General features: G+C 47.6%; 1 long non-coding RNA gene across 1 annotated transcript; it reads right to left on the bottom strand.

Annotated features, from left to right (window-relative positions):
- Nucleotides 1-49770: 49770 nt before the first annotated feature.
- LOC142585076 (uncharacterized) lies at nucleotides 49771-61200 on the bottom strand. Its single transcript, XR_012829023.1, has 3 exons — nucleotides 60554-61200; nucleotides 55393-55522; nucleotides 49771-50066 (listed from the first exon to the last, which is right to left on the bottom strand). It is a non-coding gene; the product is annotated as an uncharacterized LOC142585076 (long non-coding RNA).
- Nucleotides 61201-72089: the final 10889 nt, after the last annotated feature.

The following is a 72089-nucleotide window of genomic DNA, read 5'->3' as shown; positions in this document are numbered from 1 at the left end:
TTCGATTCGCTGTGCTGTTCTAGAACAATACCCTTACCATAAATATTAAAAATAAACACACAAATAAATAAGAATGAAGAAAAGACACTCCTCTTGTCGCCGATTAAATGCTCCTCGGCAAACTAGGACCCGTTTGCTGGCACAAATTAGCAGTAAGGGCTTTCAGACGAAAAAGATGGTAAACGCGGTGCAATATGTCCTCACGTTCCAATGACGACGTGTTTTCATTTCTGAAACTAGCGCTGAGAATGGTTCTGCTTGCCTCCCTCGCGGTCGTTGTAGGAAAGAACGATGCTCTCATTAACACGACCGGAGGCGTGCTGACAAAATATTACAGAAGCGATGAAGATAAAACTTATTTCCTACGCTTACTTGCTTACTTGGCGCGGAATAATTATTTGTTGCACTGAAGAAGGAAAGATTTGGTAGCTCGCGAATGAAGGTCAATTTTGTATCCTGTGTGTTTGTTTTTCGTACAATTTTGCTGACATTTGATGCCAGGTTGAGAGAGAGATGGAGAGATAAAGCTTTTATTGTGTCCGGATGGAGTTAGGGAGAAGGTAGGCGAGGGAGAGTCGCTCCTTCTTTCTCCTCAAGCGGCGGCCAACAGTCCGTGGCCTGAGGAGGAAGAACAGATGGCCGAGGATGACGGCGTCCTCGGTAATCTGGACGACCCAGGTTTGGATGCCCGTGTCAGAGCTGAGCCGCGCGGTCTCCCACTGCTCCATCGCTTTTATTGCTAATAAAGCCGAGTTATCTTCTTTCTGCATATATTGATTACTGTCGGAACACCTACAGATTATGTGAGGGAGGTCGGCCCTGTTCCCGCAGAATTCGCAGCCACTCCAGTAGAGTTCAGGATAAAAATAGCAATAGGCGAAGGGGTTCGCAAAAGTGTTGGTTTGAAGTTGTCGCCAGGGCACCGATTGCCATTTTGTAAGCGATATAGCTGCTGGAGGGTGCTTGGTTCTACCTAGCTTATAATGCTCACGGATATGGCAGGTTGAGCCACAAATAAGTTGCCTCTCCTGTCAGAAATTACCACAGTTTCGCCATGAAGGCGAATCAATGAATGCGATAGCAACACGTTACAATATTAAACGATGTGTAAGACTCGTAGCTGTAGTGGCTGTATGAAATGAAGTAAACGTAAGCTGACTAAGTAAGAACGAGCTGTTGTGCTCGGGGTCCTCTGTTTGAACTCTATCATAGGACAATTTCATTTATGTCTATTTATTAAAGCCAACGATTTTCTTAGCGAATTTACCACCACTTTTCCGTATTTGCTTGAAGAGCCCATATAGTTGCTATCGCAATAAAACGAAATATTTGGTCAAGCAAGAATAAATAAAGGCAGCGTTTCTTTCTTTTTTGTTACTTTCTTCCCTCGCTTATCACGCGCAACTTTCTGTCAGCGCTGTATTTCAGCCCGTGTCGAGAGTATAGGCGCAGAAAACGAATGGGCGAAGCCCTCGACACTGCGTGCTCTTGTCTCACGTCGCCGACGAGTAGAAAAGTGAAGGAAAAACGAAAGAGTAAAATGTCTCGCGGTATCTATCCCTGTTTCCTTCCTTTTCTCTTTTTTCATTTTTACTTTTTTGGTCGCTAGACGCCACCTTCACTTCGCTTTCAGCGCTTCAAGCTTATGGCAAACACAAAAACAAAAATAGAAGAAGAGCATCGCACGCAAAACACGCCGTGGCGACGGGAGCGCTGTGAGAGGACATTTACGCGGCGACCGCGACAATGGAGCTGGTGACGCGCTGTAGTGTCTCGGTCGCAAGTACGCACGCACGCAAGGCAAGGCCCTGCGTTTCGCCGCGTACGCGCAAAACCTCACGACTAAGGAAAGCGTGCAGAAAGGTGGCGCAAGGAGGAGCTTAAAGAGGAGGAGGAGGAAAAGTCAGGCACAAGCTAAGAGCAATGCCTCGGCGCTTTGCGTTTTCGTCGCGCAGGGAGAGAGGTTGAGAGGTTAGGGAGCAGGAAGCCACTGCCGGCTTTTGCGCGAGCCACGCCGAGCAAGCAGTGTGTAAGAACGCCGAAAGGAGACTAGGCTCTGCATGCATCGCGGGTTACCCTCCAGCTGGAGGAGTGGAGAACTCGGTGTCGTATCTCGCCACGAGATAGTGAGAGAGAGAGAGGAGGAGGAGGAGGGTGCTTCTTCAGCGTCATCATCTAGTCTTGAAAAAAAGGGGGACGCGCGCAGTGCCGCCGGTGTTGTTGGACGAACGTGACCAGGAAGCTGCGTGCGCGGGCAGGACCCAGGTGTCGAAGGTCGCACAACGCGCGCTGCGCGCTAAGAGCCTGCCCGAATCACTCCTGCTGATACCTCTCTCTCCCTCCTCCCTGCTTTCACCTCAGCTGTGGAACTATCGTCGTACAGTGCCCCTTCCCTTCTTCGTTGCGAGGGTCCACGCGCAAGAGTGGTGCCCCCGAGGCGATTCGGCCAGCTATAAATTCATCTTATTACCCTTTCGCATTTTCACCCCCCGCTTTCCTGCTATTCAACATTTCGGCTGCGGACGCTAGCCACACTGATACCGACCGTTTTATGGGCTCGGGAGAAACGACATGCGTGAGTTGGTTCCGGCGTGATTTACTGTCGTCGTTCGGCCCTTGAGCTATAGAGCACTGCAGAGCGTACCGTGGTGCCGTCTTATTGCCTTTACTTTTTTTGTGTGTGTGCTGGAACGCTTTCGTCTTCGTCATAAACTGAACCGCTTCGGCTCTCTGGAGTGCTTAGCAAGGCGGTGCTTGTTCTTCGCGTTTAACGTCACTGCTTTGTGTGAAGGAACACTGCTGACCGGCTCATTTTGTTGTACTGCTCGCAGATAGCGCCGCAGCGACATGCGCGGCTCGTCCTGTGTTTCTGATGCTAAGGCAACAGCTACTGAAAAACAGACTGTGCCCATCGCCTCATCAGCGATTCCAGCACGTTCACCAAGATAAAAGGGATTCGAAACCTTGGATCACAACTCACCCCTGCAAATAATTGATCAATCAATTCAACTCATTTTGATTTGGTCGTGCTAAATATTTATTATGGTCACACAACATCATATTTCCATGCAGTATACGTGTCCAGAAAACAAGTTTGCCGCATGTATGCTTTCCTCGCTGTTAATGCGCCATGTGCGAAGAGACCTATGGGATGTTCTCCATTGCGGGATGAGCCTACAGGCATTTTTTGTTTTATTTCTTTTTTGCAACGCTATCGCAAATTAAAACAAAGCAGTAATGCTGTCACATGGTGGCGCGAAAGAAAGCTTTTATTAAATGAGGAGGGGGAGGAAAGAGAAAAGTAGAAGGCAGGGAGGTTAACCAGAATAACGTCCAGTTGGCTACCCTACACCGGGGGAATGGGAAAGGGGAAAGCAAAGATCACAGGGAAAGAGAGGAGGGAAGGAAAGAAGGAAATTGCGGCAAGTTCGCTGACGCGTGTGGTTTTACAGAAATGAACTTTAAGCAAGGAATCAGGCAGTTGGATGCAGCTAGCTGCTAGGAACAAGTGGGAAAAGTACGGATGCAAATAATACATCGCCTATAGGCGCTGTTGGTGAGATTAGCTAAGCAATACGAGTGAGTATTAAACGGCAAGCAAATGAGACACGCAACCATGGCTGATGTGTCTGTCTGGAGGCGCCGCATGTCTCGTTTGTGGCTACTCTGACGAGACGGCACGAGCGCCTGCATCGAAAGAAAGGAGGCGCTGAAGCATGACATTCCAGCATGACACGCGCTCACTCAACGGGATCGCATTCCGTTACTCGAACCCTAGCCGCCGATCGCGCGGCAGTGACACGCGCTGAGCCTGCGTGTTTTGCACGGCGGCATCTGCGTGTGTCACAAGGAGATGAGGCAGCTAGGCGTCGCGCACGCATGCGTATATATTTAGTTATACGTAAGCCCGTGTCCCTCTCTTCGTAAGCGAAGCGCTGCGCGCGTGAGCGCTGGTATCGCGTTTCACTCACGTATAGCGGTTTCGCTTGCAAGTAGTAAGACAGCGAAACGCACTGGCGCGCAGATCTGCTTTCGTCGCGTCCATAGATGTAGGTGTTTTATCATCTCCTTATTAGCTTGCCGTATAGGATACCCTTTCCGAACGCTGGACATTTCACCAGTTTACATCACGGGCCTCACAGCGACAAGTACAAGGACTACAAGTTGGACAAGTTGGTAAGGATTAAGGCTCGAATGCAGGCGTATGTTCCAAGATGTAATATTGCCACGTGGAATGAAGTCCTATTTCATGTAATGCCTCCGGGCCTTTCTGGAGGAAATAAATGAGATGAAAGGAAAACGTGGACACTAGTGCGTTCTTGTTTCTTGTTGAAGTGTTCTTCTTTTCGTGTTTGCACGCCTGCTTTTCGGTAATACGAATATACGAGTGCGTGTCTGTGTCCTTATATACCATCCCTGCATCCCTTTTATCTATTTCTCTCTATCTCTTACAAACACACATACTGGTAGGCGTACATGCTGCTTATCTTTTGGCAGCGTATCCATGCCAGTCGTCGCTAAGAATTACGCCGAGGTAACGCAAACAACTTATGGCAAAGAAAAACTAAGCACTAACGTGCGTTCGTAGGTGCGCTCGCATGTTTTCTAGACGAGTGCACTGCCTTGACCCATCTTCACCTATGGTGCCCACCGGTAACAGAAGATGCGCAGTCGTGGCCGTCCAGATTACATTCAACTCGACAGCCCGCTTAGGTCCACGGCTAAGCCAGCCGTGTGTTCTTTGAGGCCACCCGGTGCGGCTCTTACGAAACGCGCCAGCGCCGTTTTCTGAGCGCGGAGACCAGACGGACGGACGTCGACCAGATGGTCTGCTCGCTCGCTTAACCGGCGCTTTGCGTCTACGCTCGCAGTACAAACTCTCGCGTGTCTACGTTACATGTTGTCCTTGAACGGCGCGCTTTTCGGAGCGTGCATCATGAGAAAACGATTCTCCTCTAGGAAGTCCCGCCGAGGCGGTTCTGTCTTCCTTCGCCATCTCCTTTCGTCACCGTCATGCTGAGATGAGCTATCAGCAACCCTTGCTGCGCCTTCGACCTAGGCCTAATGGTTCCGATCGGTTTACGAGACAAAGGAGGCGCCGCCTGGTGGGCTACTGCTGACGCAGGCAGTGAGGCTCATGCGTAACGACCGAGGCGTGCGCTCTCGCCAACTTCGCGGGCAACATTAAGAGTGGCGGCCGGACGGGGGGGGGGGGGGGGTGCGGGGGCGCCGCCAAGGCGCATCGTGATGACTGCCTCGCCCGTGGGCCGACACCGCGCGTTTCTTCCAGAAACGTTGTCCACGGTCCGTGAAACGCGTGTCTGGGCGAAAATTTCTCCCAGGGTCATCACGTCTCTGGTGTAGGCGAAGCAAAGTGCGCCGTTCGAGTACACCGCGAAGGATGGCGAGACAGCCCCCTTCTTGAAAGAAAGCACACGCGGGTATACGTCGCTGCGTTCCGTATTGTGTCGCCAGCCGGACGTGGAGCTTCGAGTTTTGCCGACGGGTGAACGAACGGCGCACTTAGCTTAAAATGGAGCGCGCCAGCAGCATGGCCACCGCAAGAACTGAAAGAGCATCTGCTTGTGCAAGTTTTCAGAAGGCGAAGCTACGAAAGGCACCGTGGAGTTGAAGTGTTATGGCTGCAACGGTAGTCACTTAAGTGCTTCTGTCGATCGTCGGAGTCTTCACGACGAACTCATTTAACGGGGCTTGTACGGGTAAATCGACCACCGGCGATGTCTATGGTAAATGATTCCTGAGAAGTTCTGTCCACACTATTTTGATGCTATGTCAAGTTACACTTTGTTTTTCTCTCTGTTGGATTTCAATTCCTTTTATTGGTTCGTTTAGCGCTTAGTTGGTAGTTCACAAAGCACCCGATTTCCACCAAAGCCAATCATGATTGCCTTGTTACCGATGTAAGACTATTGTATGTTAGCTTTCTAAAGAATATTGTTCATCGCTGCAAAACCTTGCAAAAACGTCCGCAACTTCGATCGTTCTTTGGTCGTGGTTATTCGGAACTCTATCGTCCTTAGTCAGATTACATGCCCATCCCAACGTTCACACTTCAGTTGCTTAGACGGTCTAGATGGTAATTTTCGGATTGAGCTCAGTTCATTACAGAAGGGCTATTCGCAGCGACATCTTGCAAATCCTGCCTTTCCGCTTGGTAGGTATCCGCTGGCTGCAAATAAACCATTAAAAGGTTATTTCTATTTTCTCATCTCACCTGCAATCTGCTAGTTTCTTTAGATGCTGCTGCATTTTCTTTCACCACTGAGCCAAAGTAGTTGAAGAAAGCTGTCCTTTAGTGTCATCTCTTCATCAAGTATTCGTTTAGTCTTGGATTTCTCGATTTGCGAACTATGTACTCTGTTTCTAGTATACCCGAAGGTTGTCTGTTCAAAAACCTACCTCCAGTGCTCCGGCGCAGCTTCAGTCTTTCTTTTTTATTTCTCTGTGATAACAGGGGACAAGTCCATCACCTTAAGTAAAGCGCTCCAAAGTTATCCTTCTTTACAGCACCAAGTCATAACATATGACAGTGTTAAAAGACAAAACAGGTTAGTGTCACACCTCGGGGGAGACCAAGTGGAGGCCAGTTATAGCGTTGAAGTTTTCCTTGTGACAGCTATGACGCTGCTGTGACCTAACTGTTGTCCTTATTTCTGTGTGCCTATCCTTGACCGCAAAAGTATAGAGGAGGGAGGAAAAGGAAGGAAGCAAAGGCAGGGAGGTCAACCAGACGCACCTCCGGATTGCTACCCTACACAGGGGAAGGGGAAGGGAAGTAACATTGTATAAAATGACCGCACTCACACATGGGGCATTGAGATCAGATGTGGACGGTACCCCTTGTGTTTTCTCGTAGGAAGAGTTCACTGCTTGGAAGAGGTTTAGTATTCCTTGCGCGCGTTGACCCGTAAGTTCTACGCTTTCGTTCTCCGACCTATGCACAGTCGTTTAACTTGGTATAACGGTACTCGTTAATCATTTATTGGGCTGCATTGCGAAACAGCGGTTGTAGATTTTGTTAAAACTGCCCTTCATATGACGCCCGTCTTTCGCAATCTGCCATATTCTTTGCGCCTTTTAATCCTGATGGAATAAATGTAGGAGCAGAAAATCTGCTGCGTGGTATAGTACTTTCGTAGTGTTAAATACCTGATCTGTAAATTTAGGACAATTTTCTGCAAGAATCGAGAAGTGCAATACTTTATCGGGCTCCGCTCCAGTCACGTGCCTTGGAAAAATTGCGAACTGCGTCCAGTATATGGCCCTCCGGCTGTTACGTCATACTCTCTTTGAACTTGTTCAGTTTAGAAAGATAGTTTCTGAAGGGCGCGACAGTCATGAAGAAGCGGCACGACTTACTTCTTCAAGAACAAATTTTGTCAATTGCGCAATGCTGACCGCTTTTCGTCATTTTCGGGATAATTTTTCCAGCCGTAACATTACTAAGTTACCCAAGGAATCACTGTCGCACCGAGCTAGAACCACACCACTTGCTTACATATATTGGTTATGCTAGAGGGATGATAGGCTGCGTCAATTTCACAGAGGCAGCTCCCACATTTCTCCGACCTTATCTTAAGACCTTCTGCACAGCAGTAAATATTTTAAGGACTCAGCCTGGCAGAGTTACCGCAACAGACTATTACATAGAGCCACCTCATGGGGTTAACAGCAGGCTCACTGCAGCTCTCAAGACGGGTACCCCATACGTCTCGTGAAGGATCGATCATTGCCTTCAGTCGTCAGAGCGCTTCGTCTGTTATTTTTTTTTTCTGTATACAGGATTAGCACGGCGGAGGCCGATGTAACCGCGACGTCCAGCCGTAACCAAATATAATAAGCAGCCGCTTTGGAAGCTCTCGCGCTTTCGCGCCTGCGACCGCGCCGTCGAATCGAATCATCTTCTTCTCTCGCCGTCGGTTCGAAGACGCTCCTCGCACCACTCGCTGCTGCAAGGTCGTGCGAATGTGCGCGCTGCAAGAAAGAAACGGCGGCGGCAGATGCGGAGGCGATCGAGCCGCACGATAAAGAAGCGCCCGAGCGAGTGGAGAAACGAAACCGGATTGCTCGCGTAGCCCCACCACCACGCTTCGCCCCCATAGCGGCGGGATTCTCGCAACTCTTCTTCGCGGCCCGACTTCGTCTCGGCCGATTCCGCGCGGCGCGGCAAACACCGAACGCGTAAACAGCCGCTGCCTGCATCGCAGGAAGTGGAGTACGTTCCGGAATTCCGGGTGTCCCCTCACGCAACCCTCGGGTTCGTGAGAGGTCGAATCGTGAGTGCCCTGCGGTATGGGTCGCGCTACCGGAGCCACTGCACACATGCGCCGAGTCCTCTCCCCGAGGCTGGGCAAGGACGCGCATGTAATGCTGCGCTCCCGTGTGTGTGTGCCAACGGGAGCCCGCGCTGTTTCATCGCAAAAAACGGGTGATGAGGAAACCAATTTAACCGTGGCCAACCAACATGCACGCGCGAACGTTACGGGAGAGCGCGCGCCCGCTCGCGTAACTTGTTTGCGTGTCCGTTGCTTCTCTGGGATTAAATTGGTTTCGGAATCGTCTGCTTACTTGAGTATGTCTGTGCACCCACACACACACGCGCACGCACGCGCACACACACACGCGCGCGCAGATACACACACACACACACACACACACACACACACACACACACACACACACACACACACACACACACACACACACACACACACACACACACACACACACACACACACACACACACACACACACAAGCACACACACAAGCACGCGCGCGCGCGCGCATGAACGCGCACGCACACACATTTCATGATTCCATGCAGGAAGATTTCATGTGGAATGACCGTCCAAACGAAGCATTTCAGCTGCACGGCAATTTTTCTGCTGCTGCCATAGTGTGGATAAGTGAACTTGTGCCAGTCAGTGTACCCTCGCCTTTCTGACGTTCATGCATCAGCAATGACGGTCAATCAACCTCACCGCACTCACACTGAAAGACGCCTGTTCCAGCCATCACTGCTTCGGCTCGTCACAATCGAACTGCGTCCGGGTGTCCTGGAATTTCTCATCATGCACGCAGGTTCTTTGTTCGCCTAATTTAGCTTTGAAATTACGTAGTCATACGTATTTTGTATCTCGAAATGTAGTGTACGCCAAAAGACACTGAAATTCAATGGACTTCGACGATTTACGTTGGAATATAGGAAGCACTCAAAGTTTTATGGGCACACCTATGACGCTGGAGAACCTTCTTCAATTCATGATCGCCTTCTCCATCCACGATTGCGTGGCCATGGTCGGCGGAGTGTGGCATACGGAGCTCGAATGAAGCGGTCGTCCTCGACAAGGAGTCACACGGAACAACTTGTAGAGGTCTCCCCCCTTCCTTTCTCACGTACACTCTCTCCAACGCTTTCCGAAACGACTGCACTAAAGAGCGTGGCTGTGCCTGCTCTGTGGGCCGCATCCTAAACCACACTTTAGAAGGGCACCGCGATGACATCTTGCGAGCGTGGGCACCACTTCGCGTCGATTGCATTTCTCCGTTTCATTTTCTCTTCCCCTCGCGACGCGTGACCGTATCGCGTCTTGGAGACGGCGCGAGCCACCTGTTTTGTAAACGTGCCGGATCTCGCATTCTCCTTCTTTCATTCCATGCAGTCGGAATCGGGGCAAACGCAGCTAGCGCTGTCTGATCTCTGGAATGAGCACGGAAGGAGCTTCCGCAATCATCCGCGTGGGCTCAGATAACTGCGATTGGTGGAGAAACGTGCTCTATCATCAAGACGATTGACACGGTACGCCTGACGATGTAGCTGTGCAAAGATGCGTGTCACCTGTCATGTTGTAGCCGCCTTCGCTTGTTGGCCCCGAGGAATTCCGTGCCAGAAATAACGCGCACGCGTGCCTTTGACATAGCAACAATGTCTGACTCACCGCGGTAGCTCAGTAGCTTTGGCAATCTGCTACTGTGCTCGATGTCGCGGGTTCATTTCCAATGGTGACATTTAGATGAAGGCGAAAAGCGAAATCACTAGTTCATTTAGGAGCACGTTAAAGAAACACCGGGGTGTCAAAATCAATCCCGAGCCTCCTTCATTACAGTGTCTCCCACAACCCGAGTATTGCTCTGGGACGTTAAACCAAATCAATCAATCAATCAATCAATCAATCAATCAATCAATCAATCAATCAATCAATCAATCAATCAATCAATCAATCAATCAATCAATCAATCAATTGATGCCGTTGCCATTATAAAACATTGTTGTTCTCTCATGACGAAAACAGTTTGCGCTCTTCGACGACACTGATCCGCGTATTCCTAATTTGCCATTCATTTAGTTCAGGCTTCGAAAAGGGTGGTTGGAAACTTTTCCTTCGGGCACTGTCTCATGAACTTCCTGTGAGGACTTCTTTTTTAAATGTTAAGAATGCTAATAGAGCGGGTCCGAGCACGTTACTCTTAAAGAAAGAAAGATAAGAAGAGAGAAAAAAAGAAAAATTGCCGTGAGTCTGCCTGGTTCCATGCAAGTGGAGCATAAGCGCAGAAGAGTGGGTGCGCTATAGTCAGTATAGGTCACGCTAGAAATATTTATTGAATATAATCTTACATTGCTGTCGCAGACTGGCCCGCTGTTCTGACGCTGTCACATTGAAAGGAAGTTCCGTGTCAATCTTGGCACTTTGTTGTTGTCCATATTTGTTTTACATCTAGAGCAAAGTACCAACGTGCTTCAGCCTTCTTGCGTGAAAATGGCTTCAAGCGGTACGTTGTGTTCTCTCACAGTCGACACATCTGACTTGAACTGAAGGCGGTTACGCAAAGAAACGAGCTCAATATTCAAGAAATGCTTTTGAGAACAGAGACAGACAGCGAGCAAATGATAAATGAAAGGTAGGGAGGTTAACCAGGACTGAGCCCGGTTGGCTACCCTACACTGGGGAAAGGGAAAGGGAGACGGGAAGATTAGAAGAAGAGAAAGTTCACTGGGGATATCAGTCGTTCACTCAGTCCGGATCACAGACGCTGACTCAATCCGATAGCTTTCAAATATCTGAGCAGCACATTTGTGGCCTTTTGTAGCTGCGATATGCGAGGCCATGGTCCCAAGATCTTGTTCAAGGTGAACGGCTTTGTACCCAGCTGATTGAGTGCTGTGCAGAGGTCATGCCTTTCATTTTCAAAAGATGAGCAGTAGCAGAGTATATAGATGTTCTATGGTTTCCTCGACGCTGCAGACATTGCACTCTGCGCTATCAGCCATTCCAATAAAATAATGTATATGCATTGGTAAATGCGACGCCCAAGCGTAAGCGGCACAGCATTGTTTCCTCATTACGCGGAAGACCCGGTAACAGCCGCAGTTGCATAGATGGATCGAGGGAATGCAATCGATGTTGAGTGAATTCAGGTGTGTGCCACTTCTCCAATGTCAGACGGCGCGCTAGCTTGCCTAAGTGTTGGGCTGCGTCAGTCCGCGAAAGAGGTATAGGTTTGAAGAATAGTTCTCAGCCGAGGCGAACGAGCGGCGCTGTTGACCTGTGGTGACGAGTAGCGATGGCGTTAGGAGTGGTGCCTTTTTATGCAGAACGGCGCCCAGGCGAGCTTTCTCTAGCCGCGACTCATGTGCCGTTGTAATATCGCACTTCATCTGTTTTCCGTAGATTATGCAAACGTGTTCTTCTCACTCAACGTGTCTTGCGTGCACGGTGATCACGTTGTCCATCGGCTCGTTTACATTTTGTGTCGGGCTCCTTTCGTGAGGCCAGTAGCTTACGCTTCGACGGCATGGTGCTGACAGAGACAACACACTTTCTGAATTAGTCTGAGGTGCCCTCGATGGTCCCAAGTGTGGCGCCGCCACGCGTAGCCTATGGTAACTAAGACAAGGGAACATCTCAAAACGCGCGGAGGTTAGCCAAATAATTGCGTATACGTTCCTTAAACAAACGCAGACGCCAAAAGCAAGCGCAACCGAACGCACGGATTTCAAAACTCAACGCCGTTTATTTTGGGCCAGCTGCAGGTTGGTTGCTTTTGGTGCTATCAACGATGTGCAGAGAACGCCGCCGTTGAAGAAAAGTAGTAGTGATTGATATGCGTCCTGCAGCACGTCTGTGCTGATGCGTTCCTGATGGTGTACAGGCGCACTCGCTTATTTCCAAGATGTGATGGCTGCTGCACTCGAAGGTCAAATGCTCCTTTCATCGCAGCGAGAAATTTCATCCGGTTAAACCAGCAGGCAGCGCCTTTCGCAAGCGCCATGCAGTGCTCTGATACCGAAGCATGCCGAGCACGCGCCACAGTGCAACAGCACGACGGGAACGCCAGCGTAACTGGTGAAAGCCCTGGCGTGTTCTTCGGGGCTCGATTATTTTCTTGCCTCGGTTTTGGTCGTAGCAGTGGTGTCATCCAGCTAATTTAATAACTCCACCCCACACGTATGCGATAGAGCCTGTCTAAATGTTGCTAGATCGACTCGAGACGTGTGTTTAAAAATTTAGTTGTTGGCAAAAGCACAACCGCAGCGACGAGCCCTAATTCGCAGGTATAGTGAGGTTTCTCTATAGGTATAGTGAGGTTTTCTCTCTCTCGCTCTCTCTCTATTTAGTCACATTGTCGGCCCTCTCAACGCGGAATTCCGCCTTGTGCCACCGCGGCAGGAACTGGGGAAAGTCAGCGGCGGCAGGTTGACAATAGTCCGTCGCCTACACCCCATAAAGAAAGAAAGAAAGAAAGAAAGAAAGAAAGAAAGAAAGAAAGAAAGAAAGAAAGCAACATTCTTTTCTTGTTCCCACGGTCGCCTTGTTGTTGGCGTTCGGCGTCTCCAAACAGCACGGAAAAAACGCGTCTCGTCCGCGCTCTTTAGATAAGAAACAAACAAGGCGGCACAAGAACCGTCGACGCCGCGTCGATGAAGCGTCTTCCGACGCACTCGCGCGCGGACGCGGCCTCACACGAGGATGACAAAAGCGCGGAACCGACTCTCGCTGTGTGTCTTTTCCACGCGCATTCTCTTTCGTGCGTGCGCTGTTCTTTTTTCACCCCCGTCCGCGTGCCCCATTGTCCCAGAGAAGTGGGCCGAGGTTTAGGAAGCGGGGGCCACACGCGGACACTGGCTCGACTTTCGGGGGCCGACAGATGGAACGCCGTCGTCGACGTCGTCGTCCGCGTAGCCTAACGAGAGTGCGACACTGGCCAGCTGGAACTTTGCGGAGCACGAAAGTCGCCAGCCTAAAGCTTGCACGTCACTGCAAGGAGCGATTGGGAAGCAGCTCGACCTGTCTGTCGCAGGGCTTGCGCGCGAGAACTGCAGAAGCCGAGGGAGGGGGCGAGGGGGGGAGGGGGCGAGTGCGAAGCTAAAGTGAAACGGAACCACACTTCTCCCTTTGTGAGAGACGAAGAGGGTAAAAAAACGAAGAACCTTATGAGCGTCGAAATGCTTCCTTTCGTGTCCTTGTGAGTCCGCGTATTGATGAAAGCATCACTGACGGGAAAGAGTTTCAGGAACGCCATCTGTGCGTTTTGCGTAGGCTATTTCATGCGCTCTCAGCTTCGATCCTTGGAAATGACGCTTTGCAGTGCATTACGGAAGTTCGGTCAAATATGAGGGTATGCCTTGGGTGTAAGTGGCGTAGTATTGGGGGAACAATGCCTTTATCTCGGTGAGTCGGTTCATCTTGCGTAGAGCCTTCTAACGGCGCCGATGACTAGCGCGAATGGATAGAGTGAGGAGAAAAGAAATAGTTTAATCGTTTTTTATAAATATGGCAGGTTCTTGGCGTTGATCGATAAGCAGGTGGAATATCTTACACAATATTTGCACATGTGTATATGTGCTTCAATATTGCAACTTTCTGTGTGCTTGGCGGGCAGAGCTTTTAAATCAGCCAGTTAATCGAAAAAAAAAAAAACAAAGCTTTGTAGAGTAGATACTTGTTGCAAGTGAAGCCATCGAGACCGATGAAATTATCACACTATAATATCAACTTTGCTATAATCCTAGTTCACGATGTTACCCCTTTTCGTGAACACAGTAAAGATTTCGTAAGCATTATCGGCTGATTCTCGTTCAAAAGAGTGCAAATTTTTCTTTACTGCAACGCAGATTAGACTCATTTGGCTCTGAAACGGTCAGTTGGTGTTGGCCTTCTGTCCTTGTCAGAACTGTCTCGCTTCGCACAAACAGTTTGTAATAATAATCTGCAATCTCTCGTGCTTTCAATGCACCTACATCCACATGAATAGTTGAAGTGATGTGTGCTTTGCCTGGGGTACATCATCGTCATCGTACGTCTCAACTTCAGTGACAACAGATGCAAGTGACATTTCAGGGAATATCTCATAATCTGACACGATGTAAATTGTGTCATTTACCCTGCACCATTTATTAAAAGGAACAACATTTGTCTTTATCCGCAATGTGTGTAATCTGATTGAAAATAAGGGCATCGCTACTGACCATTTCATTATCATCGCATCAAGACTCATTGGTGGGAAACATTCTACTTTTTCAGCAGCAAACAACAATGGTTTATCAATCAACGGCATCTGGGAAAGCTGCAATGCTGTGGATTGCTTTCAACTAAACAATATTTGCGAGCTTTGTAAGGTCGACATGCTCGTGCTCGAGGTTGAAAAGCAGATGCCACACTAATTTAAGTCGGTAACGCTAACATTCAACGATCGGATTATGCCTTGATCTAGTGGCTCTAAATTGCAAGTGGTATTTGCAAGTAAAAATACGAGTACGACGACATGTCAGAAGGAAGCGCCGAGCACCTGTTCAGCAGCAGGAATGGATGTATGTTATCTGCACGAAGCATGGTGTCCTATTCGAGTATGAAGCGAGGGCCACGTAATGGCCCTGGTTTTCCTTTCGTACTTCCATGGCAGCGACTCAACCTCCTTGAAACATCGAAGGTTTCTCGACTTACCGATCACTAGAACCAGCAGTTTCTCCCTGCCATCAGCATTGCATTATCCACAAAACCATGAGCATTTCTTTGTCGTTCTTTCCTATTTTCACCCCAACACATTTTACCTCACTGGTGGTACGTTTTGTAGCTGGGTAGCTACTTTAAAACCATCCGGTTTAATCGCAGTTTAATACATTTTGGTGAGCATAACCTTCGAACGTGTTCGGGAGCGTTTTATTTTTACTCTGTAGCGTTTTAAATGGATATTTATTCCCCAGGCTAAGCCTGAAAGGTAATTCAATTGCATTGATTGAATCGCTCGAACCATACGTTTAATGTATTGAAGCTGTCACGGGTCGAGCCTTGGAGCGAACTGCATTGCTTTCTGCTTGATCAGCGTGCCACACATTGGAATGTTTGATGCACGAGCTTGAAAAAGCTATTTTAGAAGCTGTGCTTCTAAAATACCACACAATATCTTCCCAGTGCCGGGTACCGGTGTTTCTGAAATTCCGAACATCGATATCCTTGCACTTAATCGTCTGATCGTTAACTTCGTAAAGCCGCTTCAGCTTGTCAAGAAAAGACAGAACCTTCCGATTTGACATGGTTGACTGATGGCTGGCATAATCAAACGTTAGGGCTTGTAAGAACTGGAAAGCCTCATAGAAACGGTATGTGTTTTCCAAGGCTTACCACGAAACGCAATTCTGACCGCGCAAGATGCAGATCAAAGGAAGACAAGGTCTGCTATAATTACATGTGTGGATGCTGCCGCTGTATGATAAGCGCACCGTTTTAGGAAAGCGTGGTGACCAGACCGATAAAACTCCAAGGCGACCGATTCACGCACGAATTGGCATAGTTGCTAGACAATCATTGTTTCATCCATCGTCGTCAGGAAGTCCGCATCTTTTTTTTTTTTATATAAATGTCCATCTTGTTTCGTTACTTTTTTGTTTTGATTGATGACATAGTTATTCTGGTTGTTCCGGATATAGCCAAGAAATTAATTAGAGAGTTTTAGAATAGGGGCCCCAAACGTTTTGAGGCCCCAATGAAATAGCGTCGAAGCCACTGCGCATGCGCTAAACGCCAATTGCGCTTGTGTTTTACGTTGGGAACGCTATTTCACCGATTTAGCGGGAGCCCAAATAGCGGTCCCAAAAGATTTGCGTCAGCAAACATGGCGGCACCCATCGAAGCGACGGCTCTAACCTAGCACCAAACTGGGTTCGATTCGTGGTAATGCGTGAAGTTCGCAAGCTAGGAGAAGTGACTGCGGTTATCGTTTTCTCTCAACTAGCGCGTATTATGAAGATTGATTCATTAGGCGCCGCTGGTTCCGAAATCGATCGTGGATTTTATGGCTCGTAGGCCTAACACGGCTAAGCTTGGCTGGTAAAGGCACGTAAAGTTGGTTTGCTCAAAACTAAGCGCAACTAATTGTTTGCTGCTCACAGAATAACCTCTAAATTATAATTAAAGGCGAATACACGCAAGTCAAAATTAGTATTCCTATCATAAAATGGTATATTTTATGTAATTATTTCTAATAGCTTTTCTTTCACGCTGTAGGGGCGCTGTCAGCGCACCTTTTCTAAAACTTCACTCCTGCGTACCCCAACGCTAACACCTGCAAAGCTCTTTGGGGCCCCTATCCTAAAACTCTCTATTTTCGTTTATACGGTATATCATTTTTCTTCTCTGCAGCAGTCTTGAAGATTTAGTGATAAATTGTGTGGTCAACTATGGGAGCGAAATGCGGACTATATATTTACCTTATAGATCACTACATGCTGGTTAAATATCACCAGGTTTACTGTAGTTCGAAGTTCAGTTTCCGTCTTGTCGCCTCCGCTCGTTATCGTGTTCGTCTTTCGCGTTGTTATCACATATCGGAAACGCGACGAGACGCGCACTGTATACCGCGTTGCCCGATACTGCGAGGAAAGCGGAAGCCGTTCGCCTCTGCGCGCCTAAGCCACGCTTCAGGAAACGGAACGGGCGGAGGGAAAGGGGGCCGGCAGATGCGGCCAGGCGAGTGGAGGAAGGCTGCGCGCACAGCTAGCGCATCGTCGTCGTCGTCTGCAGCGAGACCAGACAATGACGTCACGGCCAGCACGGTCGCAAGGCCACTTCCTGGAAATGAAAAGCGGCGGTGCGGCGGAGACGACCGGCTTTCTTTTTTCTTTCTTTCTTTTGTTCTTGTGGGGGGGGGGGGGGGGGTCTTGCCCTGTGGCCCGTCTGTGCTGGCTTTGCTCTGGGATAAGACGGCCAACCGTCGGCCGACCGGATGTCTCGCTTTACCTGTGCTGGAGCAGTTATGAGGTAGGTATGTGTCGGGGTATATGGCTGTAACAGCGCGGTTCATTGCTACACCAGGGCCCCCTGTGACGTCATGGCTGCATGTAACGTTAGGCTCGAAGTCTCTCGCAAACGACAACAAATAAAAAAAAATTGCGGTTGGAAGTTCCTTAAAGGGAATTATCGTGCTGCGCAGCATTATACAGGGTGTTTCTGCGAAGACTTTAAGGAATATTTAAATATAGCCGTTCTGAAATAAACGAACTGTTCCTTTGGAAACATGCCGTCGGTAGTGGTGACCAAGTGTGTGACAGGTGATACGTGGCATTTTGTCACTAATAAGCAAAAACATGCTAAAACCCTTTTAATCTCTCAGTTTCAGCGGTACTCATCGTAATTGGGAAATTGAATCAAACTCTCCGTACGAATCTTATCAACCTTTGGATCCAGAAAAAAATGCGATTACCCGCGGAACTGCGGCACGACCAATTCAGGCTATCAGATCGCGCGCAAGCTAAACTGGAAGGTTGCAGTGAGCGCAAAGCCGCGCCCTTTGAGGCGACGTTCTTCTTACGCCAGTCAGCAGCGGGCAGCCAGCGCTCCGCAGCCAGAGCACAACACAGCGCCGCCATACTGCGGCACAAGGTTGTCGGCATTATGCATGTCACCGGTACAATTGCTGTCACCGGTACAATTGCTGTCACCTTTTCTTTTCCCAGGGAACCGGGGAAGCTTGGCAAGCATTTCATACAACGCCTACAAACAGGCAAAATTATGAAGAAAATCTGATTCCTGAACAAAACTATAGTATATACGCTACCACACAAGCCGCGGCCGCCGACTACCATGGGAACAAGGAAAAGTCACAAAAAGGGTTTAGGTAAAAAAACACCACTAAATGTGGAGCACGTATGAAGAGTATACGTTTTGTGAGCATGGATCAGAAGGTGAGAAAATATTTATTTTGGCCGAGAAGTGCATGGCAGTAACAGAGAAAGAGAGAGGGAGAGAGCAAGGACAGAGAAGGTAGGGAGCTCAACCAGACGAGCACCCGGTTTGCTACAGTACACTGGCTGTGGGGGAAAGGGGAATAAAAGAACAAAAAAAGGAGAGAGTAAGCACTAAGGTGCGTGTGGGAGAATGCACAGGGACACTATAAACGGTCAATTAAGCCGTCGCACTTCAAGCATTGTACTAGTGCACGAATCGCGTTTCGTGCCAGTGACGGATGTGGCCACGGTCCGAGTATCTGACTCGGAGAACGGTCTTCAGTCGGTTTAAAGTTGCCCGCGGAGAGAGACGTTGTACAACGTAGTGAGGGCAGGTACACAATAAATTGGTGGTGGATGGTTTCCTCGCAGCCAATGGAGTCGCACACCGGGCTCTCGCCATCCCGATACGATAGGAGTAGGCGTTCGTGAGCGCCACTCCCAACCACAAGCGCTACAGCAAGGTTGTTTCGCCGCGGGAAAGGCTAGATTGCAGTTGTAGCCGTAGCGTGGGGTCCAGTTTATGTAGTCGGCAACTGAACGCACCTGAACTCCAGAAATCTTGTGACTTTTTACGTGCAAGTAGGCGAAGTTCCCTGGCAATGTCCAACCTCGCCAAAGATGTTGGACGCTTCTGGGTGTCTTCGTGGGCAGACCGGGCAGCTTTCTCAGCAAGATTGTTGCCGACGATGCCACAGTGAGCAGGAATCCATTGAAAAATAATGTTGTGTCCTTTTTTCAGAGCATGGTGGCGCACTTCCCTGATGTCAGATATCATCTGCTCGTAAGTTCCGTCATGTAATGCAGACTTGATACTGTGAAGAGCTGCCTTAGAGTCACCAAATATGACCCATTTCTCTGTCGGCTCTTCGGTGACGTACGTCATAGCGGCATGGAGAGTTGCAAGTTCCGCCGACGTAGATGCAGTCATGTGCAAGAATTTGAATCTAATTGTAACATACTTAGCTGAAATGACGAACGTGGCAGTTGAGCTGATAGGTGAGGTCGAATCATCGATATATATACTTATGCGGTCATGATACGTCTGGTGCAATAATAGGAGCGTCAGTTGTTTCAGAGCCGGCGATGGATGAGTAGCCTTCTTTGTAATTCCGGGAATAACAAAATTCACTTGAGGCTGTCACAGGCACCACAGGGGAGACGAAGCCTTCGCCGCCGGTGTTTAAGATCACGGTATATGCACTTTTGATGAGCGCTAATCGCTCTTGAAAAGGTCACTTGATGTCTCTCGGCGGGTAGGGAGGCTAAATGATGGTCGGGGATCCTTGACTGATGGCGAATGTGCGCTCTGAGAGAGTTGACAGCTACGTGTGTCTGGATTATATGGTCTCCCGCGATGGCAATCCTTGCTGCTGTTGAGGTGCGCCGAGGCAGCCCTAAACACTTGCGAAGGGCTTGACCTTGCATGCTCTCCAAAGCGCGAATGTTCGTCTTGCATGTATTTGCCAAACCTGGCAGACTGACGTAGGAGTCCGAGAAACATTATCCTGTACAGCTGCATCATAAAATGGACTGGTGCACCCCAGTTTTTCCCACAGACAAATTTGAAGACCTGCAAAATGGCAACTAACTTCTTCAGATAGGCGCAGTGAGGGCTCCACGAGAGGTTGCGGTCAGTGATGACACCCAGAAAGTCACGCGTTTTAACATGGGACACAGCTTGACCATTGACTGAAACAGGATACAATGATATTTGTTTGCGCGGGAAGCCAACCAATGTGCACTTTTCAGTAGACACACTGAGGCCTTGTTCTCGGAGATAAGACACCATCATGGTTGCCGCCCGCTGAAGCCTGGCTCGTACCTGAGGGCGAGTCACCAGAGAGGCCCAGATGCAAATGTGGTCGGCGTATATTGAGGCATGAACTGTCCGTAGTAAGTACTGCGCTAGTCCTACCAGGACGAGGTTGAACAATATGGAGCTGAACACTCCAACCTGCGGCACACCATGGCAGATGTAATGTTCCGAAGTTGGGCCGTCTTCTGTCTGTAAGAAAAAGCACTTCTCAGTCAAACAGTCCCGAATCCATTGATACATCCTGCCACCAACTCCTACAGCCTCAAGTGAGTTCAGTATGGCCTCATGGGCGACGTTGTCGTATGCTCCTTTGATATCTAGAACTGCCACTGATAGGTGTTTGAGGATTTTTTGATTTTGGACCCAGGTTACCCGGACAGGCCGCCATTGGAATATGAACCTGGCAAAGTTTAACGCTAGAATGTTATCTAGTGAGGCGAGTCTAGCAGTGCTATTGGAGGAATTAGAGGGGAGTAAATGGGATATAATAGGGCTCAGTGAAGTTAGGAGGCCAAAAGAAGCATATACAGTGCTAAAAAGCGGGCGCCTCCTGTGCTACTGGGGCTTAGCGGAGAGACGAGAACTAGGAGTCGGATTCCTGATTAATAAGGAAATAGCTGGTAACATACAGGAATTCTATAGCATTAACGAGCGGGTGGCAGGTCTTGTTGTGAAGCTTAATAAGAGGTACAAATTGAAGGTGGTACAAGTCTATGCCCCTACATGCAGTCATGATGACCAGGAAGTCGAAAGCTTTTATGAAGACGTGGAATCGGCGATGGGTATAGTCAAAACAAAATACACTATACTGATGGGCGACTTCAATGCCAGGGTAGGCAAGAAGCAGGCTGGAGACAAGTCAGTGGGGGAATATGGCATAGGCTCTAGGAATAGCAGAGGAGAATTATTAGTAGAGTTTGCAGAACAGAATAATATGCGGATAATGAACACCTTTTTCCGCAAGCGGGTTAGTGGAAAGTGGACATGGAGGAGCCCGAATGGTGAGACTAGAAATGAAATCGACTTCATACTCTGCGCGAACCCTGGCATCATACAAGATGTAGACGCGCTCGGCAAGGTACGCTGCAGTGACCATAGAATGGTAAGAACTCGAATTAGCCTAGACTTGAGGAGGGAACAGAAGAAACTGGTACACAAGAAGCCAATCAATGAGTTAGCGGTAAGAGGGAAACTAGAGGAATTCCGGATCAAGCTACAGAACAGGTATTCAACTCAGGAAGAGGACCTTAGTGTTGAAGCAATGAACGACTATCTCATGGGAACCATTAAGGAGTGCGCAATAGAAGTCGGTGGTAACTCCGTTAGACAGGAAACCAGTAAGCTCCATAATCATCCATAATCAGCGTGCGCATATCATGTTAGATGGGGCGTTTTTGCGGTTTTCGTGACGTCGCCTGACAGACAGGCGCAGTGACAGGTGGCTCGAAAATCTTTTGACCAATCGTGGAGGGATGATTGCAGAATTGGAATAGAAACGTTTGGAATATAGCGCCCCTGGTTACCTTTAAAGCGAAGTTTTCTTGCGGACTCTCCTAACATTTGCTGACCCTATAGCTGCCGCTGTCTTGCAAAATAGCCGCGTGTGTCACGTCGCGTAGCACATGCGCATGTGCGCGCATACTAGCTTCTATTAGGCCACCGGAATAATTATGAAACGAATGAATAAGAGGGAACTTTAACGCTGTCTTTCGCACCTATGTATACTTCTTTCTTCATACACATCTGCTTACCATTCTGCCCTCGACAAACATCGAACATTGCCTCCGTCCTTTTCACTTTGACTGAGCGTGCATTCATAAGAACTGTTCTTCGCACTCTTCCGAGCAGATTGTGCACTCTGTAATGCATAAACATCAACACTGCATGAAATGAAAGTTGGATTTTGTGATGCGCAGAAACACAATCGCTGCATGACGTTGCACACTGCATGGGATCACAATAAAGCTAATTGTACACTCGCAGCGTTTCGTTTTTACAGAGCATCTAATAACCGAGCCATGAATGTTCGGCTTCCCCGTAGGTTCCAAGGTTTGCGTTGGATATATTTACTTCAAGTGTGTGGCGCAGCGATTATGTAAACGTGACACACTCGCCCGCCTCAGTCAGGCGCGGAATGCAGAGGACTATTGTTAACAAATACAACAGCGCTATTGGCGGCGAGGAGTTACGGAGTCGCCATCTATCGGAAACGCCTCGCTGGCGTAGTATGAGGGATCACGCGGCGCGCTCCTCATAGGTTTTGCTGTCAGCGCTCACTGAAAACACCACGTGCGAGCTCTCCCGGACATTTCTGTAAGTGCTTTCGAAACGAGAGAAGTTTTTCACTGTCTAAATAATAATCTTGGGCAAACTGAAAGCACAGAATTGTTTACAGACGCTATCTCTTTACCGAATGTAGCGGTCGCCACGATGAAGTATCCCGAACCAGCTTCTTGCGTGAAAGGTAGGTAAACGCTCAGAGCAAACTATGTGAAATATGTTCGTATAGTGTTTGTATAACTAAGTGGAGCGTAATTGAATGAAGCCTCAATGCAGCGATCGCACAGATTCGCAGCGACCGACTGCGCGTCTGCATGCTTGTCCGCGCACTGTTTCGCTTTCGCCGCGTGCGCGTTTTCGCACCGTGCCATGAGCTTTAGGCGCAGAATATCAGCATTTGACAGTATACAAGCAACCATTGTTGCGTGGGCGCTATCAAAGCTGTTCAAAAATAATTTCATTGCAGAGACTTCGATGCCTACGGGGACTGTGATGGGCCGTCGCGACGATTCAATCTTTTCTTTCTTCTAAATTCTTGGACGTTTCAATATTATTTCTCGAGTTGCGTCACACTGTATGTTTATCGGTGTTCTCAACATGCAATTTCCCGCTACTTCCTTTTTGTAATCCAGTGCATTAATTCATAACACAAACATGGCCATATGCCATGCTTCTTTTTAATGTGCTGCTTACCGCTCCCTTTCCCCTCCAGTGAACTTGCCAGTATCGTCAAGTTCATAGACCAAACCGTCATGACATTAGTCGGGCAGCGGACTCGGGCGAGCGTCTCAGTGCGCGTTTTCCGAACGTCGCAGACCCGGCGCCGTAACAGAAATCTTCCTCGCGTTTGTGCTTACTGCATACCCGAGTCGTAGCCGATGACTGTTTGCCGGTTTTATGTTTCACGAGCCAAGCTTCACGCAGCTTCTTGTCCTGCGGCTACTTGTGAATAAGGCTGACACCGGGCTCCGTTGCGTGCGTCCGACACTGCGGCACCGAGCAGTAGCCTACCAGGTTGCGCGCCTTCAAAGGCAGCCACTACCTATTGTAGTGCTTTCAAGCGTTGTGAAGGAGACACCCGAAGCGGGAAAATCTCGCCGCTAAATGCGGACCGCAGCGCACGAAGGAATTTAAACACTCGTTTTCAGCTCGCTTCGGCGCTCCCGAAGCAGCCGATGCGGCCACTATGTCCACGTGATCCCTAATAGCACGTCACGCCGACGGTGGGGCCAGCTTTTCCAGTGGCGGAGCTCGAGGCCAATATGTCAGACTGAGGGCGAGCAGAAAGAACGCGAGAGCTACGTTGACGTGAGCTGACTGTACGAGCGTTCTTCGACAATCCCACACACATTTGGCTGCACTTCCGCACTTCGAAAGAACTACCCGAAGTTCTGTTATCTTTCCCGCGCTATTAAATCATCTTCGCGAGGGGAACGAATGCAAATAGAGTTTGAAAACCATAATCTGCCAGTCTAGACCCATGTATTGCTCGCCTGTGGAGTCTCCTCAAAAAGGCTTCGTAACAGCTGTCTTTATTTTTTATCTGGACAGATTTGCTGTGAGGCATATGGGGGATAACATAAAATGAAATAAAAGCTTGTATCTCTCAGTTGGGCACGAACTGCCGCAATGTCCCTGCGACATCATTGCCCGTCACCCAACGGGTCTGATATTCCGGTACATGTGGCTTCGGCCCAGCCTTCCTCAACATTGTAAGTCTGATCGGCTCCGACTTAGCGGTCTTTTCGATTTTTTCCCTCTCTTTGTCATTGATTCTCACGTATCGTATAATTAAGCTATTCGCCCCGTAAGGCTCGGCGCAGCATGTGCGGTTTTGGCAATACACGGCCAGTGACGAGCTTAGTCTTTTCTATGTGTGGGACGTGATCCCCTCAAATGTTAAAGAATCTTGCGAGAGGTGACTTTCATGTTGAATGACGTGATAGCGCAAGCGGTGAAATAGCCACTTTAGTTTTATTGCTCGGAATCATGCAATAGACGTGACCACAATGACGCTGCGGAGAGCACATGACAACTGTTCTGACTAGCTTTCTCTGCGGTCTTTGGATAAAAAAGTAAATTGATATTTCTGCAGAGTTAAATAGCCCGACATTTGGCTGTAATAGACGATGACGGTCTAGAAATGTCATGCCATATCTCTCTTTCTGCTTTTGATGCAACTTTCACGCTTTTCACACCTGTATCGCAGTTGCTTCAGCAATAAAGCCTCCAGTTGTCCGTTCAGAGCTTGCGATTTCAGTTGTTACTTTCTTGCGTACTTTAGCTTTTCCTTTGCGCTACTGCCTCAGTTTGTCGAACCAACCAGCCCATCACACTCGCGCTGAACCGCAAACAGGAATTCAAGGGCGAAGAGGAAACGCGGTGACAGGTGCCACAACTCGCCGATCGTTCACATTCCGTTCTTCTTTAGCAGCGTGTCCTTTTTTTATTATTATCGCTCTGCTTCCCCCACCCCCTCCCGCCACCCCCTGGCACCCAACTGGGCTTCCTCGCTTCCTGAACACATCGTCGCTTCGGCATTCCTGTCGCCTGCATCGGGTGAACACCCTTGACCCAGCTGAAGGCGAAAACAGGTTGCTCGGTGTCAACGCCGCCGCCCGCGCGCGGTCCCGCGCTCTCCGCGGTATTCGCGAAAAAAATAGCGGTTCCTAATTCGCGCGCGCACGCGCAGTCGTGCCCGCACTCGCTCCACTTCACACGGGCTGCAAAACAAGCCGCGTTTCTCGTCTCGAAGACTATACGCGCTCCTTCCTGCGCACGTATGCGTGTACGTACACCTTCCCGCGGCGTATACGCGGCCCGCAAGCACGTATACACGCAACGCCGCGTGCATGCGGCTGCAGGAAGAGAATAAGCCGAACCCGAAGCACGCTGGCCCTGGGGTAATTGAATCGTGCCCCGCGCTCGAGAATGAAAACGGCGTGGCGAAATGGCCGAAGAGATTGCCAGGATGCGCTATGGGATGGTGCCCGCGTATATTCCGCATCGATGCGATCGTTAGGTTAGGCCGCCCCTGTAATTGGAGGTGCATTGAAAAATTGATAACATTGAGATTGAAAGAAACTTTCGAACAAAAAAAAAATTACATCTTCAAGTAAATCGCATTCGTGCAGCGCGAAATCAGAGGAAATGCTAAAGGCGAGCTGCCTGAGTGTCCGTAATGTTTCCGCCGCTTGCTTTATTATTATTTTTTTTGAAGGTGTGAAATAACCAGGTTTCGCAAGACCCAGTTACTCCCTGGTGACCAGAGAAGTAATCTGCACTACCTGCGTTTTTCAACGCGCAGGGATATATCGGCAGACGAGTATATTTCCATTGTTTACTTTCCGTCACTTTGTAAATGCGACTGCGTGGCCTGCAGTTGACAGTCCAACATTGTGTTCGACAGGAGGACGCTCTCTATAAACCCCTCCAGAAGCATGCGCGGTATGCCCCTTAGTGTCGTTTAAATTCGTCCCTTTTTCTCGTGGGGCAACAATCCATGACTATGAGGGCGAACCTTAGAGCTTATCAAGGACTCAGAATGCTTGAAAGTTGAGCAAGATGATTGAGATTCATAGCATCGAAAGGTGGGCGTACAAACGTGGACACAAATAGAAACAAGAAAAGTTAAAGCCATTCGGAAAGCCAAAGTTCCGGCCTCACAGGTATGGCGTATTCACCGGCAGAAAGCAACGACGAATTGAAATGACACACACGAGTGGCGAATTTCTTAGAGAAATTTTATTCGGCCTTTGAGGATACGATTCACAGATGATTCATTGCGCATAAACCAAGGGTACTTACATGCATGACTGTTGAAATCGCGTGCAATAGCGAGTCAGGTTCTGCTGCGATTTTGCCAGGTGTCTATATGTATGTTTGGAAAACAATTGCTGAACGATTAGTGGAGCGTTTCGGAAGGATTCACACATACCCTTCTCTTCTTCGGCCGTCGGCTCCTGCTGTTGCGGCTGCAAGTCGGCGCTCCGGCATCGCTACAGATGTAGCGATCAACAACTCTTCTGTGCGACATTACGAGATGAAACGAAACGCTGCCTAAAGGTTCCCACTGCGAGAAAGATATTGCATTCAAGGGTATCATTCATTCAATAAAGCCAGTAACTTTCGGACAGCTAGCGTACGGCTATTCGCTTACATTGAAAATCATCACCGATGGTTACAGCGCGATTCTTTTTTTTTTCTTTCAGTGAAACCTGCGAACACGAAATCCACGCATCTGGCAGTCTTCTCATAACTGCCGACGCACCATCCTTATAGAAACAGCCTTGGCGTCCACGCGCTGTAACCGGAAAACCCGCGTTTGGAGTCGGGCTGATTGGAGCCACGCATATGCGGTAGCAGCGCATTGTCGCTTGCAGACCCTGCAAAAGCTCGCCAAGGCCGACTCGTCTCTGTTGCTGCTGCAGTAACCGCCTCTGGGCAAAGTGGGCAGCGCGGATGCCTCGGTGCCAGGGACGAAGCGCATCTCCGGCTCGCACGGCGTTGAGCGGCGAGAGTGAGCGCGAATGCTCGCTCATCAATTCGCCCCCACTGGCCGCTTAGTGCCCCGTAATTTAAGCGCGTCGCGTCCAAGTTACGCCCGCTGGATAGCTAATATCGTCTTACAAGTCCTTGATGTCGATGTGGTTTACTTTCCAAAGCCGCGGTGAAGATGTGGGTCAGGTGACTTCAAGCTTCGAGGACCTTGAGGTCGTGTGTAAGAGCACAGGAGCGGCAAGCAGGCTGGTAAACGGGTATGCGTGATTCTGACTTCAATTAGGCAGCCGTTACATTTGGAGACGCTCAAACAAAATCAAGCTAACACACCGCTTTAGGTTTGGCTCAGGGCATTGCAAGTTAGCTTCGTGGGGTGCCGTCCGATCTTTCGTATAAAAATTTCATGTTGAAGTCGCTTCCTGTAGGCCCCTTCCGCCGACAGCAACTTCCAGTTTGGCATAGACTCTGTGACGTCAGGAAATCAAAGGCCACCGCTGTGCCGTCTTTGAAATAGTTCGAGACCACATGGGACGTATGGCTCCACACACTCTGCCAGCCAACGGGCACCGACGAATTGCGACCGCAATTACTTCACTCGCGCAATAAAATACACTAGCAAGCCACCGAGACACACATGCAAAAACAAAACGATGCGTGGCGGCCATGAACCATTTCCAGCTCCTGCAATTTCTTATGGTGTTTGCAGTAGACAAAAGCATGCCCTTCTAGATCAGATTCTGTTAACCAAGGGAGTAGTTTCTGGCTGTGCCAATTCATTCTGTCATTGCCAAGTGTTGCCCGACTGCTGTACTGTTCACCTGCGACGTAACACAATCCAAACACAAATTTCCTACATCACCGAATGCACTCGAATTTTGCCAGCTTGCTGAGTGACAGGGTGGTTTGACATGAAATGCATAATTCAAACTCGAAAATTTGGTGTTATGGCCCCTGACTTTAAGAGAGAGAGAGAGAGAGACAAAAGGGAAAGAAAGACAGGGAGGTTAGCCAGTGTAAGTACCGGCTGGCTACCCTGTGCTGGGGAAAGGGGTAAAGGGAATAAAAGGAGAAGGAAAAAAAACAAGAAAAATGCACACAGTAACGCGATGTTACTTTTAGCTTTCTTATACGCTATTGCGTTTTAGCGGGTATTATTCTGAGACATGTAGCTATTGGCTCGTTTCAGCAGGTCTTTATATGCACAATTGCACAATTACTAAGAGGAGTTTGGAAACTGGAGCGCAATTGAAGAAACGATGACATTACCAAGAAAAGCACAGTCTCAGTTTTGAAATCATTTACTTGGTCGCCAAATGCCCCAAAGAGAGGCCAGACGACCGGAACAACCAAGGAACTGATATCAGAAGGGTTGCTGTTATGGGATGTGACATTTAAAACAACGACAACAAACAAAAAGAATTGAGGTGAAAGTGGAGGCTAAAAACTGCCACAGAAAGTGGCACGGCACCCATCTGCTTGCAGTACCTGAGTCTGAAAGAATGAGGGCAAAAGTTATAAGTGCGTTAGCAAACCTGGCGTGATTACTTCGGCTTATGAAGAAGTTGCATTAAGTTACGAGATTTCTGGCGATTATTGGCGCTCTCACTTGTGTGCAACGTTGACACAAAGATATTTTAAGAGTTTAATTGAAGCAGTTTCACAAACGCAGGCTTCTGTTAGCGGCTTTAAACAGTGACAAATGGAATTTTAGAACCACAGAGCCTCCGAGACATTTTTGTTTCTGTCAGCTGTTCTTTTCTTTTTCTTTAGACAACTTACCTCCAGTGCATTTTTAAGAAATTTTCCAGCACCGCTTTATTCTCAGTCACATGGAGTGCCAGATATGTGGCGGCCTACATGGTGGCGATGTAGTCGCCATGGGAGGTTACAGATCGATCACTGCGCCTGCGGAATAAGCGTAATTCGCCAGCACCGTTTCATTGTTACACGCACATTGCACAACGAGGACGAGTTCTTCACGTGCTTGCTTTTTGTCAGACCTTTTAATTAATAATTAAGCTATAATGCCCGCGAGGCATTTTGTCAGGCTAATGGCGGCGTAGACATTTTCGCAATCAGCACGTACGAGCACATGCAGTTCGATTTCCTTTTGACAAAGAAAGTGCATATGCGGCTGACGTGACGAAACTATGCGGCAGAGACAAACCACAGCATGTGACCATCACCGGTGCCGGTATTAGTTAGTTGGGCAACATGCTCGACACACGAACGTACCTCTTATAGTGTGAACACACACACATAAAACGGACAGCATGGATACACACATAAGGGACACTTGCGTGCCCGTGCACGTGCGTGTGTCTATGTATGGACATGTACTTGACATAATAAAGGCGCGCACGCACACACACGCACGAGGCAATAACATGATTCAGAAAGTATACTTCTGAAATTCCGCATTGCCTCTAACAAACGCAATCGGACAAAGTCATCTATGCGCACCATGAAGTTACCGTATAGCCACAGGAAACGACGAAACAATGCCACACATTGATGACGTCAATTTAACGGGGGACCCGATGCTGGTGGGACGTGACCGGAATGAATAAGTAGGAGCGATGCATTAACGGAGTTAGGGGAGGAGCAGATTACGTTCACTTAGCACTAAGGCTCGAGATGCGATCAACTTAACGAGTATAGTGTATGAATCTAATTACTGGCGTCAATGATTGATAGCGTTGGTGAACGCCTGTTGGCAGCTCTAGATTGAGACAGGTATGACGTTAGGGGTGTCCGTCATCGTGCGTTAATTAATAAAATTTCTGGTGTTTTACGTGCCAAAACCCCGATCTGGTTATGACGCACGCCTATATGTAGTGGCCGACTACAGATTAACATCGACCACCTGTGGTTCTTTAACGTGCGCTTAAATCTAAGTACAGGAACCTTTTCGCACTTCACGAACCCCCCATCGTGGTACGTTTCATAAAGCTCTACATTCTTGACGGCGTCAATGGGTAGTGTTGTGCCCTAGCGAAATTTTACTCGCCGCAGAAGATCGCTGTTTAGGAGAACAAAATACGCTTCACAACGAAGTGTCTCTATTTGTATGGCTTGGAGAGTAGGGGTTAGTGGGGTTCAAGTGAAGAAACAATAGCCACAAGAATTCCCCTGAGTGTCAAGTTGCCTTAGTTAAGACACATAATAAGTGATAAGCTGAAAATTTAGACACGAAGCACGAACTGCGCGGTCCAGTGCTCGGTGACGCTCTCGATGGTGAAAGATGATTTTTTAAAAATCTTTTTAGATAACAAGAATTTTCCTCAAAGTATGTACGAAGGCCATCTATTGATGGCTTAATGTTAAAAGTGGTGGTGTTATCATATGACTTGATGATGCTACCTAGTAGAAATTACGGTGTAGGCATAAATTTATACTGACAGAAGTCCTGCTACAAGTGCGCCATTCAGCACTAATCGTTGCTCATCGATGCCTACAGGGCTCATGTATGCTTCCTCTACTCCTTGAATAGAATTGCCTTCCTACAGGTTTAGTCGTTCCTACTCGTACAAATCGGGTATGCGCATGAAGACAACAAATAGAACTGCTAAAATTACAATATCTAACTACGGTCGAGAGTTGATCTAAGAGTTTCAGTGGTTCGGAAATCTGGCAAAGTTCCGAAACTTTCGAAAAAAAAAATCGCATACCGCAAGCCCGAATCCGCTCACGAAGTCTGCACACCTTGGATGCCAGCTGCGAATAGACTACCTTTTATTTATGAGGTTTCGATACCTGCAGTCCAGGCCGATAGTCTTATATTGTCCAGGTCGATGGGAAGTGGGTTCTGATAAATCATCGTTGAAAGGTATATGCACCACTATCATTATCTTGGTTGGTGGCGTCGCATGCAGCAGCAGTTCCAGTACATAATGAATGCAGTAAATTTCATTCAAATCGATTCAGCGCGGTTCTCTCGTGAGACCTTTTCTGCGTTTCAGATGTCTCTGAGTAGGGAAGCTGGAGTTGGGCTTTCGCGAAGCAAAGCCTTCCTCCTCTCAGAGAGAGAGAGAGAGAGAGAGAACACGGTGGAGTCTTTCGAAAACGAAGCACTCTCCCCAAGAAGCACAAATGCAGCTTCACGTTTGTCCTTGCCAAAACGAAGACCCGCACGCTTTGCGCGATAACGAATTGGCAGTCCCGTTGGTTCGCCTTTCCTCGAGGGGCGCAGCTGAGGCGCCCAACGAAAGTCGGCGCACGCAATCGCTTTAAGAGCAGCCATTTGCCGAGCACGTGTCCGGGTTTGCTGGCGGTGTGTGGGAAGGACGGCGCACGGTGCATTACGGGGGCTCCCCCTAATGACCCCTTCGGCAGTTCCTCGGTATGTGACGGCGGCAGCCGCATCTTTTTTTTTTTCTCCCAAAGGTCGCCCCCGTCTGCCAAGGTGACCGCCGTTGTCGATTGAGGCGGCGGCGGCGGCGGCGACGGCAGCGGACCCGCTTTAACAACCCGTTACGCCTTCAGCGAGTCAGCCAGCCAGCGCGGCGTGTATGTATAGCGTGACGCCCGTTCGGGGTTCTTGCGTTCCGATGGAGCGTACAGCGTCGCGTGTGCGTGCGTGTGTGCGTGTTTGCCGCGCGGCTCCACTCTGCAAATGAGAACAAGGTCGCACCGGCTGGATGGATGAAAAAGGGGGCCGAGCGCAGTCCTGTCGCATTCTTGATTAGATCTTTTATGTATTCCTTATTCGGGCTCTCTCTCTCTCTCTCTTTCACGATCGCTTTACGACAGACGCTTATAAGACGGCGCGTTTGTAAACGTCCCTCTCCCTGCGGATAAGTGTAGGCGTTCGGTGAGTGGCTAAGCGCCCCCTCGACACGCGAGACGTTGACACCGTTCGCAGTGAGAAACGACGGCAGGCTGAGCGAGACGAGTGGCTTCGTCGGTCCGTGTTCTGATGCGTTTAAGCAAGCAGGCGTTTTCACTTTTCTGCGGCCCTGCGAAGATGCTATACCTCGTCTGTGACCTGCTTTGCCGATTGTCGGGACTTGGCACAACTCTCCAGTAAACGTTGCCTCTTGTGCTTCGTGCGTTCGCACACGAACCTGTTGCAAGTTGAGCACTATTCACGCACAGGTTGTCAGCTGGGTGCTCGTGGCCTCTCTCTATCTCACACACACACACACACACACACACCTAACATTGATGAATAAATTTCGGCCGTTTCTTTCTGATCACCGGAGAATGGAATGTTCAGTGCACACTATTTTCTCCCCTGCAAAAAAGAAATGATAGAAGCGACAAGGGGGAGGGGGTAGGTGCCTTGTCTAGCTGCCTTCATATTGTGCCCTGTTAATGATTATTCGCTAACTTGAGGCACGGCTACGTATTCATTTTTCGTATTTTGCATTCACGAAGTGCTGACACAGAGGTAAGCACGTCCGCCGTTGTGTTGCATGGACACCACCCTGAGACCTTTGTTGCAAACGAACAAGTGAGTGATAATCGGGTCAACGGGCGGTTGATCGGACTACGCAGAATCGAAAGCTTTGCGTAAAAATTGCCCCTAGCCGAGAAATAATTGTGTTCCTCAAACAGCAAGTATACAGCTTCTAATTCAGCCTTAACATAAAGAAGTAAAGAACGGAACATACGTCGGAAACAAACAATGCACAAATGGCATCTCCCGCGTAGGTCTTCATCTATACCGCATATTATAGCCAACAACAGTACACGGCGCACGAAAAGCGAGAAAAAAAAGAAGGTGAATTTCTTCGCCAGTCCACCTGGGCGGCGATGATAGTGAGCGGCGTTGGCAGCGCGTACGGGTGCGAATTGCACTCCCTAATTGTGTATACAGCAAGTGGCCCGGGTGTGCGAGCACTCCGCTCCTTTCGAAGATGCCACGTCCCACAATCCTTTGACGCCGGCAACTACGTTCCATTCTTTTGTCAAGTTTACGGTCCACAGCGAACTACAGCTAGCGTAAACAAGCTCGCTACTGATGGCAATTTTACACATCGTGGCAGACAGGTGCTCGTTTCCGGCATCAGCACGGCGCGAAAAGCGAACCGGAGCGAGAAAATGCGGCGTCCGTAGACCCACTCCTATAGCGGGTCGAGAGAACTGCCAGCCTGTCCGTCTGTCCGTCTGCGCTGATTGCTGCTGCCGCCGCCGGCTTCAGCCCCTGCAACCCACTCCCTCTCTCCCTCCTCCGCAGGTAACGGCAAAGGCACATCTCGGTGAGCCGCCCTGCGGGCACGCCATGCAGGGCGCGCCTCGGAGACGGCGCCCCAGAAGAGGATGCCGGCGGTGAAGAACGCGCTCACGACAAGCAGGAGGAAGAGGCATCGGCGGTGGCCGCCCAAGGCGGTTTCCGGAAAAGGAGACCGGCACCGCTCGACCGAGCGCCGCCCCTGACCCGTGAACGTCGGCGGCGGTGAGGAAGTCGGGCGGTGGCACGCCGACTGAGAGGCCCCTGGGGAAGCGCCCTGTTCTTTGTTGTGGCTGCCACTGTGCACACAGCGAGGAAAGCAATTTCAAGCGTCGGTATGCGTTTGTTGTACGGGCAGTACGCGCTGCGGCATCCGCAGGCGGCGGGTTGCACGGTTGAAATCGCGGCTTGATTTCGTGATATCAATCACCAAGGAAGATAGGCTGTTTCGGCGAGGGTGCATACGTGCTTCAAGGTAGTACGAATGAATGAAGGGGCCAGTGCGTGGTATCTTTGCTGCCACGCACACAGACACATACAAACATAGACAAAAAAAAAAAAAGGGGAGTCCACTGTTTGGAGCATAGTCTGCGAGACGGTCTGGCAGTATAACTTCGATGGCCCTCTGACAAAGCGTCTGCGGCCAGGCGCCATGCTTGTTATACGCTGCCTATATGCAACGCACACACTGAATAAAGGAATTTCAACCGTTGTTATGTAATTGATACGCAAGTTGAGTTTCGCGTATGAAGGTTGTCTGTTTAGATCGCTGCTTGATTTGTTAACATCAGCCCCCAGAGGTCCATGAGAATCGGAGCATAGCAGAATCTTAATGAATATCTTAGCGCACGCATGCTGACAGAAAATATGACTGGTTAAAGCATAACCGGCCAGAAGGCATCGCGATGGTGCTGGTGATTCCAGACGCTATATATTTTGCTGAGGCTGCTATTGTGCGTTCCATTAGAAAGAAAACTTCACGAGTCGCTTAAAACTCGTTGCAATTGTACTACTGCAAAGACACATCTCTTTATTATAGCTGAGTAGTTTGAAGTATGACTCGTGGGAATGATATCGCTGAACAAGGAAAACTGGCTTCACAGGTAAGGAAAAACATAGAAAAGATTATTAATTGATGGCTAAAGATACGAATTTTCACAGGAAGTAGGATTGAGTAGTTTTATCTTCACTGTCACATCATTACCCGCCTATTTTATGCCCGTCGCAAGATGGAGGCATCTGCCAACTGCCGCCTACTGGCCTCAGCTGATTGCATCGCATGCCTGCAAGCTTGCTAATCTCGTCCCACCAGCCAATACTCTGCCGTCGTCATTTGTGTTTTCCCTCTCTTGGTACACACTCTGGAACTATAACAGACCACCTGTTTCGTACTCATCGCATCACATGACCTACTCAGCTCCACTTGTTCCTCTTAATCTCAATTCAAATATCAGTCAGCCGTTCTTGTTCTATAACACACACTGATGTCTTCCTATCTGTTAATGCTACTTTTACCATTTTCCCTTCTTTCACTCGGGGCGTGGTTCTTAGTTCCTTTTCAAGTTTCTTTGTTATTCTCCCAGCTTCATTCAGCCAACTCAACAGTGGGAATTTTCGATCCCACAACGTGGCGCTCAGCTGGAGTAAATATAAGCAGTTAATAGTTGTCGCATGCTATGAAAACCGAGCTGCTCGAAAAGGGAGCTGCAGAAATGGTCTTCTGGACGGCTGCGGCAACAAAGTCGGGCGCACAAAGCGACGTACCAGGCGCCCCCTGGTGGCCGGTGGTGCCCCCACCGTGCTGACGTGTGTCAGTCACGTTTCTTTTTTCGGGACGTCAGACGTGGAAACGCGCCCCAGTCGAGGAACCTACAAAAACTCGCCGCCGCTGCACCCGGCTTCAACTGGCGCGACGCGTTGGCCGCTGGCATCGAGTTTGTGGCGCCTCAGCCGGTAATCAACAGGGAGGACAGGCGGAACTCCGTTACCCGTGTGTCCCCTACGCCGCCGCAAATGCCCACAGGTCGAGGGAGAAGAAAAGCACGCGTGCGGGACACCCTGACAAATTCAGATAAGCCAAAGAAAAAAAAAACAAGAACGATCAGAAATAGTCATGGCGCTGTCACGACCGTTGTTTCCCAGTACAAGACATTTCTTCTTGACAAAAGAAGCATTCAGTAAGAAAACACCCAACATCTTTCTTGCCGCAGACGTGTCTTGTCTTGTCTTCCCAGCATGCACATTACCCTCACAGCCACCAGTACCGTATTAATCACTGCATTCCACAACAGTGGTAATGTAACCAATGCTACAATAATGATAGGTACAGACAAATTACGTCAAGGGAAACTTTATAAGCCTCAATGTTGATGACCGGACTCTCAAAGTTTTTCTGACCAGCAAGGACGCGTGTGTGAGCATGTGCCCCTTTCGTATCGTGGTTTCGATGATGATGGACGCTAACGAGGTATCATCACGTATGTGCCTTCTAATGTGGCTACACATTTTTTCCGCTTATTGTTTTGCCAATTCTTTGTCAGCTCATTGAACCTAGTAGTGTCATCTAGTTGCTTTAAAAGTTCCAATTCTTCCTCCATTGAATATTTCGACGAAAACCGAAAGTTAATGTTTGTTCTCTACACTTCAATAGCTTTTCTCCTAGTGCTCTTCTACTTTCGTAGACGTAATTGATGTACGTACCCACCGTTAGACAGGCTGATCACGATGAGAATGACGACGTTTTTGATCATGATATTTAATAGTGGCGGTACAAACTAGCCTAAACTTCCGAGCAACAGAAGGAAACAACATAAGAATGGTTACAGGACATAACGCTAGCTTGGTGGACGCTGCTGCAGGCATAATGTAGAAGAGAGCATATTTCTTGATATGAAACGTCTTTAATATCGGTCAGAGGGGGTGATTTGTTTCATAGCATGTAACAAAAACACGTTATAGTACAATCCCTTATATATTTGCAATCGTACTAACCACATATAGAGTTAACTACAACTACTAGAGGGAACTTGTTTGTCTACCCCCATATCGCCCAAACACCTTGAGCAAAACGAACGAGCTCCCTATGAATTGCGAGCGAGCACGATTGCAAAATTGAACAGTAAAACGCCCGCTATAGCTGTTACATATAAGTTAGGCATGTAAGCTTCCTAATGCGCGAATAAATGTAACTTGTGCATTTGGCTACGTTTATTTCTGTACCCGAGTGCCCATACACCGTCTGAAACACGCACAAGACGTTTGGCGTATCCCACTGCGCGTATCCCTAATTTATTTCTACATGAATTTTTCTTTTTTAATTGATAGACAACCATAATTTTCGCGTCTCTTCTGCTCTTTCGAACATGCACGTGGGTCTCCGTCTCGATCAAAACGTGTTTCTTGCGAAACTCACGTTAATGTGCGCACAGCTCTAAAGCATCACACCTCTTTGGCATTCTCAAACTAATTACATTCTACTTCTCAGGGCATTCGCGTAAGCCTAGATGCTCAACATTTCTGGCTACAACGCGTGGAATTCTATGGGACGTGTTATCAGGTGCTTCGGTACGCGTCTCGAGGAGCATAACCCCTCATTCACGAATTGTAAATGACTCTCGATCAATGTGTCAAGGTTGTATTATTTCTATTCCAAGGCACCGCTGCTGCTGACTCCATAAAACAAAATTAAGAAAGAAAGGGAATTCAAGTTGATGGATTGATGCTTGGTGAGGCCTGAGCTCAAGGCATTCTGGAATGAGAACGCCTCTCCAAAGCTTCATTTATGCAATACACATATTTATTTCCTCTCACTCTCTCTCTCTCTCTCTCTCTCTCTCTCTCTCTCTCTCTCTCTCTCTCATTTCTTAGTGAATCCTCGTAATACCACCGATTCATGCCGTCATAAGAATACTTGAATCAGGGTTTTTAAGTGCGTACACAACTTAATTATTGGTTTGCAAGCATCTCGAAGAAGGGAAAGGTATTCTTTCAGCCGTCGATGGTTAAATGTCTCACGTTGGACATAGCGTCAAACAAGTATATAGTGCCTTGTTTGTGTGTATCATACACAGGGTAAGCATAACGTTAAATATAACAGCAGCTCAACGTGCGTGTTTTTTTTTTCTCTTACCTGGACTGGACAGGAATTGGAGAAATAAGTCGCGCACGCAAGTGTGTAGAGCGCGCATGAAAGATACAATGAACGCTAGCCAAATTCAGAAAGAAACTCTCTCTCTATATCGCGAAACGTTTTCCTCCTTCCGCGCGGAAGCGCTGTAGCGAGGTGCAGCACGCCGTTTCCATCACTATTTCTATACAGTATTATCGTCTAACGCCCCTGCTCTGTCACGGACGCCATATTTGGCCTCGCTCGATTTTAAAATGTCGTCCGAGCACGCCCCTTAAGGAAGGATATATGTCAATGTCGAAGTACTGCTTTACGGCGCGTAATGGAACGAGGAAAAAAAAGAAGCACTCGCAAAAGTGGGAAGGAAGAATTCTCGCGGACACGTGCCACGTGTGTAGTCAGATGGTGTTATTTTTGCCCGAACCAAATGGTATGCAGGAAACAAGAGTGCGTGAACTTTATTGCGAGCGGTTTTAATTGGGGACACGCTCATGCTTCAGATTCTGAACGACCAGCGCTTACACGCAAGCACACGCAAACGAGCGACTCCCTACATTTGACGCTCTTTTTCTTCGTGCTTCTTCTATAAACTGGGTCCTCGAGAATTTTGAACTATGCTACACCAGTCGGTGCAAGTTTCTTACCATATTGAAGTTACAAAGTCATTAATGACTTCTTTTATGGATGCTTGCATGCAATGAAGAAATTTTAGCACCACAGCTGAAGCTTCTCAGCCAACTTTTGGACGGCGCAAACTTTTTAAGCAGTCGAGCAGAAATGAATGCCGGTGGCTACAGCAAATATATATATATATATATATATATATATATATATATATATATATATATATATATATATATATATATATATATATATATATATATATATATATATATATATGTATATATATATAAGGAAAGAAACAAACCACCTTAATATACACTCGCAAGAAAAGATTCAGCGTAAGCCGTCCCCCAGAAAATCAGCAGTGTCAAAATGAGGAAGACAAATTACTGCTTCCTGTGCCAGGCACTTCTGTGCGAAGTCTGCCTTTATATATATATATATATATATATATATATATATATATATATATATGTGTGTGTGTGTGTGTGTGTGTGTGTGTGTGTGAAAGACAAGGATATCAGCATATTCCGGTGATTTTTTGGGTTTACAGGGACAACAATAGAGTCCCACAGCGGACACGGCCTATACACCCCAGGAACAACCAACTTGTTCATGATGCGCACAGCGTCGCCCTCTCCTGTTATAGGTAGTTTGCAGGTGGCGTCATGGACGCCACTTGTCACCGTGTTAGCATCCAATCATGGCGGCTACGATAACGTTAACGCGCCGTATCGTAACGCGTGTACATCGTCTTGCTTTTTCTGACGGTGACCGCTTTTCTCCGGATCATCGCTGTTATCGATTTGTCGCTCGGTGTGAAAGGCGCTTGTCGTGCGGTCACGCTTCTTGTTTACGCAACTCCTCGATGTCCACGATGGCACAGATGAACACCATCTAAAGCATAGCCCACTGTGCCCTGCAAGAATACATTCCCACGCGGCACCACTGTTACAGTTTGTGTCGCGCACAAGAGCCCACGCATTGTCCACGGGGATAGTCTTGCGATAGCTCAGCTTGGTGAGCGGTGTTTTGTTCTTCTCCTCGCTCTGCAGTCAGATGGAAGCTGGCGGTGAGGAGGTGTCCTGACGATGACGACACAGCGAGGACGGTGACGTAACAGAGAGGCCGAACCAACACAGGAAACCGAGTTGGAAGGTCCAAGCTGTTGTCATGGTAAAATTAACGCATGGAACAGAATGGCGATGCGATACAGTGAGAAATGTAGGCAGATTAGGGATAATAAATAGTATGCGTCGATGTCGGGAAAGGAAATCAGAAGAAAGAGAAAAAGTAGAAAACTAGTGGCCATCATCAGTTCTCAAGAAACCAAATTATGAGCCGGGAAAAGGGATCAGACACTACAGTTTTGCCATAGAAGCCTCAACTATAGCTATGTCTACGGAAGAAGAAAAACATTTTTCAAGGTCAAGAAGACAACACTATCCAAAAATCTTTTTTTCTCGAAAACAATATTAAACGAGAACGACAGCGAAAAGCAATCCTAATAGGGAAATGATGAAAAATGTAGTGTGCGTCAACAGTGCAGTTCTTGCCCCTGAATTTTAGAGCAAGATGACAGAAGGAAAGAATAAAGAGGCCGGAACGACAAAATATGGTTAAACACGATTTCAAGTCATGTTCAAGTGGTAAAAAAAATACAAAAAAGAGCCCTCAAATTGCACCAATATGAAGCGGTCCTCGGAATGTTAAAAAAAATGAGATTATCTTATTTTACGGTGAAACTTATCGAAGTGAACGGCCTTATTCTCCTTGCACGTGTATTCCCGTAAAACGAGAGAAAGCAGGCGTTCAATTTTTTCTCAGCCGTCCAGCCGCCAGCAGCCTCGAGTGGTGCGCGACAGACCTTAAACATTGCCTGTCAGCAGTGAGGCTGCAACGTGTATTTGTCTCGTTCGGCATAACGAATTAGGCGCGCCGACAGAGAGGCCTCGCCTTCTTTTTTTTTCACGTGGGAAAAGAAAACGCCCGGACGCACAAAAATAACGGATCGTGTCCTCCAGCGAGAACGCGTGTATTGACACACACGGAGTACACGCCAGCCATTACACGGCGCCCGAGCGTGTGCGTGCCATTACGCTGGTCGTGACCGTCGACGACAAAGTGGCCGTCGCAGCGGTGCGATGGAAGGCGCGATATCAATAAAAACCCCGAGCATTGAATGGAAACGGATCGCCGGCCGGAAAGAAACACAGGGTCGACGGCCTTGGCAAAGACGGCAAGAAGGCGCAGCCTTCGAGCAGGTACAACTGTGTGCGCGCTTTTATGTTCGTGTGTCTTTGCCGATTGGCTGAGTTTGTACACGAGCGTGAGACAGTGTATGCGGGCACAGATGTCGACGGTTGTCGGAAGGTCGCGCACACACGCCGAATCGCCGGTGCGCCGTGTCCGCCGTAACTGCTGGCCCTGGCTTTGTGGCGTCTCGTGCTGTGAGCGGGAAGCTTTGACGAATCTCGCGCGTAGAGTCACACGCTGCTCGCGAATGGAGCTCGCTCTGAAGGCGAAAAGTAACACCAAACAAGGCTGACGGCGTAGCTGATGGTACGTGGCAACTTATGTAACGATTACTCTAATGAGCACGAAATGAAAACCTTAGTTCAGGCTAGACCGCTGGATTGTCGCGGAGATAAAAAAAAAAGAAAGGTATAGGTCTCCTTTAGGCAGAGAAGGGACATGTTATGACAAAAGGTAACTAAGAGAGTTACAAGTTACGACATAGAATTTAGATTCGCGATGGAGCTCTGTGTGGCGTCACAAGTGACAATAATGTGTACATGAAGGTAATTATTTATTCCACGATAAACAAAACAGCAACATCTGTACTCTAAAAAATCTAACCTAGAAACTTGCACTAAGGAAACAGCTCACGTCGTGCGATGACGTCATTGGGGCAATAATTTGTCATCACAGCAATTAACGCAAAATTCGACATTTGATGCTTCTGACTTTGGTCTACTCATAAGCGATCTTGCTGCGTCGAACAAACTCTATGGGGGTTCCGACATATGATGTCTATGTCTATTCTGACTTATTTCAAACTACAAGCTGGTATGTCCGGTCTGGTTTCTTGACGGCAAGAAAAAAAAAAGAAAACGCTATGAGAAACTAAGGAAATGGCGAAGAGAGGCGCCATGTAACAGTTACCGTTAAACTCACTACTGACCTTAAGTGGAAAGCTATACAACGTGGCTGCTCCGGTGAACATCCGCCCTGTCTGCTTCGCTTCTCATCGACGAGCTCGTGTGAGACAAAGTGAACGCGATGCATTACCTTTCTGATTATTAAAATTAATCATGTTCATTTTCACTTCGTCTTCGGACCCCTAGTTACTACTCTGTGCACCCAGGTACCGCAAGTACAATTTTATCTAACCACATTTCCTGTATTGGTATGCCCCTGCAATACGTGACGAAGAGCATGAGACAAGTGCGCTGGTTCAGCTGAGACGGCGAAAGTTCCAGCTTTCATTTGCATGTTAATGAACGGACGCAACGTCCGCTTCGTCTCTAAATAACTTCACCTCAACACATTAGCCGATTTTGAGAGACAGTTAGCAGAGCGTTAGAGCTGCTACGAAACCGCCGTAAAATCACGTCTTAGAAACAACGAAAACTGCGCTGTAGCCTTGTTGAAATACGTCTTACTATACAGGTAAAAGAGAAAGCACACTTCCACACAGGCTAAAAGATTCATTTACATGAATCCACCTAACCATATTAAAACATTTCTTCACAGACCTACATAACATTTCAGTTTGACGCCGAACTTCGAGTCATCCATACATCAGTACTTCTGTTTCCTAGTCATTTACAGCTACAGTACAAAAGCCAAAGTTAGCGCTCTTCTTTAATCTTCTTGATTCCCCGTAGAGTTGCCGGTTCGCCATTTCCAAGGCGTTTTTGTTTCTTGGGCCCTCTGTATTAACATTTCTTTTGGCTCTTCAAACTGCCGGGCTCTACACTTTAGCGCAAGAAAACGGCCACCACATCACATTTCAGTGGATTCCCAGTCACTGTGGTATACAGGGCAACGAACTGGCTGACGCCGAAGCGAAGAAAGCACTCGAAGAACGAGAGTCACTGCTTTCAATTCCTTTTTCAAGAGCGGACGCCAACTGCCTCCTCTCCAATGTTATCCGAAAATTGATAGCAAAGCACTGGGACAATCCGGATAATCGCCACAGACGACTCCAGAGATTGGACCCTACCATGAATTTTAGGCTACCACCGAAAATTCAACGCAGCTGTGCCAGTCTTCTGCACAGACTAAGGCTGGGGGTAGCGTTTACGCGCGGATACGTGCACCTCATGCGACGCACCGAGTCTCCACACTGTGAGGTGTGCAATGTGACTGAGACTATAGGTCATGTGCTTTGTGACTGCGCTAAGTACGTGGAAGAGCGTGAAAGGTTGGACAACGACCTTACGCGTCTCGACAGCGCACCGTTGTCGGAGGACGTTATTTTAGGCCCTTGGCCAGAGGATCAATCGAGTTTCAAGGCCATCCAGGCATTACTAAACTTTTTAAATATTACGGGCCTGGATTGCAGACTTTGAGCACGCCAAATTGCTTGCCATATGTTTTACATCTTCCTTCTATCGTCATCGTCACCCATCATGCACCTCTTTCTTCCCTCTTTCTTTCCCTCTTCCCCTTGCCCCAATGCCGAGTAGCTGGCTGGAGGAATATACCTCAGGCCGACCTCTCGGCATTTCGTATCATTAAACTTCTCTCGCTCTCTCTCTACTACTTCAGAGAGGCTCACAAGAACACGTGGTCGTCGTATATGCAACGTCCATACAGGTATACTCGTGACCGCTTGGCGTATGGGGCCCTTAGGGCCGATTTACGCTCGAGCCGCCCATCGCCGCAAGCCCCACCGCACGCTTGCGGCCGCGCGAAAAATTGCACGTATCCAGCGCTTGTGCACAAATTACCATTTACACTGTGTGCACATTGTATACCTAACACATTGTAAACCGAAATTTGTGCACAAGTGTTTGATACGTGCCATCTTTCGCGCGACCGCACGCATGCGGTGCGGCTTGCGGCGATGGGCGGCTCGAGCGCAAATAGGCCCTTACGGGTAAAACAGCGTGCAACCACGTGGCCGCGCCCACACATCGAAGGCGCGGTGAGGCGTGCGTGGGCCGTCGTCACTACGAAACACACACGGGCGGTATTATAACTCGCGCGTGCAGTACGGCCGAAGGGTGCGGGAATGCAGCTGGCCGGCCAAGCGCGCACGTGGTACATAAGGAGCGATTACGTAAGCATGGGCCGAGGGAAAACGAAGACGCGAGCAGAAGACGAAGAAAGGAGAAAGGTGCCAATGCGCCGAGCGGCTCGCAGGCAAACGCGAAAGTGAACGGCTTGCGGCACCTTCCGCACTTGCGCTTTCGTGTTGCCGACTTCGGGACGTACTCGCGCTTCGTTTGCCGCTCTCGGCAGCGATTGGCAGCGCGCCAACAAAAGATTTAGAGATAGATCAACAAAAAAGAATACGAGAAGGTGTTGAACGGATTATTGGATAGACATTCAGAGCATTAGCTGTTACGTACTGCTTCGGCGGCCGGCTCATCTCATGTTCGTGCGCTATAACTTTACCAAAAAAAACAATGAAAAAACAAACACAAAGAAAAGATGACAGTTCGCTGTGCCAGTGAGCATTCGTAAACTTTGTTGTTAATGGCTGATAAATGTTTCCACTTTTAATCTGTACTCACGCCGAGCTTTAACAGGAGCAAGGCGCGCTAACTATTTATCACTTACGGCACGCGTACCTTGAGCAGCAGGATCGACAGGAAACTTATGTCAAGATATGTTTATGAGATGCCAAGGTTTAGCATATGAGCTCAGTACGTATGCACATATGAAGTCGACTGTACGAGAAAGCCAAAGTATCTTACTAACTTTGAGATTATGAAAATGTACTCTGTAAAAATGTTCGCACCCGTAAGGGCGTTTCATTGTAGAACTGGTAACACCCTTACCGTTAGGGCCTTACAAAAAATTTATAGAGGCCGACAACGGAGCTCTAACTAGACGTGCGATGACAAAAGACGTAGTTGAAAAGTATGTACTTAGTCTGACAGCCTTGGGCGCACAGAAGTATCCGACAGGTAAGTTTCATTCTCTTGTCGGATATTTCTGTGCACCCAAGGCTGCCAGAATGAGTACATAGTTTTCAACTACGTCTTTTGTCATCGCACGTCTAGTTAGAGATCCGTTGTCGGCCTCTGCAAATTTTTGCAAGGCACTAACGGTAACGGGGTTACAAGTGCTACAATAAAAAACCTTACAGGTGCGAACGTTTTTACAGTTTAGAGGTCAGTTTAGACGACTAGACATCTGTAGGACAATGAAAATTGACATCTGGTGGTGCATATGAGCCTAACGCACGATCCTTACCCAGTATTAAATGTCAATATAGCGTACCTTGAGGTTTCTTGCGCTGCCGTATTAACAGCTTGGATGGTATGGTCATTGACGGCCGAAGCAATACACCTTATGATTTTATTCGACGAAACACACTTACAGGTACCCTTCTTAATGGCAATGCGGTATGAGCTTGGCTAAAAACTCACCAGGCCTTTGTGGAATGTGCAGAGGAACTACAGCGATGATTGTCGAAACATGCGCCATTATTTGCAAATGGTTGTAAAGTAATTCGGTTCACGAAGATAGCTATTTTCTCGCACAAGAACTTAAGCGAAGCTCTTATACATATGGCGCTGTCTATGAGAAAAAAATGGGTGCTTTTCGCTAAAGGCCTGAATTTTCTTTATTCCGCTCCTTAGTGCTGCAGTTGAAAACTTAAAATGCTCTGGGTCACATTTCAGTTTTCTTACCAGCCTGTGATGTAAAATAAGCCATGTGTTCTGTCATGAAATTTCTGTTATTTTATCGCATGCTTCCTGAGCTTATATGTCATTCATCTACCTTGATCGCACATTGCTGGTTGTGCGCCCGACGTGACGATCCAGGCCCTTAGGGTTAGAGCCCCTGCCACATATGGCTTGTATGTTTAATAAACAGGTGGGAAGTTCACCAGGCGGGGTCGGCAATATTTCTATAGCTGGATCTGTCTTTGTGAATGGTTCACCTACAGGTCCACTGATAGATCCATCCATCGAAACGTTGGCCAGCTTGTTTGAGGTATTTTACTCCTATTTATCCAACTTATTTTTCGACAGTGTGCTTTGACTTTGGCTTGTGTGTTAAGAATATACTCCGAATATGCATGCAGTTTTTTAAAGCGAGGCTTTCTTTGTTTCATTACTTCACTTAGCGGGTGATGGCTGCCGGCAACTGCTGCCTTGCGGAGTCCAAAATAAAACAACTTGGCCATCTACGTTGGTCTATTTACCCAAATTGACCAACAGTTGAAGAGGCAGGAAGTGAAGACGTCGGCAACAGAATAATTGGAGATGTCAGCAACAGGGAAGCGAACAGGTCGGCAACAGGAGCCCCAGATTGTAGAGAAAGAAGTGAAGAGAATGGGACCGGAGCGTATGATTATCCTGTACTCATGTGGCTAGATGTGAGGAGTTTAAGGCTGCTAGAGATTAAGAAGACGATAAACAGAACTATTATGGAAAGTTGGTCCATTGTACTGTTACAGAATTGATTTAGACAAGTTGAACGTATGACATGCATAGCAGACGTGGATAGTATAGAGCAGAAGGACGAGACACGCGCAGTGCATATTTTCAAACGGTTTATTTCGAAATCATATGGCGGTCGAAACTGCGTGCGCAGAAATGTGACACTCGAACATGCACGCGGCAGTCACTTGACATCCGAAAAGCTTTTGTTTCCATTTCTTGCAACGTCACCGAAACGAAGCTGACACATTTTTCTTTTTTCATCGCACGTCACCTTCGTCTCGATAACAAGCCTTGTCGATTTGCTTGCGATTCCCACCGAAATTGGGAAGTCTATATAGGTGTACTTGGAGCATTGTGCAGCCATGATGTCTTCTGGTTCCGTTCTTTCCGGCGCGTCTGTTTACGTCTGCTAAGCGCATCACACGTTCATTGCACTCAAGCGACTCACCAAACAGGGGTATGCTCCGTTTCGCACATAGTAGGCAACGCATGCGGAATCTGCCCACATAGTGCGACCACAAAAGTGTCGCCCCGGGCGTTTAGCAGTTCGGTTGTTCTTGATCTGCATCACTTTCTACAAAATAACCACTTCATTCATTGCAACTGTCGCTTGTAGGCGCAAGTTTATGTCAAATCACATATCGCCTATTTGCCTAGTTGAGCTTCTGTAGTAGACGGCGTACTATGTTTTGGTCACGAGCGCTGATGCACTGTGGCCGTTGGTCGCAGAAACACATTACCCGGATCCTCTCGGGCTGATTGGGTTTAGATCTCCGACGTCACTTTTTGTGTAATAAGTCGTATCTAGTGATATAAAAGCTCGAGCATAATTTTGCATCGAATTTCATGGCGCGCATCCAAATTCTTTCCTACGTATTTGACGCACTACTTTCTGGATGCGGATGCGAACAGCTTGAGAAGTCTCTCAAGCCTTCGTAGCATTGCCTGCAATGCATGAAACGTAGTATAACTGGATTGGCTGCACTATAAGGTCTGTGATATTTATAGACTCTAACTATAGTTAGAGTCTATAAATATCACACACTTTATGCAATAATGCAATGTATACACTGCATTATTTCCTCAAGAATTTCTTGCACCCAAGAAAACATACAGGCTGTCCGTGAAAGCATTGACAGCTGGGTGGGTTAGTACGGGTTCATGTTTTTCTTTTTTTACTAATTGCGCGGTAGGATTGGACGGTAGGACAGGACGGTAGGATGCCCATGCACAAAATTCGTTGGTAGCACATTTCCTTTGTGCATCATGGACTGTGAACGTCCACAAGGTTCGCTCTCGTAGTGTAGTCCACAAAAGCTGTTAGAGCATATGTCCACACTCTTTCTATCGACATTTTATGAATGAGCTTTGAGTACTGCTCTTTCTATGGACACGTTATAGACACGTTTTGGACGTTATGGACACGTTATGGTGTCTCCTCGAGGCTAGAAGGCTAGTTACGTGTTTCTATTACTTGTTAATACAGAACAGTTACATAGCACCCGAAAGTAAGCGGGAGCTCAATCCTGTAACTTTGAAAACAGCTCCGTAACGTCCAAATATGAAAATGTACTGTGCAGGTCCGTATCGCAACGCTGGCGTCACCAGCGGTGCCGTTTCACGAAGAGGAGATTGGCCTTTATTTTTTCTGCTGATGATTAAGCAGCGGTTTGAAATACATTATTGAGACAATACATGTATATGTCATTGGCATATATAGTTAGTACGCTTCCAGGCCTTGAAGCGTTTGATTCTTTGGTGTCTTCCAAAATAAAAAAGTGCGTGACCATACAAAAGAGTACGCGAACTTTGCTCTCAGGGTGAGCTCCTGCAGAAAACGCTTGTTTACTTGTTCTATGGTTCGCTGGCCACGGGTGGGTGCTTCAATTCTCTTTTACAGCCTAAGCTGTTACGGGCTCATACCAATAGCCATTTCGGTCGGTGATGGAGTCCGCCGCCGCCACCGTTTGTGCCCGTACCTGCTATCATCGGGAATGAGAAAAAAAAAATGCTCAGTTCAAGCAGGGATTTCACCTGGGCCCAATGCGAGGGAGTCAGCTACTCTACCACTGAGTCACGCCAGCGCTTGCTAGCATACATTGTAAAAAAATGCCCTACACATATAGACACGTTCTAGCGTGCACGGGGACACGCTATGTGACATACGCGCCATGCACGGTCGATACGTGCGCGTTTTACAATGCATTTTGCATATTATTGAACGAGGTAGTACTCCATGTAGCAGATGCACAGGTAGCGGCACAGAGCAGTTCAAGTATAGTAAGTTTAAGGAGATGTATACAAGACTGCTAGAAGAATATATATTGTGTACCTAATTAAATCAAGCTGGCTGGGTGACTATGTCACCATCCTGTTTCAAAGTGGATACAATTAAGTCATCTCATCATCATTAGCATCACATCGTGCCATTTTACACGATGACGACGGTTATGATTTAATCGCATCCCCTTTGAAACAAGGAGGTGACAAATAATCACCTAGCCTGTTTGATTCAATCATGTATGCTACAAATGCTTTTATCTGGCATTTTTGTATAAATCTCAATGTTTTTCCGCCAGCTATTACTGTAAGAGATCTGGTCGTATCAATCTCCTCCGTGCTGTTTTTTCCACCGATACTCTAAACGTCTCTTGCTTATCTCGACTGATGACCGGTTGACGCTTCTGTCCACTTAAAATCCAAGCGCTTCTGGAAGGTGCACGTTATACCTACGGTTGGCACTGGGTGAATCCCTTCGCATTCGATTAGAATGCGCTGACTGGTCTCCGGATTTTTGCGGCCGCGTACACATGGCTCACACATGGCTCAATTCAATGACCGAACTTAATTCCCCCGCAGGATGAAAACTTTACATGCACGCCAGATACGAGCTCCAGCAGACCAGCTTATGTAAGCACGGCATGCGATCTCCTAAGTAGTGCTATGGTAACGAGCGCCCCTCTGTTCTGCGTGATCGCAGAATAAATCCCGGCATAAGACATGTCCTGCAAATGTTGCCCGATAGGCGTCTCCACTGCACACAGGCGTCTCTCTTAACGGAATGACGCCTGATATTTAACAGTTCCTTTGAAATTTCTCATATTTGACCCGCCTCCCATTCTCGCGCCACTGCGTATGGGCCCGTTCATGTCGAACTATCAAGAATGGGTATTTCGCCGCAGGGACACAAATGTTGTAGAACCCTTAAATGGGCTTACATAACACATACCATGACATGAGTCGTATGCAACACGTGTCGTAATTTTCACTGCATCTCTATCTCGCCCACCCAATACATCTCTCCTCACAATTCTTCCTGCTACAACTGACATAGCTACGTCGACATTTCTCAGTGTGCATCTCACTGAGCTGGTGTTTGCATTTCGGAATAGCATGTGACTGACAGGTGCAGTGTAGTAACATAAACATTGCACTGCGTTGTGACCTGTTCGCTGCATATAAACAGTGGATGAGAACACATGCCGTATGAAATGAAAATACTAATAATTATAGGCATGACATTTAGTGTGCACTTAGCATACATTGAACTTAGAATGCACGGTAGATCTGAACATATTCTTCTTTTTCTAAGCCACATTTATTTTTTTCGATCTTGCAGTTCACCAATACTGTACTGACGATGTCAGCAGCGCTGGCGTTCTTCACTCCTTCTTAATGCCTACCTGTCTGTATCCATCAGCTTCCGTGCGCACTGCCACTCAGAACACTGCATAAATCGTTTTCGCTCCTTTCTTTACTCGTGTCTCAATGAAAAAAAGAAAGCGTTTGCTCAAACGGCAATCTTTCAATTTTACTTCTCGTTTTCTGGCTATCTGGAGCAGCAAAACGAGACGCACAGCGGCTTTCCCCTGAAACAAATTTACACTGATCGCTGGGTCCGCGTCCAAAACGAGTTTACGGGGCTTCCGCCATAAAGGCCGAGAAACGCTTTCTTGCTCCCCGCAATCGTCACACACGCGTTAAGCCGCTGTCGCAATCCGGTAAAACAGAACTGCTAGTTGCACGAGCTCATGCGGGGGACGCAAAACGAAAACAACCCCCGGCTGCTTCGTCCGGATTACGAGGCCCCCCCCACCCGCTGAGAAAAAGCGGAAAAACCGGGTTTCTCTTCCACAATCTATGCTATAGCCCTCCCCCTCCCCCCAACCCCCGTCGTCAACCGCCTCCTTTCTTCTTGCCACGTTGCGGCTCTTGTTCTTGCTTCTGATCGGAAAAAAAAAAGAAAAGAAACTGGACTGGCGGCAATAAATAATCACAAATGTGGGAAGAGAAATTAGGCGTCGCTGTCGCCGTTTCCGCCGCGAACGCCGCGTAGCGGCTGATAGCGCGTGACACGTACTCGGCAGAAAAAAAAAAAAACGGAGTAAGAAAAAGTTGAGCATAAGGGAACGAAGGAAGGAATAAACAAACAAAATAAAAGAAGAGAACCGAGGGCAGGAAGTTAATAAGAGCAACACAACGCCGCAGGAGACAGGTGGGAAACGTGGGGGTCCGTCGCCCTGCAGTGCGCGCCGGTGACGTGAGCGTGGAGCTGGAGAGTGCGGCTGAAGGGCCCGTGCGAAAGCAGGTCGAATACTGCTGCGGCAGCGGGAGACAGCAGCGGTGGCCCATGTGCAGCACAGGAAGAGAGAGAGAGATTCGAACAAGTCTAAAAAAAAAGAAATAAATAAGAAAGGAAGGAATCTTAGTAGACTAAAAAAAAGGAACACATTCCCACCGAAAAAAAAAACAAGCTAGAAAAACAATACCGTATCTACTTGTGCAAGAGCCGCACTTTTCCTTCGGCCCTGTGGCTTTTACGGCCTGCCCGTACAGATACAATGAGAACACGAGTTTCCCACAGATCTCTGCGAAGGTTCGCCACAGGCGCACCATATGTTTACACGATAATACACAGGCACACAATGCGCATGTATAACTGTCTAACCAAGCATACATCACAGCAATGGTTGCAATTGTACTGCAGATTGACTAACGCCAGCGGGGTCCTTCTTTGTGTACCTTGACAGCGGGCGGATATCACCGAGGCGCGCCATCAAGGTTCTAAGAATTTTTCGTTAACGCAGGTTTATATTCAGGGCAGTTAACGAACCTTTCGGACCCGAATGTTTAATTCGACTTGCATAAAGCCGACAACTTTGGGCGGCAGTCAGGCGACGCATGTTATCGGCCGCCATTGTGAGGGGCAGACACGAACAAGCCCTATAGTAGCCGGTTACCAGGCTTGTGTGCTTTGCATTGTTTCTGCAGCATCCTTTTACTGAAGTCTCAGGTACGACTTGCAACTGCGAGCCAGCCTTGCCGAACTGCCGGACTCGCCTCTTCGATTAGTAAAGGCAAGGCGCAGAAGACCAGGACTCAGGGAGAAGAACACAAATGACAGGACCGGCGACAGGACCGGTGCCGGTCCTGTCGTTTGTGTTGTCCTTCCTGAGTCCTGGTCTTCTGCGCCTTGCCTTTACTACTTCAAGCATGAGCCAACTAGCCCAAGCAAGAGTTTTACTCGCCTCTTCGCAATCTTGTTCTGAAGTTCAACTTTCGCATAGGACAGCTGTGATGACGACACGATCGTATAGCTTTCTGGTCAACGTAGCGTTCAGCAATCGCTTCTTATTTAAAATCAAGCGCGCAGTTTTTCACAGCCTCATACGTTACAGTGCTCACTAGGACTTGGCACAACATAACCTCTATTTGTAAGCGTCTGACAGCTTCAAGGACTGACCTAAATATGCGCCTACTGATGTGCATTGTGTTTTCTGACGTTGGAGGAGTGCTGCTCCTGCTCCGAGGGCTACGAACGTAATTGTCACTTCGCTGCGTGGCAGCAGACCTTATTCAATCGTTGGAGATGTCACTGCTACTAATTCGACTAAGCAATTCACTGACAAAAATAGTTCGCGGACGCGTTAATAGAGTGTGGGTAGTAAACGATTTATTTCCGACACCTCGCGTATGCTCATTGTCCATCTTTCCTTTATTAATTTGGTAAATTTAATGTGGCTGTTCACATGATGGTTGTTTCGCATTTGTAATTCCTTTCTTTTTTGTCATTGTGCTCGCGTCGTACGGCTACATTTTTCTTCGTTTTCATGTTTCTAGTTGCCTGTAGTAACTTGCTAGCCTTTCTGGCCAGCTCTAATGTCACCTCAACGATTCTCCAGTTATCACTGCTGAAATTAGTCTGCGCATGATGCACGCGTTTATATAACAGTGTCACGTGATGGAATATATATTCGCTGTTCAAAGTTTCGCGCTCTAGAGTGAGGGATCCGGGCATCTCACTGGAGCGGGCTTTACCGAGGTAAATGCGGATGTCAAAGAATTAGAAACGAAAATGAAGAGGCGGAGTTGAACACAGAGCCGAATTCACGGGGGCACCGCTGTGTGCGGAGGATATCCTCTCTTCGGCCGGTTTCACTTAAAGTAATGATAATAATATAAAAAAAAGAAATCTAAGGAAACTCTCAGGAAACAAGGATGAAATATAACGACACAATTATGGGCGAGAAAAAGAGAAAGTAGAAACAAATAACTTACGGAACACGCAGCAAATAATGAACGAAAAATGAAACAGAGTGAGAGGGTAGAGAGTGGCAGCGAAAAAAACAAGATCGAGAGAGAGTGCAGAATTAATTAAGGTCACGGCGCCCGTACCTATATTGCTGCGTGGGTTCTTTTGTCGCATGAGGAATGACGTCATGGGAGATGGCAATAGCGTTTACGCTATACGTCTATTTTATCATACATATACTGCTATTTTGCAGTTGCGCGTTCGTACAGGGTCAAGCATTTTTTTCGTATACCGGCTACGCTGGCTCAGTTGCTATGGCATTGCGCTGCTGAAAGCCAGGTAGCGGGTTCAAATCCCGGCCATGGCGCCCGCATTTAGATGCGGGTGGAATGAAAAAAATAAAAATAAAAATAAAGATCTTGCTCGTGTATGATGCTTTGAATGCACGTTAAAGCATCCAAGCTACAGTTAAAATTTAAAATTAATGCAGAGCCCTTCACTATGTGTATACGTCGTCTCTTGGAGTTTCGGAAAGATTGAACTCCACCGTAAAATCAATTCTTTCACGAACCTCTTCCGGGCTTTTTGGCTCAATTCGTGCGTGTGCCGATGACGTGACTTCATGAGAAGCCGGCATTAAGATGAGCTGAGTCGAAAGGCCATGCTCTAAGTGGGCGTGCCGTGTTAACCTATGTTTGGTAAAACCACACCGCATTTGCAACCTGTGCTGTTGGCCTTCTATGGCGAAAAAATATCAAGTGGTAAAGTATAGCTATTCCACTGCCCCCCAAGGTAGCAGTTTGCTATTATAGCAAACTGGCACAAGCATCGCTTGAAGATTCCGCTTCGCGTATAGTATTCAAATGCGCGGGTTAAGGACAAATTCGCGACAGGTGTTCTATGTCTTCTTCATATCCACAACGGTCGCAACGTTGGATTATCCACCATTCCACCATGGCATAAGAATAAACCCTACATACTACGTCCAGCCGCATTAAACAGGCCGCATATAAGCCGCATACTACAGGCAGCATTAAACCGGATGGGCTCTAGAATATTTTTTTCAGACGACAATTCCTGAACCGCCGCCGCCACATCCGTCTCCGGCGCGGAAATCTATTTGTGGGCTACTGCAGTTTTTTTTTAATAGCGCCGGCCTCAGTCTTGTGCATTGTCCCCTGTATAGGCGGCGTCCCCTATTTCCCACTTTATATTCCCCCTTGCACTTACGCCCAAATGTAGGGCATACAGTAAACCGGACGCTCGTGTGGCTCATGCCCCTTTTCTCTTTTTGTTCTTCATTTCTTGACGCGTGGTATTGCAATGTATATAAAGAAAGAAGGGAAGGCACTAATCTGCAAGTTAAAATAAACATGCTGCAGAATTGCAGAAACTGACGATGCAACGCGCCGTAAGCCAGGCGAATGTGAACGTGACTACAGGCACCATTGAGACAGCTGCGAAGAATGGACACAAACGGCACTTAGCTCCACTCTTCAGCAGTGCACCAGGGCCAACAATTATCAAGCCCGACACAGTGCTCAGAAAACCTATCATAGTGGCGGCCAACACATGACCCACTCTTCCTTTGGTCCCTGCATCAAGAATTGCTTTTTTTACTCGGAAGTACAGGATTGCGCCCCGGGGGACACACATTTCGTTTTCTGGTAACTTTCACTTTGAAACTCACATTCTCATCGAGGGAATTCTCACAAGCTTAGAGCCTCGATAGTTAAGTCACATCTCACGTGTGCCACACCGGTCATAAATAGCCACAACGATGTCAGTCTGTTTCTCTAATTTCATGTCTTGCACGCCTTTGTTTCGTTCTCATTACTTCCTACTCACGATGGGCACTTTCCTTTACCTTGTCAACATATGCCTTATAGGTGCTAGCAAAAAAAAAAAAGAACCTGCTTTATTTTCGAATTAACGAGCAATTTGAACAACATCGAGTAAAAAATGCTGATTAGAACGAAAGTCGCCCTGGCTAACCCTCCAACCGACTACACGAAAACAGCTTGATTTGGCGGCATACATGCGGCCACTGTGTCATACAGCAGGACAGACACGAAGGCAAGGTGAGCGGAAGCAATATTATTGCTGAAAATAATTCCAGACTCGTTCGCGTTAGCTTAAGCTGGATAGCAGCAAACGTAATCATCTTATTTATTACGGTGCTTATGTTAGAATAAAACACAATATAAACTACTCAGTGATTAAATTGACTTACTTTATAACTCTTCCCTTCCACGTTTTGGCAAATGCGAGCCGCAGCACGTGAAAGCTAACAGGATTCAGTATCTCGGATAACTCAAACTCGTTTCAGCATCTCCGGACTACTCGGAGCAGTAACACGCGTGCAATAAAGCGCCGCCCCTGGAGCTTTCGCTTCACTGCCGTGGCTAGTTGTCCGCGAGCATAGCGAGATAAGTAACGTTTAAAAAAAGAAAGAAAAACTGGGGCAGTTGATAAGCGACAACCATTCTTCACGACGCAATAACGATGACTCCAAGCTCGGCGCTAGTGATTGTCTTTTCCACTCGGTGTGCTAGTAATGTTTCTTTCTGCCCACTGCACGCACAATAAACAATCGCGCAGAGCAAGGAACAGGAACGACTCGCACAATCACCCGCACGCGGGCACTGCACTGCGGGTGGCAAGGCAGTCGGCGAGCAATCTCCAAGCATCTGAGCGATCACGCAACGCTTTAGCGGAGTGACGCGTGCGTTTACCTCTAAACAATGCGAGTCCTGCCGAGTTCTTTTAGAGCAGGTTTTTTTCCATCAGTAACCTGGCTGCAGTGTAGGTCATGCTGGTGCTCTAACGCGAATAAAATACTTCGGAGTCATGTAGGTTGGTCGCAGTTACATAAAGGCGCAGCGGAATGCCGAGACCTTGGTCGAAGCTCATTGCTAGCAATGTCTTACGGTAAAGTAAATAACGGCGCAACTCTAAACATTTTGAACAGAACGGAATTTAACGCTTTCGCTACAATTTCATTCTCGAGTGAACAGGAAGTGCTACAGGCGATCAAGTAATTGATTTACATACACCCTTTATCTATAGAAAGTTTTATAACTGGCGACTTCGCATAACGATAGTGTTAATGTATCTCTGAATACTAATTGTCTTTGTAGCATCTAAATAAGGAGTAATTGTTCGCATTTTTGTTAGCATTGATTTGTTCTCATCTATATTTTACTTATTTGTATATCTTATATGTTTATTTTGTATATTTAGTGCTCTTGTGTTATTGATTATTAATCACGCTCAGCACCTAAATAAGGAGTTATATCGTTTATATGCTTGTTACCAATTGATTTGTTGCCATGTTACTTGTGAGTAATATGTATATTTTGTATGTATCCTACCACTCCTATCTTAGTCCTTAGTTGGACCAATAGTATCGATAAATAAATAAATTTCGTAAGTGTTTCTTTGCATATTTTAACGCCCTTACCTTTGTAGCCGCTGATTCGACGGGTACTGATAAGAATCAGGCGTGCACTTTTCATCGCTACAGGGCATCGGCCTCAGAGCCGATGTTCATGTCTCTTCGAGGCATGCTTCTTCTGTGGAAAAGCAATCACCTGCAATGACAGGAATGACTACACAATGACGTAATTAATATTAACTTATTGACCCGAACAGACACGAACGACTGGTGAAATGCATCAACCACATCAAATCAACAGACAATGATAACAAGAAACACAGTGGGCAAATTTATTTATTATTTATGTACCTTTACAATATTGCAGGCTTAAGGTAGCGGCCCCTGCAGGAGGGGCAACAAAGAATTTTTACAACAAGCACCCGTGTTATCAAGTAATACAGTAGTGCAACTTCCTTGCTTATTAGAAAATTACAAATTATAAATAAAAGAAAACGAAAGTGGATAACAAAACAGCTGGCTGTAGGTGGGATACGAACCTACGCCTTGGCATTACGCCTGCGATGCCGTTACCAATTGAGCTACCCCTGGCGTCGTTTTCCCGAACACTTTCTTGAGTACTTGTATGTGTACTAGAGTTAAACCTAGGAGTGTTAGCAAGCGCCACTATAGTCACGACCCTTGCGGCGTATGTACAACATCCTTTCTGCGGCAAGGCGTCGTGTGATACCTGAACTTGGGAGAAGGAAACTGGCCAATAAACCCTCGTGTGCTACCTGAAGGCATCAACGCTGTCGGAGCGTCTGTCTCTTATATTCGTGCACAGAAAAAAAAGTTTTCATTAGATCAGGACACTGCTCTTAGCAACTTTAGTGAGGCTATAGATTAGGCTAGTCCAACATAAGATGGACTAGCATATTAGTGTTCTTAAATAAAAGGTAGGCCAATCCTAATGTAAACGAGCATTTGGTAAGCCAGCAAGGACCCATAGAGGAAAAGTGGGTGCGACGCCAAGTCAAAATTTCAGCACCAGCTAGCGTTAAAGTTCCCGGGAATAGTCATAACTTATTAATGATAATACGCAGTATCGCAATAATACACAGTACATACACAGTAATAAGAAGGCCATCTTTCTATCTGAAATTAGCTAACGACTTAATGCCAGAACTTATGTGGACCTTCGCTTTATCAAAACAGGGAAATACGCAAAAATGTGATGCCGTCAGTGACACACACTGACGCCGAATTTGGGGTGCGCACTTGCAAGAAGTAGGCACTCAGTTAGCCACTGATCGCTTCATTTCTCCAGCAAATCAACTTTTCCGCAACAAGAAAGAGTGGGATTAGACGATACTGTTGAACATGATTTCAACAGAGCTGAGCCATAGCAAACTGTAAGCGGGACAAACGCCAAAGCTGAACTAAGTCTTTACTCACGGCGAAACTCGTAGCATTCGTAGAAGCTATCGCTGCGTGGGAGAACGCAAAGAAGTTATCAAAGCGAACGGCTATCGTCATACTGGATCAAATTCATCGCACATGTAGCTAAAGCTATTCTTTCATGGAGAGGCTATAAAGCTCGTGGTTTTGTTTCTGTTCTTTTCTATTTTGACAAGACAACGCGAATTAAAATATCGCCCCCCCCCTCCTACCTTTTCTTTCTGTTGATACAATAGGCTTCTAACAATGCCCCCTTTGTGTCGATGTCTCAAAGGCCACTAGTAATGCGTGTGTTAGCGTTGCGTGTACCGTTACGTCAGTACGTTACATCATTCGTACTGCGGGTATCTTGCTCTATCTAGCGCCTGTAAACAATGCTTCAGCGCATTTTTCTATGCTAGAAGTGCACGAGAGGTGCAAACAAAGTTAAAAAAAAGTATACTTGACAAGGTTAAACTAGCCCTGCAGTTCTCTTTAGAAAGAACTGCAAACAAACAAACAAACAAACAAACAAACAAACAAACAAACAAACAAACAAACAAACAAACAAACAAAGATTATAATCGTAACAGCTAACAGGTGAGACAGCGGCGTGTATTAGTCACACCTGCCGGCCCCACCACACGCTTATACTTGCGTCAGCGTTCACTGACAAGCACTCATTCGCATACTCCCGTTTACGCAGATTTACTCGCACTCGCCGACAGTAGACTCCCTGTTACACTGAAATTCACCTTCACTGACTTTTGTTCGCATTCGCATTTGGCGGCACTCACTCCTGTTCATATTGACATCCACTCCCGCCTTCGTCACTCGCTAACACTCTATTTCTTGGCCGTGACATAAATGTGGTGTGAGTGTGAGTCAGGGTAGTCGTGAGCGAGCATGCTTATCTATGAACCGCCTTCTCCCACCCCCTTCCGTCCCGGTATAAAAATCTCTAAAAGAGGTGGGCGGCGCAAAATGGCTGCCGACGGCTCACGCAATCCTGCTTGTTTGCCGAGAGCTTTACTCGGACCACATTTTTGCTCGTGCTAGCGCTTCAACGCTGGCAACCTTATAGAAAGTCCTTTCATAGATGCAAAGCCATACGTGTGCATCACGACAATGACAATAGAACCGCACCGGAAACGGAAGACGTAGGGCGGACCTTGCAACAAAACAAGTCTTACGATGCAGAAGAATCGCACAGAGCAGCGGCACTAAAGTAGGTGGTTGTAATTTTCTCCGTGAGGCAGAAGTCTGTGGGCCCGTTTTTACGGCTTTCCTTGCTCATTTAACGAATGGCAGTTTCTTTGTCCTGCTTCAAACGAGTCCTTTTCCGTGGGAAGTTCGTTCTAAGTGTATATGCGTTGTAAACTCCCCGGCTACAATTTGTAGTTAGCAATATGTGCCGTTAACTGATTAGATACAAACCCAATTAGTGTTTTTGTTGATTAGTCGATTAAGCAATCCTACTTAGTGCGCAAGTAACGTCTGCCTCTTCGAGAAATCCTGTTGAATGATTAGAACATTGCAATCTTCGACTGATAACGTTTAAAAATTCAGTATAGAAGAAGAAGAAGAAAACGAAACTGGTATTATGCGTTGTGCATTGGTTTAAAAGATCACTATCGATGCGTACTTTTTCAGTTTTGAACCTTCCTTTCTGTGCCTCTGTGATCACGATAGCGATAGTGTCACTTTAACTCCGAACAATCCGGCATACCCACACTTCCCGCATAGCCCGTCGCCGAGTAAAGCCACTAAAGCCTCGCGCAACTCTTCGAGACATCACGTCACCGTGAACGAGTCACCGCTTTCACGCGATCATCGGGTTGCGCAATCTCAATTGAGGAAAATCGAGAACCGACCGAATCCCGCAGCCGACGGACAAAGCCAAAGCGCGCGCGCGCACAAGCTCCGGAAAACGCGCAGAAAAGAAGACGGGCGAAAAACAAAAACAAAACGAAACTAAACAAGAAAGTTAGAAAGGGAAAGAGCAGGAAGTACCCGAAAAAAGGCGTCCGTGGCGTTGCCCGAGGAGTTTTGTTCGCCATGCCACCTCCACAATTCCTCGGTCGCTTCCGCGTCTATATATCTCCGCTCGACGGGAACGAATCATTTTCTTTCCTTTCTAGTTCAGCATAATGCAAGCCGCGCGTTCTACGCGCGCGGCTTGCGCACCTAACACGGCGTGAGCACGAGACGATATATAGGCGCGCACTTTCTCGCGAATTTTTTTTTTTTCTAAAGCCCATTTCATACTCCGCGTCAGGTAGGGCACGAAAACTTGAGCGGAACCGGCTGCTGGCCCCTGCCAGCAGGTTCGCTAGTCCATCATTTAGCTCGATTGAATAAGAGGCACGGAGAAAGAAAAGGCAGTGAAGCACGCAAGTAGATCAGCAGCAATTCTGCTATAGGAGAAGAGAAAGAGGAAAACAAGGATGCAAAGTTAGCGAAAGAAGAAAGGAGAGAAAGGGAGAAAGAAAAGAGAGAACAAAAATGAAAGAAAGCAAGGAAGAAAGATTTGAAGAAAAAGAAAATGCGTTCTGCGCAAAGGAATATCTCTCTATAGTTGTCAACAATGCGAGCCAGAACAGTGCATTCAGCAAGCGCGGTTTCGAAAATGCGACTGGGAACGCTAAGAGGAGGTCGCAGAGCAGGCTTCTATAGAGGCACGTGCCCGAGGCGTAAATGCACAAGCGGTACGGTGCATGTGTTGCAATGCGTGCCCGAGGCACATCTGTGGCTGCAGTAGCTATAGGCGGACTCGACCTATTTCGCAACCAACACGCATACAGCGGCATTGGTCCGAGGTTGAGGCACAATGCAACGCGGGACTTTTATTGGCGAGGCGTGTGCCGGCCACGGCTGTTGTAACAAGGAGCAAGCGATCTGGTGAGACGTTCGGAACGCCTCGTGAGTCCTATACGTTCAGTTCGAGCTTTCCTCTTATTTTTCTTTTTTTCTAACCGAGATCAGCTGTGAGAAAGACATAATGCTTGCGCGAAAGTGAACTCGGGAACACATTCAATCACTTTTCTTGCGAGTAAATTTTTTACGTTCCACGTCCACCAGTGGCAATACGCTTAGGGTCTTTAGCTGGACACGCGAATTATTCGTTATGTTTAGCATCTCGAAAGAAATGTTGGAGCTGCGATAGACACTGTGGCGGTGGGCTAAATCGGGCTCATTTTGTCCACGTAGAGTTTTTCGAGGTAAACATTAACCCGAGTGTACGAACGTTCTTACATTCCGCCCACAGTGGAATGCGGCGGCGCCTTGGCCGGTAATCGCACCCGCGACCCCTTCCTCAGCATGGAGATAGCCACAGCCTCTGAGACGCCACGGCGGCTTTCTATAAGCGAATCGACATTTGCAATAATATACGGATTTGTCGAAATTGTTACATACGAAAGCTACGCTTCTCCGTCAATTTATTCCCTTGACCAGGGAGGGGGAGGAGCTTCCGCAGGCATGCTACACCACCTTGATTGACTTCGTTTGGCGTTCATGTATCAGCCACGCCCGTACTAGCGCTCCCTGGAGCGTGCGGGCGAAACATCGTGGAAACGAAACCTTGCTCATACGCACGTGTATTCCGCTGCATTTGTGAATGACAAAAAACAAACAAACAAAAAAACGAAATGTCTTTGATCTGTTAGAGCGCGCGTTTCTATGATCACGACTCACGCTCTCTGGGCCTTATCTCTTGTCTTCTCCAGTGTCTACATCATCAGCAACGTAACAAAAAAAAATAATAAAATAAACATCGCTCTTTTCATTTTTGTTTCTTGCCTGTTACCTCTATTTTCTAGAAGCCCAGAGGTTCTGTTCTTTTGCTGCTGGGTGCAAGCCAAGGCGGCCTTCGCCAGTCCGCTCGAGCTCAGTCCACCTCTGTCGCACCCCTGCGAACGAAAAAAAAATAGTCATGAAAAAAAACGACAAGATTGATGTTATCCTCGCTTTCCTCGTCCGGAAAGGGGTCAGCCGTGCTAACGAACCATATACGTAGCGTGAGTCCAGACTTTTGCTATGCGTGGCACGACCTTGGCAGCTCTAATTGGTGAACGCTTTGTGTCGTTTATCTTTTATCGTGGCGGTCTAGACGTAGAAGTAAAGTCTAGTAAGGGGGTAAATACATGGAGGAAGTGAGACATCATGCGTACCCGACAGGGAAAGTGTCCAAAAAGACTTTAACCAAACAAAGCATCTAGAGAAAAAAATTTGAAAAAGAAGACATAGCTGCAGGCACGTTGAAGGCTCCTTGAGACGCAATTCAGATGAGTGTAGTTGCTACAGAGCCAACGTGCGTTTAACTTCTATTGTGTCTCCAGTAGATTAGTAAATGTCAAGATTCCACATGTTCTCCCATGTACTTTTCGCTGTGCTTAGATTGCTTTTTTGTTACTGATATGGGATGAAGAAGTCGGCACGCTTGTATGTTGCTGCGCTATCACTCGTCTCGTAGTTAGAAAAGATTCTACGCATCTGCAGACAAGTAGATCGACGTGATGTTTCTGTAGGAAGGGGAACGTTTCACAATATGCTCACGTGCAACGATACTATACACGACATAAGTGAAAACAACGTATCAAGTGCGTCACATGCTTCGCCCGTTCGGGTCACCCTAAAAACACGAGAACCTTCTCCCATGTTATGTAGGTCAGCTCGCGAGTGGAGCATGATAAATTGCCCCGGATCTCGCGGCACTAAAGCCAGCTTTTAAAACGCGAAGTGCCGCTCTATGATTAGCTCACACGAAGCATTTAGTAGCACAACACGCTTGAAACAGCCTTAGGTGAAGCCACAGGTTGTTAAAATTATTCTGGAGCCCTCAACTATATACGGCGTGTCTCACATCCCTGATGCTGCTTTGGAACGTTGACCCACGTGGCTCAATGATACAGTGAAGTAATAAACATTGATTGATCACTGCCACGTGAAATATCAGCAGCTTCTTCATCTACAGGGCAATCTGCTTGCATTACACATTTTTTCGCTCTTTTTCTTCTACTTTATCTCGTGTACCCTGTGGACAACAGTTATCGAACCTACGTAATTGTATTCTTGGATTGATCGCACCTCGGGAAAGATATCGAGACCCAACGGCTCTTCGCTGATCTTTATAGGCACGCTCCTTACGCGTCGTATCTGCCCAACTTACTCTGAAAGACAGTTGAGAGGTAAATAGTGAGTAATCATCATCATCATCATCATGAGCCTGGTTACGCCCACTGCAGGGCAAAGGCCTCTCCCATACTTCTTCAACTACCCCGGTCATGTACTAATTGTCTCCATGTTGTCCCTGCAAACTTCTTAATCTCATCCGCCCACCTAACTTTCTGCCGCGCCGTGCTACGCCTCCCTTCTCTTGGAATCCAGTCCGTAACCCTTAATGACCATCGGTTATGCCATGCCCATTTCTTTTTCTTGATTTCAACTGAGATGTCATTAACTCGCGTTTGTTCCCTCACCCAATCTGCTGTTTTCTTGGTAGTAGAATGATAGGTGTAACGTTAAGGAATAGTGAGTAAGGGTATACTAAATAATGGCTATACAGACTGCATGCACGTTTATAAAAACCTATTTGACGTTAAAAAAATGTAAAATGTTTTTTTTGCCTTTTTCACAACTTGACAACGAGCGGTGAGGCGTCGCCAGCGTATCAGAGGCAATCAGGCCGGCCACTGCATAGATCTCGACTGGTGCGAGGCATAGTAAAGACGAAAAACCCGAGACGAAATAGCGACGTTGGCGATTTCTTTGGCGAGTAGCGTTGTCTGGTCTGCAAACAAAAGTGACTAACCTGTTCTCCTCCCCGGTGTCAATAGACGCCCGTCGAACTGGACCAAACAAAGGATGGAAAGACCACCCACTTGCTTCAAGCACGCGTGCACGCTTGTCAATCTCAATCCAGGCTGTCCTGCAAATGCGGGTCATACAGGCTGCTAAATTCCACTCCCGCACAAGCGTCAAACCGCAACAGCGTTACACAGCATGAAAGAGAAAAAAAAAAAACATTGTCACCTATAGCGTCACGCCTTTAGAGCCATTACGGCCGTTATTCGGATAAATGAGAGAAGCAAAAGACGCGTTGAAGTTATTTCCTCGAGCTCGGCTAGCCACCTTAGCGGCGCGCCAATTATACGGTGCGAAACTGCCTAATAGACGCCTCGACGACCAACCTCGTGTTTATTTTTTTTTCTTAGTTGTCGACGGTCGCGAAAGTGCAGGCGTGAGTATATAGCACGTGTACAATTGGCGCTGGCAACTCGAAACTCCTCCGTGTCGAGTTGTTTAGACGTTGGCGCTCTCGGACGGACGCGTCCCCCCGTCTGGCGCGAGAGTATAGATACTTCCTGTTTTTGCCGGCGGTCCGTTACACGCGTGCTCACGCTTATTTTCGGTGGTGTACACACGAAGAGCGCGCGCTCGCGCGATGCTGCGTTGGGATCGCGCAAGGACGCGCAACGCCGTGTGTATATAAATACCGCGCGTGCGAACACGGGAGAGCGCGCGTTTCCTGCCTTTGCTGCCGTGCAGGTTTAATTTCGCGCCTGATGAGCTTGGAAAGTGAAACTGAGATGAGCGCCAAGTGCCGAACCGCGTCGGTGCTCAGTGCGTTACCACTTCCGGGCTCGTGCCACCCCCTTGCATCCGGCTGTGTAGTTGTACGAAGAGCGATTTGGAATTCGGGACGCCTTTTGCAGCATCATATACATTCAAAAGCGAGCTTTAGGAAAGTTTAGTAGATACGAATTCCATTCGAAATCGTTTTTATGTAGCATCGTTTTAATGAAGTGCATGAGGTTGTTGGGAAGCCATTTCAAATGAACCTGTCGACAGCAGCCTAGATCTTATACGAGCAGCGTCGAAGGTGTTTCAACCAATATTCCAATAGGGGGGTATGTTTAATGCGGAAGAAAGTGTATGCCTGGCTGCTCTCTTATTGGTTTTCTACCTGCAGTTTCTTGAAAGCCTCCACTCACACACATACGAAGAAGTATGTCGTTCAATAACTCTTGTCTCTTTTGCACCGCCACAGTTGGTGCACTTCTGAAGACCTGTAATGCTATGTGGATATGTATTTGGTGAACGACAACGCACCCAAGCTTTATGTTGCAACCTAAACTGACTTATCGACAGGCGGACTTGAAAACCGGATGGTGCACTCGCCGCTACCGCGCACAGAGCACGCTAATTTAATAGTAACATAAAAGTATGTAAAGTGCATCTTAGACTGGGTTCATCTAAGGAAGGCGTCCTGTAAGTCGGCAGTTGGCACTGCATCGAGTTATCGTCGAGCGTAAAGGCATTTTTGTCGCCCAGAGCTGTGCAGAAGGAAAGGAACGATGACAAACTGGCATGCGACTGATGCGTGTCCCCTGAAATTTCGTGTCCCCTCAACTGAACTGTCTCCTATACTGACGCGTGTCCCCTAAGCTGACGTGCACCCTCAACCTACGCATCCCTTCGACTGACGCGTGTCCCCTCAGCTAACGTACGACTACCGTTTCGCTCAACACCCGCGTTTTCCCCGCAGCAATAGGGAGCTACAGTCGGACAGCATGTTGGCTTGACCACTATGCCGCGTTTTCCCCGCAGCAATAGGGAGCTACAGTCGGACAGCATGTTGGCTTGACCACTATGCCGCGTTTTCCCCGCCGCAATAGGGAGCTACAGTCGGACAGCATGTTGGCTTGACCGCTATGCAAACGCCTTGTATCGTTTAGCCGTTAACACCGCGGCAGGCAACGTGCCGTGGGAAAATTAGTGAGTACGCACCGCGCAACCCTCTATCAACGGATACTATCATAAAAGGGTGTGAAGGGCGTCCCTTGACGAAGGCGTGCCAGCTCCGTGTCCACGAAGGAAGCCTGTGGGAAAGACGGTGGCGCGGGTCCCACGTCGGGCCCCAAGCGCGCCGTGCTCGCACCCGTTAATGCAACGGTGGCTTATCGCACTCAAGCGTACGCGTATGTACACCTCCGCGACCTGCCCTGGAACCACCCTTTTCCATTCTCTGAGACTCCGGAACGGCTGGTGCCGTCTGCGTGTAGCGGGAGTGCCACGCACTGTGTTTACGGAGACGCGTGGCGTGGTCAAGGGCAGTGCCACGGCCAAAGGTGCCGCCTAATGGATGCTGTACTTACACCCAGACCATGACATTAAAAAGGAAAGAAAAAGAAGAGGACTATCACTATAATCGAAGGCGTTACTGAACTGCTGATGTTGGCAATCGAAAACGTTAGTGTCTTTCTTCGACTTTTTAGAAGTCTGCGCAACTAGCTTCGCAGATTTGAAACTGCGTGGTGCGTTTTACGGTCCAGGGTGACCGTATGAGATGGCTCAGAATCTTTGTCCTTCATTGCCGTTCGAAGTTTGTTTGTTTGTTGCTTCTTCGTTTTCAATACTTTACGGGGCGTATCTTAGACGGAAGAACTATCACCGCTGCACTTAAGTGCCTTCTTATTGGAGCTGGTGTTGGCGAACCATCTTGAACGTCTACTTGAACACAGCGCACGAAAAATCGACAGGGACTGACAAAGTAACGACACCACAAAGCGTTGACAGAGATGGCGTCACGCAGGTGCGCCGAGATAGACCATGCAGGGAATAGTTGAAGCAGGCGAGATTTCAAAGAAAACTGCCGTTAGCATGCGCCTCTTTTTAGATATAGTGACCCAATAACGGTTGTTTCAAGGCTGTCGCTTCAGGTGGCGACTCAGTCTGCAGAGTACATTCGTAGCATAGTCTTGCTGTTGTTTTTGCTTTGTATGTGACGTGGATTTTATTCGCACGAGAGTTTTCACCGCTATCGAGGACGGGCTTCACGTATCTTCTTGGCTTTGTTGTTGTTTCTACGCGCGCATATGCGTCCAGTTGTATGTCTACAAGCGCTTCGCGTGTCAATAAACCAGTTGCAGTCAATGTTTTATGGCGTCGTTACTTTGCCATTCCCTGCCTATTTCTTTGTGCGCGGTGTTCAAGTAAACAAGTTTAACCATCTAATCCACCAGTTTGTCCTGGGCATCTTAAAAGGAGTACTGTAAGAAGAAAGGAAAGAACAAAAGAATGAAAAAATATAGTGGCAGAAGAATACGAGGGGACGGGGTCTGTTTAAGTTGGTGCAAAAGTGGTGCAGGAGCTTTATTTCAGCTGAAAGTAATCGTGATTACTCCCCTGATTTACTGCGTGTTGTTTAGAAAGCCTGCGCGTGTCAAGGCTTGCGTGCAAAGTTTTTTTTTTGTTATTCTGGAGACGAGTCAGCGCTGCTGCTATATCACTCAACCACTCAGTGGATCATCCGATTTACGCCATCACAGTGCGTCATCGCTATGAGAATCACTTCGACATTGCAAGTAGAAGCGTGATTTTACAGGTGAGACTAGAATTTGTGGAATTTCTTCTTAGCAAAACATTTTCTCTAGGCATACTTTGTTCATAGCGATAAAAAAAGGCATACTAATAGCTCGGAGATGTGGGCAACGAGGAGAGCAAAACCACATTGCGCAGGAATGTTTGTACGTCGCGCTGCATCCTTGCCCTCGTCTATTTTTCCTCGCGATTTGTTGCTCTTCTGCTCGCGGAGCCTTCCAGTTTGTCGTATCTGACAGCTATATACCAAAGCCCCGGTGAACCTTCTTTTTTTCCCCCTTTAATTGTTAGCACACCACCGAATCTAATCCTTACAAGTTTCTGACAGGGTCATCTATATCGTATGTAGCCTCCAACCATTGAGCGTTTTATTCTTCAATAAAGTTGTTCTTTCTATCTATCTATCTATCTATCTATCTATCTATCTATCTATCTATCTATCTATCTATCTATCTATCTATCTATCTATCTATCTATCTATCTATCTATCTATCTATCTATCTATCTATCTATCTATCTATCTATCTATCTATCTATCTATCTATCTATCTATCTATCTATCTATCTATCTATCTATCTATCTATCTATCTATCTATCTATCTATCTATCTATCCGAAATGCACGTGCACATGACGCCACTGGTTGCGTCACGGAAACGTCACACATCGCACATACATCCAAGCACGCGACTCAGATGACTAGCAGATCCCGCTCCCTCCAAGCCCTAACAAGCTACAATGTACTGGGTCCAGTCCTCATCAGGAAGTTTATTATTGTTGTTGTTTTTGTTTATAAAGCAAAAACAACAAGAACAAAAAAACATGGTCAAAGAACACCGGTATACTAGATGTCGCGCCACCCGCCGTGGTTGCTCACTGGCTGTGGTGTTGGGCTGCTGAGCACGAGGTCGCGGGATCGAATCCCGGCCACGGCGGCCGCATTTCGATGGGGGCGAAATGCGAAAACACCTGTGTACTTAGATTTAGGCGCACGTTAAATGAACGCCAGGTGGTCTAAATTTTCGGAGTCCTCCGCTACGGCCTGCCTCATAATCAGAAAGTGGTTTTGGCACGTAAAACCCCATAATTCATTTCAATTGAAATAGATGTCGCGTCGCCAACGCGTGACGCGCGTTTTATTGTTTCGATTCTGCGAAGTTTTCTTTGGATTATGTGAACATCTCTTGATATTCTTGTTGGAATGACAATATGTTTCGGTAGGTAATGCGTTCGCTTTCTAAAACCGCGCACTGTGTGGCTTAATTTAGCGCTCAACTCGCTTTATCTCATTGCTGTGTCTTGGCGTAATGTGCGTTTCGTTTTTTCTGCACCTTCACCTGAATGTACCTGAATAGATCTGATAAGATTAGCTCTTACGAATCAACAGAGTACGAAAGAAGCGTAGTGCATCATGACGGATTCGCCAAAGTCATGCAGTAGTCACGTATGCGTGCAACAGCGGCGTTCATAAGCAAAGCGCAGCCCCACAGAAAACAACCCGATTTCTCGCAGAGATCAGATAATAGCCGTGGCATAGCTTGAGTAAGAGGTGATATGAATTCGAACATGGCAGGTCACGCTGCCTTGATTTTCTGTTGTGTTCGGTTAAAAATAAGCGCCTGTTGAGAAATGCAGGCTTAAAGCACTTCGATATTAATTTTATGTATGTTCATCCTTCACCGCCCACTCGTATTTGTCGTAAGCCGAGGTGATATTCTTTACGATACCGTTGCAAGACACAGCTGTTGTATTTAAGCACCCAGAAAGATTAACTTGAGGGACAGTTGATGCAGTTAACGTAACAAGAACGGCGCCATGTATGCCAGTAATTCTACCTTAACCTTGGTAATGAGGGATATACGTTGAACAATTGTTTCAGTTATCGCCTTGACACCTTTCGTTGCTCTATTGCGCATGCGCGAGCTGTGATTGATAAGTGACTACGTTTTGTCGTCACAGTGGTTTAAATGTTCATTTTTTTTTCTACAATAAACGCATTTTTATGTCAGCGTTATATGTAGGATGCCTCCTTTTACCTTGCTCTGTTTAGTCAACCACGTATTCATACAAACTCTCTGAAGTTTTGTTTTTAACACGCAATGCATAATACACAAGGACAGCTGGCATTCTAACCGGAAAGGACGAGGAAGAAATTAAATCGAGTAGGCCATGTAAGGCAAACGTTGGTCTTCTTGAACAACAGTATGAATGCGAAGGGAAGCGCGGCGCAGTCGAGGACGGCAGAGAGCCGTAAGCGGTGAGATGTGATTAGGAAATTTGAAGGCGTGTGATGGAGCTTGCTTAAGTTGTCGGATGACATGCTTTTTAACGCGATAGCGTTAAGGAGCTCGTGTCGCAGAAAAGCCGGTGTCGTCGGCGTCGGTGTCGGTGTCGGCGTCGGCGTCCGCGGCGTTGGCCGTGAGCGATAAATCCCAGCAGGCACTTCATAAATAAAAAGCAACTTCCAAGATGGGCTGGGTGGGAATCGAACCAGGGTCTCCGGAGTGTGAGACGGAGACGTTACCACTGAGCCACGAGTTCGATGCTTCGAAGCGGTACAAAAGCGCCTCTAGTGAACGCGGTGTTGCCTTAGAAACGAGCTGTTTCTAAGGCTCAGGCGTGCGTCGCTTGCTCAGGCGCGCATTTCGTTGTCGCGCCGAACGCTGCGTTGCTCGACGCTCACCGCGTCCCATGCGGGGCGCGCAGCCTCTGCGCCGTAGCCCATTGTCTTACACCCCTTGGCGGGTCGACGGGAACGCTGTCGCGTTCCACTCTTGCAGGCGAAGCTTAAGCGTCCTCCAATTTTTCTTCTCCGTGCTCTGCGGATTTCTTTTTTTCTTTTTCAACGAAATGCAGAAATAAGGCGAACTAAATTGAATTGAGCTGGGGATAGCTGACACTAGACAGGGGAAGGGCAATTGACTATCGCTGGGAGAGGCCATATTCTTGCAGGGAACATAAATGAAAAGAAGGTACAGCAGAAGACAATGGCCCTGATGCTCGTTAGGGTTGACTAAGCTCACTTGAGCGTAATTTCAAGTTGCTCATGTGCAAAAAGAAAAAAAGAAAGAAAATATTTTAGGCATCCACTGCAGATAACGATGCGCCGGTCGCGATTCATAGTGCGTAAGTGAATAGTGGCATCCGCAAAGGGACGTTGTCATAGGGCGGTTGCAAGCAAGAGGTTGCATTGGCTGACACAAAAGTAGGTTAAAAAGAGAGTATTAAAATATTGTAGGCGACATAAATAGGGTGTCCATTCAATCCCGCGTTCCGTGCGGTGCAGCTTGCCAGACGCGGATATCCGCGTTCCCCTTTATTCGGTTGCGCCGCCGGGCTCGCCAACTCGCGCGGTTGCGCTGCTGACCTCAGCCATTACGCGGGCTCGGACAGCGCTGCAGCTCGTCCTCTATAAATGAACGGAATGCTCTAGGATACATGCGACCCCGTTGTTGGTGAATGCGTGCGCTCTGTGAGAGAGATGTGAATAGAGCGCCAGTCCGGTATCGATCAACGCTAGGTTGTGCTTCCTTTTTGCCCAAGAGCGTCGATCTGAGAAAAAGAAAGAAAGCCTTCCATACAAGGCGGTTTCGAGCAGGTTTGAAACGGTAGAACCAGACCTGCGTTTCAGAACGGAGAAATCGTCGAAGCGAACACGTCTTTCTTTTTCAATTTTTTTTCCTGCACACCAAAGGGAATCTGGCCGCTTCAAGGGTCACGTAGTTCAGGTTCCGATTATGCGCCACCCCAAAGTAAAGCTCTCTCACGTACACGACTGCTGCATAAATTGGCGTTCGAGACAATTAAATGGGGAGTGAGCCCTTCTAAACCAAGCTAATGTATTCTAAGAGTGAACAGGTTCTGCCGCATAAGACACGTCGAATAGGATTCTAGGCATGCTGAGATCAGCAGTCCCAGTTCCTATTGATTGCGCATTCAGACTTTTTTCCCCCTCATCGGTGCGCACGCTTGTACTGCGTTCTCACCAGGAACCTCAGTGCTCACAAGGGTGGCCTCCTTAATATTTTTTCCAACGAGACTTCGCCAGCGCTTGCGCGGTGAAATGGCTATTCTTCCCCGAGTTATGCGTTAGGAAGCGCGCACAATCGGTGCAGGTCCTAGCGTAGAGAGCTACTAATAAAAGCGAAGAACACCTCCTCGCACATGGTGTCTACATATCAGGATGGAGTGGCGGGGTGGCCACGAGACCACCACAAATATCCCCTTTGCCACACATATACCAGTCCTATACCACCCTCCTCTGTACTAGCGATGCTGGCCTTTCTTTTTTGATCACTTGAACACATAGAAACAACTTAATCTATTTTAATTACTCACTCATATTTCCCTTGTTACAGTGCTCACTACCCACAAAGTAACCCAAGCAAAAATGCAAAGCACTCCAGGATTCGACCGTTGCGGGTGACAAAATTTCACTTCTTGAGCTTCAAATCCAGAAGCCTCATTGCGCTGCCTTGCTACGACAGGCGCCAAATGGGGCATCCGTGTCAAGCTGTACGAAGATAGCACAATTTATGGTCTGCACAATGCTCGTACAAGCAGAAAAAAAAATCTTGAGAAGGCAAGGCACTCCAAGTAGGACTTAACACGCGACCACATGTTGACACAGCCTGATTCACTCAGCACACGTTCGCACGCTAAGGTCGCCAACTTACTGAGCTCTCAAGCCGCCGTTCCGAGCCCAGCTCTGTGCAAGTGGCACACTCGTTCCCTCAAGGCAAGACACACACATGTGGCTGCCTAAGGACAGTTGAAGATTTGGCGGTGCTGATTTGAAAGAAAGAAGATGGAAAATGCGCCTAACCCGAACGTGGGCGACTGTTACTGCTATTACAGCGATGACCGCCTTGATCTATGAAAGCCGATGACCGCCACTGAAGTGGTTCCACGATCCGTTGTACAGCCCCTCGAGCGTCGGGCGTGTGGTTCAATTAGGATAAGCAGCCGCTTTGTGGAGTCGCTGTGTCTAATGGAGGCAATTATTTAAAGTGCTACTCTAAGTAGAACTGACCCACCGGGCAAAAAAAAAAAAAAAGAAAATAACATTCTCACGAGATAGGCGGCACTGTTTCCTGCTTTCTTTTACACTGCTCCGGCGTTGTCCGTCGATTTCGACGAGCCTACGGCAGAGATATCACGAATGACAAGAAGAATTTAGGCAATACGGGAATGCACGAGTCAAGTGATTTGAAGTTGCCAGAGTTATCAGCTGCCCTTTCTCTATGAATGCCTGCTATCGGGACCATGTAAATGGGGGCAAAGTTATCTACCTATTCTCTGGAATGGCCACGTTGCGGCATGGAATGAGCGCAAGTAACTATAGATAAACGTGTCACGTTAAAATTACTCATATAAAAGAAAACTGCATGTTTTTGTCATAACCGACGAACGTGAAAATGGTTTAGTTCATTTGCACTGTTGCCTTAAATCTTGTTGTTCTTGTTCGCATTGTTGCTTTGAAAGTTCTTTTTAATGTCAATGTGTTGTTTTTATTTGTATGTTGTAATATCGTAGCGTGTGCATTAACTGACCTCCCACACAAGCTATACCCACCCGCCGTGGTTGCTCAGTGGCTATGGTGTTGGGCTGCTGAGCACGAGGTCGCGGGATCGAATCCCGGCCATGGCGGCCGCATTTCGATGGGGGCGAAATGCGAAAACACCCGTGTGCTTAGATTTAGGTGCACGTTAAAGAACCCCAGGTGGTCAAAATTTCCGGAGTCCTCCACTACGGCTTGCCTCATAATCAGAAAGTGGTTTTGGCACGTAAAACCCCATAATTTAATAATAAGCTATACCCGTTGCTGTAGAGAACAATGTGCAACTATTCCGCCGGCTCAAGATGAAACGAGGCGAAGCCAGTGCCCATGTCATTGTACCTGCATCTTCTATCACGTCAACGTAAGCAAAAGAGTGACCTTACGGAATGATATCAGCAAC

Source organism: Dermacentor variabilis, chromosome 6 (genome assembly GCF_050947875.1).
Source record: "Dermacentor variabilis isolate Ectoservices chromosome 6, ASM5094787v1, whole genome shotgun sequence".
Taxonomy (NCBI): Eukaryota; Metazoa; Arthropoda; class Arachnida; order Ixodida; family Ixodidae; genus Dermacentor; species Dermacentor variabilis.
This window is presented reverse-complemented; position numbering and strand designations above follow the sequence as displayed.